This window comes from Chanos chanos, chromosome 7, assembly GCF_902362185.1.
Source record: "Chanos chanos chromosome 7, fChaCha1.1, whole genome shotgun sequence".
In the NCBI taxonomy this organism is placed as follows: Eukaryota; Metazoa; Chordata; class Actinopteri; order Gonorynchiformes; family Chanidae; genus Chanos; species Chanos chanos.
Window position 1 is genome coordinate 37,686,626 of NC_044501.1, and position 72,089 is coordinate 37,758,714.

At 37.9% G+C, this 72,089-nt stretch overlaps 4 protein-coding genes across 4 annotated transcripts in view; 3 read left to right on the forward strand and 1 right to left on the reverse strand.

The window, feature by feature from the left end:
* Positions 1-4,124: 4,124 nt before the first annotated feature.
* On the forward strand, positions 4,125-21,816 carry LOC115816328 (antigen WC1.1-like). The gene is made up of 17 exons (XM_030779284.1): positions 4,125-4,335; positions 7,261-7,572; positions 7,836-8,150; positions 8,295-8,623; positions 8,765-9,089; positions 9,526-9,828; positions 10,057-10,125; positions 10,596-10,910; positions 11,271-11,343; positions 11,575-11,690; positions 11,884-11,985; positions 12,814-12,879; positions 18,383-18,535; positions 19,811-19,870; positions 20,784-20,861; positions 21,248-21,310; positions 21,656-21,816. Exons 1-17 carry the CDS (start codon positions 4,125-4,127, stop codon positions 21,814-21,816), a joined length of 3,051 nt encoding a protein of 1,016 aa, XP_030635144.1.
* A 3,409-nt stretch (positions 21,817-25,225) lies between these two features.
* Positions 25,226-28,775, reverse strand: LOC115816329 (butyrophilin subfamily 3 member A3-like; the record flags this gene model as incomplete). The annotated part of the gene is made up of 5 exons (XM_030779285.1): positions 28,718-28,775; positions 28,159-28,509; positions 27,651-27,920; positions 27,248-27,313; positions 25,226-25,791 (listed from the first exon to the last, which is right to left on the reverse strand). Coding segments are annotated over exons 1-5 (1,311 nt in total), but the record flags the coding sequence as incomplete, so codon positions are not given.
* A 23,680-nt stretch (positions 28,776-52,455) lies between these two features.
* On the forward strand, positions 52,456-65,246 carry LOC115816330 (scavenger receptor cysteine-rich type 1 protein M130-like). Its single transcript, XM_030779286.1, has 16 exons — positions 52,456-52,530; positions 54,106-54,313; positions 58,203-58,514; positions 58,748-59,062; positions 59,209-59,532; positions 59,684-59,998; positions 60,469-60,771; positions 60,989-61,057; positions 61,401-61,715; positions 62,007-62,058; positions 62,173-62,211; positions 62,561-62,676; positions 62,878-62,976; positions 63,290-63,346; positions 63,389-63,466; positions 65,155-65,246. The coding sequence occupies exons 1-16, from the start codon at positions 52,456-52,458 to the stop codon at positions 65,244-65,246; spliced, it is 2,769 nt and encodes a 922-aa protein (XP_030635146.1).
* A 6,573-nt stretch (positions 65,247-71,819) lies between these two features.
* Positions 71,820-72,089, forward strand: part of LOC115816331 (deleted in malignant brain tumors 1 protein-like) — a 51,393-nt gene continuing 51,123 nt past the window's right edge. The window contains exon 1 of the mRNA XM_030779287.1: positions 71,820-72,030. Within this exon, the coding sequence (XP_030635147.1) occupies positions 71,820-72,030 (211 nt within the window). The remainder of the gene's footprint in view (positions 72,031-72,089) is intronic.

Below are 72,089 nucleotides of genomic sequence, written 5' to 3' on the forward strand. Positions count from 1 at the left end.
TGGCAGGACGCTAGCTGACCTTTTGCTTGTTGAGTACAATAAGACTGTGTGCTTGGTGTTTTACTCACTCACTCTCACTCATTATCTAATCCGCTTATCCTGATTAGGGTCGCGGGGGGTGCTGGAGCCTATCCCAGCGCACATAGGGCGAAAGGCGGGGAAACACCCTGGACAGGTCGCCAGTCCATCGCAGGGCTTGGTGTTTTACCTTCCTTCAAAACGTATTAGACGATCTGATGTCTTATAAATGATTTCTATGTTTGGATTTATTGTGCAGGCTGTGAGTAAGCACTCCAGGGACAGTACAGTACATTTTCTTTCAGTCACTCAGTTTGCGTATCAACTTAGTCCTCACCTGATACTGTTAGGACACTTAACCCTGATGGGACTGAGAGATAAAAACATACTCAGTGCTGATAGCCTGTCCTACCAGGATAGATGGTCTCATGAAAAACTGAAAATATTTTTTGTCAGGTAAACTGTAGTACACATGAGTTCAAATGATAATGTTATTAATCATGGTATTAATGAATGCACATTAAATTGATGACAGGTAAATCAATCTGCATGCATGGCCATGCATTACAGTTAAAGGAAACTACAGAGGAATAGAGAAACATTTAGACCAAATCAGATGAGGCAAAGTCAGCCTCATACAGGCAGGTTCACATCATTCAGAGGTAAGAAGACGGCACATATTCAAAATCACCTATCACCTATTCACATGTTGGAACTAGATTTGCACCTAGGTTTGTTTACAAAGACACTAATTCAATAGCTGTGAGAATATGACGGATAAATAATATTAAGATATCATAACCAATTAGACTACCATGCCAACCATACAACACAGATTGGGGGACCAGTTGATAACTTGTGTGGTTGGGAGTGACATTAAGGCCTGCATTAAGGTAGACGACAGCTTGACCTACTCTTGTTGAGTTCTCTCACCCAGAGTTTTGGGTGTAATTGAATTTTTTATAAGGTTTCCATCTCCAGACATGGTATGGTATTGTCTAGGTCTTCATTCTGCCAAAGTTGTGACATAGCGGTGCATCCAGTTTTAACTCTCAGGCTTACCCCTGATCAGTCAGTATGCACCCAAAGAGCTGAATAATGTTCATTATCTAGAAATATATTCAGCTATGATTAAAACACAAGGCTGAGAATAATTTTTTCAACAGAGAGAGAATCCATAGATACTATTACAGAAAGAGAGGTCAGTCCTGTCCAGACCTTTCTAGAATCTACCCTGGACAGTCTGTCACCCTCACTTCCTGGGCCTAGGTGTGTCGCCCAAAATCTATTCATGTCTGTCTCTAAAAGACATGCTGGCTTCTTTCTAGGGGCGTTTATTTCCTCTATGTAGATGCCTAACAATCATTTCAAAGCCTGGCACTAATTAGCCAGTACTAAGACATCCTGTTACTCAGTCATGCATATACAGTGACACACAATGTTTTTGGATGGTATCATTCTTTGTTGCTTTGACTCTGTGCATTCTTTCTTGTTACTGGTGTTTCTAACAGTTGATCTTGGTGCAGTAAATGCTTATTCTGTGTCACTGACAGGCTGATTCTGATTTCTTCATCTCATGTTGGCCAGCTTCACTTGCGCAGACATGTAAAATCAGTGTTATACTCCCCAAACCCAACAATTCTCTCATATGGCACATTACACATTACACCTACACTCAGGGGTCTTTGGCCCTCTTACACACATCCTGATGATAAAAATGGGGTTATTATAGATTACGGTTTCATAAATTTGTGTCTGAAACAATCCACAACACAAATTAGGGGATATACAGGTGATTATACTCCACACAAGAGGCGATGTCAATAATCACAAAAAACAGATGGACAGACAGACAGACACACACACACATACCCACTCTCTCTCTGTGTCTCTCTCTCTCTCTCTCTCTCTCTCTCTCTCTCTCTCTCTCTCTTTCTCTCTCTTTCTCTCTCTGTGTCTCTCTCTCACTCTCTCACACTCTCTTTCTCTCGCACTCTCTCTCTCTCTCTCTCTCTCTCTTTCTGTCTGTCTCTCCCTCACTCTCTAACACTCTCTTTCTCTCTCTCTCTCTCTCTCACTCTTTCTCTCTCACTCTCTGTCTCCCTCTCACTCTCTCACACTCTCTTTCTTTCTCTCTCTCTCTCTCTCTCTCTCTCTCTCTCTCTCTTTCTCTCTCTCTCTCTGTCTCACTCACTAAAACACCACTGAAAAATCAGCTCATGGACTCCTGTCTTTCCTTTGTTTTGCAATTGCTATTTCTGGCCACTGGGGGGAAACATATACAGTGAGCAAAGCTTAAACGTTGGTGACCTAACATGACCTCTGCTAGGTAGGAAATGCTTACTCCTGGGTGCCTCATTTGGCTGGGTAAAACACAAGAAAATTCACATTTTCACAACACCTACACTGATTTTTAGGGTCAATCTGAAACTGACTAAGAGAACATTTTAGGAGAAGACTGGTTCATTTATCTACTTCATTTTCTAAGTGAACTATTTGCTCACTATTTCAGTAGTTTAAGATGACCAAGGCCTCAACTGCTATTTAAACATATGAATCAAGAGTCTATATTTCTAATGAGACAGGAAGCAGACACAGTGGCAGCAGTATGATAAAAAACTAGATGTTGTCTCTATGGTTTAGTTAAAAGATTCAGTAACATGGCAGCAGCAGGGCTTCCTCAGTGTGGAGTGTGTCAAGGTTTTTGAACCTGTTCTGAGTAGTTAGACCACAGGACTTGGAAGAAAACTGAAAACAAATATAAGAATATTAGAAAATGGAAATGAATTAATCAGAAAAGACAGAGATACATGAAAAAGAGAAGGAAAGAGCAGCAGAGTTATCTATCCTCATCAGATTATTGTCTCTTAAATTGATTAAATATTCGTCGATTTATTACCATATAAAGAACTGATTATCTGCATTTTTGACCACATGTATTTACCTGCCTGTTTACGTGTATATCTGTGTGATTAGGTATGTTGATATATGAAAATGGTACAGTGAATTCCGCTTTTGTGTTCATTTCTCTTCTGTCAGCAGCACAGTGAAATCAGAGAAACCAATTTCAAGAAGGTCATAAAGCATATTTTTCAAGAGCAGATATTTAAATATATTTTTAAAAACAGAATTTACACTTTTCAAACGCTTTCATAAATTCTAAAACTGTTCAGATCCTGGTATTTTAGTCTAAAGCATTAAGAAGTGATGTTTAAAGTGTTTGAAGTTGAGAGTTTACCGGCGGCCGTCTCTTCCCTCACAGTTTGTGTCTATACAGTCGTGTATTTCCTCTCCTCACATGGACGTGTCTTCAGATCTTGAGAGGAGGAGTCCTGTTCAGCAGCACTGATCTTATAGATTTGATCAATTTGGAGAAAAACTAAACGCCTGTCTCTGATTTGTCCCTGTAGCTGTTTGATGATTTGTGGTCGTTTCTCTAATAAGGTAAGAGTGAGTGTAATTGGTGGTTGTGGTGAGGGTGCTGTCTCCAGGGGGGTTGAAAGTGCACAGATACTTCAGTCACTCTGGGAGATCAGAGGTGAAGGTTCTTCTCTGTGCTGAGCTGTTCAAACAGAGTGTTGTCTGGGGCAGAGAGAGAGAGAGATGGAGAGCTGCCTGTGGATCATTTTTCTCTTTTCCATCATTCAGGTCATCACAGCTGGTAAGTGCAGGTTCATGGTCAAAAGGTCAAGCCATCACTAAAGAAATGTGTAGGGACAAAGATAAAGAGAAGATAAAGAGTGAGTACTTAAGATGGCATAAATGATGTGATTATAAAAGAGATTGAATGCTTTCATTAGTTTCATACAGATATGTACAAATGTAGTACAATATTGAGATATTCACAGAAAATTATTTACAGATCATTGGTGAATATTCAGATGTCTAATTATTTTTTTACTTTGAAATCATCCATCAAAGTGTTTCAAGCAATTTTGCATCATAGAATAAAAGTTTCACCAGCTTTTCTCTCTCTCTCTCTCTCTCTCTCTCTCTCTCTCTCTCCAGACAGTGTGAGGCTGGTGAATGGTGGTAAGCGCTGTGCTGGGAGAGTGGAGGTTCTTCATGAGGGACAGTGGGGAACAGTGTGTGCTGATTTCTGGGATATGACTGATGCTGCAGTGGTGTGTAGAGAGCTGGACTGTGGGGAGGCTGTAGCAGTATTGCTTAATGCTCATTTTGGAGAGGGATCAGGACCAATCTGGATGGATGATGTGGAATGCAGTGGATCAGAGTCTACACTGAAGAACTGTACATCAACAGAATGGGGTAAACATAACTGTCTTCATTCTGATGATGCTGGAGTCATCTGTTCAGGTAGGCTGGTCAAAATCTTCAAAGTATAATTACATGAACATACTGAGATACTCATTCATTAGCATGTTTATTTTGTATCTTAACATCAAAGTTGTTTCTCTCGCTGTTCTGTGGCTAATAGCTTTCTAAAATCGTTGACCACTTCGCATTTTCACCAGGTGAAACCCCCCTCCCCCAAAATTCAAATCAATAATCAGATGATCAGATTAAGAAATGCTGGTAAATGCATTTGTTTAAAATCATTTAATTCAAATGTAAAAACTAAATAAAGTGAAGTAAAATAAAATAAAATAAATAAGATTGGTAATAGTGACAGAAAATATTGTATCATTAGATAAATTATGATTAAACTGAATATTTACAACTTACACATTGTTAAATCAGGGGGAAACAACCACTTAAAACAGAGAACACGGCAAAAATAGTAATTTAAAAACTTCATTATTTTTGTGCTGTTATTAGTATTTTCTGACAGTTATAGAACGGCGCTGCCGAGAGAGTGTGAGAATGGGTGCTTGATATTACAGAACAATGAAGAATAATGAGAAAATAATTAGGAAATGAGTCGATTTGTGCATCACACACGACTTGCACATGTGTCAGAATACTGATGCATTTGTAGTAAGCATGTGAGCAGAAGCCTTCGACTTGCGAATACGGCAATTATAAATTATAAAATGCTATTTTCAGGTTTTTCAGAGATCCCCACTACTACCAGCTACAGTTCACACTCTCTGCATCCCAATGCATATTTCAGCCTTAGTGTCCTATAAAGAATTCTATTTCCCAGTAACAGTTTTCCTGGGTAAATGGGAAAATGGACGACAGACTACAGTGACTTCTTGTTTTTATGAAGTGGGTAGACATGAGGATACAATAAGTGAAATCATATATACACGTATAACAGTATGGAGCTGTCCAAGTTTTATTAGCTTCATATCTCAAGATGTATTAGTTTTATTATCAGCTTTCGGCTTATTTGTGGATAGGGTTAAAGTTTACTCATTTTGTAGAGCAGATGCCTCAACACCCCATACTTTTAATAGTTATGGGGCAGGAAGCAGATACAGTGTCAGTAATGTGAAGAAGCTGGATGATGTGCCTATGTTTTAGTTAAAAGGTTCAGTGACATGGCAGCAGCATGGCTTCCTCGGTGTGAGTTGCCAGTCAAGTTTTTGCACCTGTTCTGTGGTTTAACCACAGGCATTGGAAGAAACTGAAATATACTGAAATAAGTGGTATTCATTTATTTATTTATTTGTTTTCAAGTTGAAATTTATGGTTATGCCATATAGAGTCATACAAGAGGGCTGATTTAGGGTAGAACGATCATTTCAATAATTACTATTTGTGTAGCTAATGGAGAGAGGAAAATGAATCAAGTGCTGAAGGTCAGTATCAGTTGTCTTTATGAGTACATTGATGAGGGGAGGGGGGTGATTTTGACAGCTTGGTGGAGATGTTCAATATTTAATGTTCTGAGTAGAGAAATGGAGCATGGTTTTGAACTCCTCCATTCTAACTTTTATTACATAAGGGATAAAATGTCACATTTTGGTCACATCAGACCCAATCACTCTATTCCCAGAGTAAAGTGTTTTGAAACAGTAAAGCTGAAAACGTCTCACAAAAGTTACACAGTTGTCTGAAATATTCTTACCAGTTCAAGGCAGTTTATAAACTGGTGTACTGAAGCACTTGTGTAAAATGATTCCAACATGACAAAGGCAACGTTTGAGTACATTTTTCTTTTTGCTGCGTACTTTCCTATCACCAAATTTACATTGCAATAACTTATTCGAGAGTTTGGAAGAAATTTCTTTGAATATTTTCAGAACATTTCTGTAGGCATTTCTGGACATTTGAACTATGTTTTTCAGGTAAAACCTTCTCTGGACAATACTGTAAGTTTTTTTTTTTTTTTTATTAAATCTGTAATGGTTGCAAAGCTAAATAACCCTGCACTTTCCCAACAAGGAAGGTTGCACGAGACATTTGGAGGACAGTTCTTCTTCCAGAACACGTTTAATGGGACATACTATAAACATCTAAAAAAAAACTGTAAAAAAGAAAAAACACTTCAAGCTAAAATAACATTATCACAAGTATTCCACCGTTAAATGAATACATTTTAGCAATGTAAATTGGCTTGCAGAGTTATGAGTCCATGGACTTCCTGAAGTGAATTTTAGAAGCCGTATCATCTGCATGGTGGCTGATCTTATAGTTATGTTTGGTGTTTGAACACGCTACAGTGGTTACCTGCATACCTTTTGTTTTGTTTTTACTAAAAAGTTGTTTAAATCGTTGAAGTCTGGTGGAAGAGAGAACAGTTGGAGAAGGGAAAAGAGAAAGATGAGAGAGAAAGAAGAGATGGAGAAACTGAAAGGGACTCTGCTGAGAGAAAGTAAATCGCAATGGCAAGCAGCGGTATTTGGACAAACTAAGAACGATAAATAACAGATCCATTTGACTTGACAACCCAAGACTACAAACCCCGATGCATTACCCCCACTCTAGAGATGAAACAGTATGAAAATTTAATATCACGATTATAGTGACCAAAATTATCACAGTTATCAGTATTATCATGGTATTGTTAAAACGTGCTGAAAATGTTCAGAAAATACTGATACACAAACTGAAATCATTTCACTAAGTTTTATATTGAAAACCACAAAAACATTAGCAGCACCAGGCGCTTTTTGTTTGCATAAACATTAAAATAATAAGCATATCACTGTTATTGTTGCTTAATACCCACATCAAAAGAAGGTGACAGGCACAACGCACAATAGTCTACATGGTCTTTTGTAGATGACATTACTTCTTCAGGCTACAAAATCAACATCTCTGTTAAATGCGAAAGTGATTTCTTCCAATTATGTTTGTGAAAAGAAATCATTGTGACTTTTGAATTGACAGGTCATGTGACCAGACTAGTTGATGGATTTAACTTGTGTTCTGGGAGACTAGAGCTTCTACGTGGAAACCAGTGGGGCACGGTGTGTGATGCTGCCTTTGACCAGCAGGATGCAGAGGTTGTGTGTGGAGAGCTGGGCTGTGGGGCTCCTGGAGAAATTCTGGGAGGAGCAGCTTTTGGCAGAGGGGAGGGCCATGTGCTGTCAGATGAATTTCAGTGTGGAGGAAATGAATCTGAGATTTTCCTTTGTCCAAAATCACCTTCACAAAACCAAAATTGTTCTCATGACAAAGATGTGGGACTTACATGCACCGGTAAAGTTTTTAGTTTTTGCTCACCTTTGACTAAATCATCATAAATGTCTGAGACTATAACATTTCTCTTTAGAAACTTCAGAGAACTTTCTACTGAAAACCTAGAGGAATATTTCACGCATGTATTTTATATGTATATAATAGAATGTCCAAACTTTACTGATGCATTCTCCTACATGTAAAGTAAGTTTTATACAACTGTAGGTAAGCAGAACTGTAGGTAAATGTGTCTATGAACCTAATGGATGACTTTTCATACACAGCTTACACAGAGTTCAAACTGGTTGGAGGCCCTGACTCCTGTGCTGGTCGAGTTGAGCTGCGGTACCTGAATGAGTGGGGCACAGTGTGTGATGCATCATGGGACATGAGAGCTGCCAGTGTCCTCTGTAGACAGCTGAATTGTGGGAGTGCTCTGGCCGTCGTGGGATTAGACTGGTTTGGAGAGGGGAGTGGCCACATTTGGTCTGATGTGTTTGATTGCCAGGGGAATGAGACCCACCTGTCAGAATGTGTCATCTCTTCATGGAGTCGAGCTTCATGTTCTCATGAACAGGATGTTGGAGTCATCTGTTCTGGTGAGCTTCTGTAGTTCTGAGATTGATAATCTCGTTACAACTATTTATAACACATACATGATTTATAAGCACTGATTAAAACTGAAGTATTATGACAATAAATCACTGAGTTGCTGGATGTTGAATATGAGCTCTTCCTTTTAGATTCTTCAAAGTCTGTTCAGAATGGACAGCTGCGGCTGATTGGAGAGAGAGAATGTGAGGGAGAGATTGAGGCTTATTATCGTCAGGCCTGGCGGAAAGTTCTGTTGATTTCTTTTCATTTTCCTGAAGCATCTGTGGTCTGCAGACAGTTGGGTTGTGGCTCTGTGGTAAAGTTTTGGAGTTCCCCTCCATCCAGCGTCAAAGGCGATGAAATGTGTGTGACAGATATTTCGTGCTCTGGGAGTGAAACTCATGTATATAAATGCAGAGTCATTTATGGCACAGACTGTAGTCGCAGCGAATATCCATCAGTCATCTGCTCTGGTGAGACACTCATGTGATCTAAAACAACCCTTAAATTAAGATGGCCTGTTTGAAGTCTGTCACAATATGTGTCAAATTGCAATAAGAATAACTGCAGTGTTAATTTTTTTTTTTTTTTTCAAATGTATTTATGTCTCTGTCTGTCTCTAAACTCAGGCCCCAGGTCCCTCAGGCTGGTGGGTACTGAGAGTGACTGTGCAGGGAGACTGGAGATTTTCCACAAAGACTCATGGGGAACAGTTTGTGATGATTCCTGGGATATTGAGGATGCCCAGGTTGTGTGCAGACAGCTCCAGTGTGGAGAGGCCCTGAGTGCCCCAGTTCCAGCCTGGTTTGGTCCTGGAACTGGACCCATATGGCTGGATGAGGTGGAGTGCCTGGGGAATGAGACGTCCCTGTTGAGTTGTTCTTCAAAGAGATGGGGACAACATGACTGTGGACACAATGAGGATGTGGGAGTGGTGTGTTCAGGTATTCAGTCATGAGAAGACCTTAGTAAATGTGTATTGTATGAATCATTTGTATGCAAACATAACTTTATTGCTATGATGAGACCTATGCTGTTAAAGAAGTAACTGGTGCACACCACTGATTTTATGAAAAATATTTCCCTTATAATGCTGTGTTTGTGTTTGTTTTCAAGAATGGATAGCATATCAAAAATTATACATGTTTTAAATAGTTTTAACTGATCATAGATTATATCCACAGAGTTGTTACAATTAATATACTGGATTACTGCTAGCATGGATGAAACTGAAAAATGTGCCTCAGAACCTGTGCTGATTTTCATGTTTGAGATTACTACTTCGCTGCAAAAACTTTTTCTATTTTAGAGATAAGTTTGGGACCACTGCTCTGACTAAACACTTTAAGTCAGTCTTACAGATGACGCTTTTATTCTCAGAGTTCAAAGAGATCAGACTTACTGAAGGCTGCTCAGGGAACCTGGAGGTATTTTATAATGGGACCTGGGGTAATGTCTGCATGAACCAGATGGACTCAGACACAGCCTCTTTAATCTGCCAAGAGCTGAACTGTGGAAAGAGTGGCAGTGTTGACTGGGCCAGACCAAGAGTGGCTTCTGCTCCAAACTGGCTTGATTTAATGAAATGCAGACCACATGACGTCACTCTGTGGCAGTGTCCATCTTCACCCTGGGGTCAGAATGAATGCACTGATGTGGAAGTGGCTCAAATTACCTGTTCAGGTAAGACAGCATTGTATTCTAACCTTACCTGTGGTTACATTTTGGATCATTTATTCCTGTAAAATATGTTGTATGTGGATCTCTGTTGAAAAGCAGGAGCATTTTTGAAGATATATATGAGTGAATAGAATGATTCTTTCATAAAAAAGAAAATAAATTAAAAAATGAATGTTTTTTATTACAAAACAAGCTGAAGTCGGTGTTATGTTTCTCCTATAATTTATACAGAAGAAAAAAGTTTCAACCCACGAAGTCATTTGACATGTTCAGCATCTACAGCCCAGAGGCCATGTTCAGGTGAGAGAACTTGACCTTTATTCAAGTTATATTACAGTCCCAAATGCCCTTCAGGAAAATGTTTTTATTTACATTAATTAATGAAGGAGAGGATCTTGTCCTAAGTAACTTATAATAGAAATACATAAGGTAACATTAATGTACAAAAAAAAATGAAATCACTGAAATGAAACAAGAAATTACTTCAGTGTTGTAGAGCAAAACAAAATGAATTTGCCATCAAGCAATTGATGAGTGACAGTCTCAGTTTAGCAGAGGAATTAATGACAAACTGACTATGAGAGCTCCATCTAGTGTGAATACAGCTTTAGTGCAAAATCATCATGTTTGCTCTGCAGTTCATTACTTTGTACAGTGTGAAACATGGGTATCATTTCTATGAGAGCATAATGAATGATGTCTTTGAATATCCTAATAATTTATGGGAATACTTAGCAGTTTGTGTTTTAAAATGAACATTTGTTTTGTAGACCATCTACCCCTCAGACTGATGGGAGGAGAGGACCAGTGCTCTGGGAGGCTGGAGGTTTATCATAACGGTACCTGGGGCTCAGTCTGTGATGATCTGTGGGACATGAGGGATGCTCAGGTGGTGTGCAGGCAGTTGGGCTGTGGTCAGGCACTGAGGACTGATGTGAGTGTTGTCTTTGGTTATGGAGGGGACACTGTGTGGCTGAGTAGAGTGGAGTGCAGAGGCAGTGAGTTCCAGCTGTGGGACTGCTCTCTCTCCCTGAAGAACCACACTGACTGTTCCAAAGAGAGACACGCCAAGGTCACCTGTACAGGTTTGAGAGAGGGATTCTGATCTACTTATACACAGTCAAATATATCATTTTTATTCATGTAGAGATACTACATTTATCTTTTAAACCTCAGTGCCTGTTATCAATATGCATCAATAAAGCATACATTTCGTATTAAAATTGAAGAAACTGAATTAGACTCAACACTGATGATCTACTGCAATCTTTCGCTTTTTTACAGATCAATCCTCTCCACCTCAAACCACCACAGGTGAATGTAATTGTTATGAAATGTAAATAAAAGATGAATATTGCCATCACTAAAATGGGATAGCAAAATTATTTATTGTCATTACAATTACAATAAAACTTATATGTTTTCACGTGTGTTTGTGTTTGTAGGGAAAATAATGACATCTACTGGTTCCTTACCAACATCAGGTAATGTGATCACCTGTATGTCCAGCAACATCTGGTGAACCCAAATGACTTCCTTAAACTTCCTTTAAACTTTCCTTAAAACTATGTCCATGTATCCATAGTTCTGAATATAACTATGTGAATGGTTACATTTTTTAACCCAATACCTCATTTAGCAAAGAGGTGGGGTATCATGTTAAAACGATAAATAATTCTTTAGAGTTCAGTATGCTGTGGTGTGATGTTTTTTTTAAAAAACAAATTTTCCCACTTGTGCCTCCAACAGTTGTTACCTGGCGGACCACAACCTCAAAGACTCTGTCTCCAGCTCCACGTCATTCTGTTCCCTCGGCGATATTCCTGGTTCTAGGAACACTGCTCCTACTGCTGGTGGTGCTTCTGGTTGTGATGTTTTATCAGAATAGAGCAATGAGGAGAGGTAGGAGAAACTTTGAGGTCAGATTGTTGAGATCACGTTTTCTGAGAAATAGGGGAGAGAGCAGGAGCAAAAAGCTCTCTGCTTCATCTCTGCTACTGTCTTCACATGCTGCAAATATGAAATATGATCCATTGTTTTTTGTCTGCTCTCACTCAGCCCTCTCCAAGAGGAGACACATGACTGTGTCTGAAGTGGTCTATGAGGAGATTCATGATAGATTCATCACTAAAAGAACCAGTGACACCAGTGTTCAGAGTGGTGAGTCAAACAGGATTGTGGACCCTCTGTCTTATTTTCCAAATACAAATTTAAACTACAATGCACACTGGTAAAATACAGCTTTCTTGATAACATGAACACCATTCATGAGTCACCATGCTATATCCTAACTAGGTCTTTGTATTGTCATGGATCTTCCACGCCAGGATTTTCATAGGTTACACTGATCACAACAAAATATTATCACGATATATCGTGATATTGTATATTGTGATATGCTGTGATACACAAGTTACTGTTATTTGATTTAATCTACAGTATATTCTGTAACTGGTTGGAGTAACAGAGAAGTTTTCATTGCTCAATGGTGAAACAAACCACAGTTGTAAGCAGTCATGGAGCTTTGAACAATCTCAGCAACTTGAAGTTGTAGTTGTATTTACATTCACCCTGTCATGATGCAAAATATTATTTCCATGTGTGCTTAAAAAGTCTTACAAGTGACAGTGAGAGACTCCCTGCTCAGCATGGGGCTATCGAAATGTGTAAAGCAATGCATCTAATCGTAGCTGGGCTAATGCATCCACACCCAGTGGTGCCTTGTCATTTGTGAGAGAGAATAACAGAAGGTAGTGAGTGTTTTCTCCCCACTTCAATGATTACTCTTGGGTCATTCCTTTTATTAGACTTGGACAAAAGATACAAATATGAAGGTCAGCTGTCCTCTCATACAGCAGCCGCTCAGTTAATTTCTCTGCTTTGACAGCAGAGGAGGTTTGCTTGCATATGATGATGGGAAAACTATTGATGACCTGACACATGAGTGTATATTGTGAATGAAGTGAAAATTTCTGTGTTTTGACATAGGGGGAAATGAGGATGAGGTTACACCAGAGGATTATGACGATGTCAAGTCTGTTGGAGATGTTCAGAGTGAGTACTCTATGAGCTGTCCATAAGTGTGTTCACACATATTTTTATTTTTTATTTTTACATTTCTTAAGTGTTTTTGTGGCAAATGAAATGATTTCATCATCTTGTGGGAAAGTTCCAAGCTTTCTGACTGGTTAACTGGGGCTTTTTAGTCTTTTTGCTGAATGAGGTTTTGCGACCACACTTTCATTGATCAAAGAGGAAAATGGTCACATTGGAAAAGTTCACCCTTATTAATATAGCAGCCTGTTTTATCAATTACCTCACATTTCAGTTCAGCTCTACTTTATTTGCTGTATTTGTTGAGGAAATAAACCAAAATGCAAATTTACTGAAAATTTCATGATAATATTTGCTGTTAGCAATGTACAGTCATGTCTTGGACATTTATTTCTGTTCATAGACTTGACAAGTATGACGTGGAAGAATATGGTTAACAAAGTGCTCAGAAACCAGGCCAGCATGGCATTAACTCTGAAAACGTCAGATTCTGTAAGGTTCTGTAGCAGAAACCAGAGATCTCAATTAAATCCCTGGCTAGGTGTAGGACCAGAGAACAACCATATGTCTGCTGATTTCAATATATAAACAATCCATCTATAAAACACTCATCAGCGTTAATTTAAAATCGTTCAATTTGCCGTGCAAAAACTATACAGTTTGAGTAAATCAGGAATAAACATCACTGTCAGTTATGGGTTTAGATTTAACACTCTCTCAGACTGGTTTATTAACAGGAAGTATGGGGGCTTCTAATTAAATTTTATTTTAAATTGAAACTGTGTAAGCAGAATTTTTTTTTCATGTGCAACAAATTTATGGTCCTTATCTCTCCTTACTCCACTAGAGATGGAATATGAAAATGTGGTGGAAGAAACTTTCAAAGGCGAGAGAAAACTCTCTGAAGATTACGTCAACACAACCGAAGCGACCAAATAAGAGAAAAGAAGGTTGACTGACAACAGATTCTGCATTCAAAAAAAAACAAAAACATAATTTGTAGGAAGACAAGAACTGAGCTGTGTAGGAAATATAATGTTGTACTGTTAATACACTGTAATACTGCGGTCTTTTTCTCTCTCTTCTTTTTCTTCTCAGGGAATAAACGGCTTGGTTAGAGAAAACTAAAATCATGCTCCTTTCATCTTCATTTTACTATTTTGTACTGGAATTTTCTGTAACTGACATTTATTTTAGATTTAATGTTTATTTAATTTTACTTTTTTGTAATATCAACTGCTATAGTGCCTGTCATTTTTAATTTTGCTTTGGCCTTTATGAATTTGCCACATCTTGACAGTTACATTAACTACTGTATCATTTACAAGTACTCTTATTATTTAGTTCACTTTTGTTTTTAAAATGTTCACTTAAAGATTGTGTGACTTTGCTTTACATCAAAACCTTCAGCATAAATACAACGTTTGTCACTGCATAAAATTCAATAAAGAATTTTCCTGTGGATGGCCTCATTAATCAGGTGTCTGAGTTGATGTGAAATCTAATTGCTGCTAATTATGCTTAAATGATTGCTTACTAATCTAACCATCGAATATTTAGGGTTCAGTTGTAAACACAGTAATTTTGCATGTGAAGTTAAAGAGGGTAATTTTGCGCACCCAAAACAACATACTAGGGAACATACAAGTAAGGTTTACCTGAACATTTATGTAGATAATGGAACCATAGTGTGTGACAGTTTATCCATTCATAATTTTGTTTTTTAGATTCCCCCATTTTCTCCCTCAAAATGACTGAGATTTCATAGGTTCCTCATCTTGTATTCATCTCAAACAATGTGCAAAATGAGAAATTTTATTCATTGAAATTAGCTTTCAGTGGACTGAGTGTGGACAAGATGCGAAGATTTTTTTTTTATTTAACAAATTCCATAAAATGTGTGTGTGTCTGAAACACTGCTCTTGTTTCTTTCTTTTTCTATTTTTCCTTAACATTATATATATATATATATATATATATATATGTCTTTTGTGGCTGGACACTGGCTGACCTTTTGCTTGTTGAGTACAATAGAACTGTGTGCTTGGTGTTTTACCTTCCTTCAAAACCTATTAGATGATCTGATGTCATATAAATTGTGAGGTTTTGACAGACCAAACTCAATTGCAGACCCACTGGGTAGAATTAGGTTTATCAAAAAAAAAAAATCAAGAAGCAATCTCAAAACAGTGTCCAGTCCAAAGTCTAACCCAGAAATCCAGAGAGCAAACAAATCCAAATCTTTAGGCAAAAGATTGGTCAAAAACAGGGCACAAACAAGGTCAAAGCCAGAGATCCACAGGGCAACCAAATCCAAAACATTAGGCAAAAACAGGTCCAGGTAAACATGGTCACGCTTATGAATCACAGAAGGCAAGACTCACACAGACTGGCAGAAGGAACAAAAGGTCACAATCTGACAAGGAACAGGTGCAAACACAGGACTTAAATGCACAGAACAATTAACGGCAGAGACAGACTATTGGAGGAAGCAAACCAGGTAATAATAGGGATCAGGTGGGGGGCCGGGACAGCAGTACACAGAGACAAACAGAAGCACATGGCAATACCAAAACAAACAAAAGCACAAGACATGACAATACACAGAATGGCCAGCAGGGCGGCCAAATTCCCCAATCCTGGCAGATGTACTGACATTATAAATAATTTCTATGTTTGAATTTATTGTGCAGGTTGTGAGTAAGCACTCCAGGGACGGTATGTGTCCTGCCATTTTCTTTCAGTCACTAAGTTTGAATATCAAGTCCTCACCTGATACTGTTAGGACACTTAGCCCTGATGGCACTGAGAGATAAAAACACACTCAGTGCTGATAGCCTGTCCTACCAGGATAGATCGTCTTGTGAAAAACTGAAAATAATTTCTGTCAAGTGAACTGCCGTACACATGATCCAAATGAAAATGTTATTAATCATGTTATTAATCACAAAAATGAATGTGCATTAAATTGATGACAGGTAAATCAATCTGCATACATGGCCATGCATCACAGTTAAAGAAAACTACAGAGGAATAGGCTCGCTAAGAAATAGAGAAACATTTAGACCAAATCAGATGAGGCAAAGTCAGCCTCATACAGGCAGGTTTACATCATTCAGAGGTAAGAAGGCAGCACATATTCAAAATCATCTATCACCTATTCACATATTGGAACTAGATTTGATTGGCTTTGCATCAAGCTTAATTTACAAAGATACTAATTCAATATGACAGATAAATAATATTAACATATCATAAGCAGCTAGCTTACCATGTCAACCATACAACACAGATTGGGGGACCAGTTGATAACTTGTGTGGTTGGGAGTGACATTAAGGCCTGCATTAAGGTAGACGACAGCTTGACCTACTCTTGTTGAGTTCTCCCACCCTGAGTTTTGAGTGTAATTGAACTTTTTATAAGGTTTCCATCTCCAGACAAGGTATGGTATTGTCCAGGCCTTCATTCTGCCAAAGTTGTGACGCAGCTGTGTATCCAGTTTTAACTCTCAGGCTTACCCCTGATCGGTCAGTATGCACCCAAAGAGTTGAATAATATTCATTATCTAGAAATATATTCAGCTATAATTAAAACACAAGGCTGAGAAAAAAAGAGAGAATCCATAGATACTATTTCAGAAAGACTAGAGGGGTCAGTCCTGTCCAGACCTTTCTAGAATCTTCCCTGGACAGTCTGTCACCCTCGCTTCCTGGGCCTAGGTGTGTCGCCCAAAATCTATTCATGTCTGTCTCTAAAAGACATGCTGGCTTCTTTCTACCACCTCAGCGTTAGGGGCCTTTATTTCTTCTATGTAGATGCCTAACAATAATTTCAAAGCCTGGCACTAATTAACCAGTACTAAGACATTCTGTTACTCAGTCATGCATATACAGTGACACACAATGTTTGTGGATGGTGTCACATTCTCTGTTGCTTTGACTCTATGCATTCTTTCTTGTTACTGGCGTTTCTAACAGTTGATATTGGTGCATTAAATGCTTATTCTGTGACAATGACAGGCTGATTCTGATTTCTTCATCTCATGTTGGCCAACTTCACTTGCACAGACATGTAAAATCAGTGTTATACTCCCCAAACCCAACAATTCTCTCATATGGCACATTACACATTACACCTACACTCAGGGGTCTTTGGCCCTCTTACACACATCCTGATGATAAAAATGGGGTTATTATAGATTACGGTTTCATAAATTTGTGTCTGAAAACAATCCACAACACAAATTAATGGATCTACAGGTGATTATACTCCACACAAGATGCGATTTCAACAATCACACAAAACAGACAGATGGACAGACAGACAGATAGACACACACACACACACACACACACACACACACGCTCATACTCACTCTCTCTCTCTCTCTCTCTCTCTCTCTCTCACTCTCTCTCTCTCTCTCTCTCTCTCTCTCTCTCACTAAAACACCACTGAAGATTCAGCTCATGGACGCCTGTGTTTCCTTTAATTTGCAGTTGCTGTTTCTGGCCACTGGGGAGAAACATATACGGTGAGCAAAGATTAAATGCCTGTGACCTAACATGACCTCTGCTAGATAGGAAATGCTTATTTCTGGGTGCCTCATTTGGCTGGGTAAAGCACAAGAAAATTCACATTTTCACAACACCTACACTGATTTTTAGGGTCAATCTGAAACTGACTAAGAGAACATTTTAGGAGAAGACAGGTTCATTTATCTACTTCATTTTCTAAGTGAACTATTTGCTCACTATTTCAGTAGTTTAAGATGACCAAGGCCTCAACTGCTATTTAAACATATGAATCAAGAGTCTATATCTACACTCTGCATCCCAATGCATGTTTCAGCCTTAGTCTCCTGTATCATCATTTATTCACAATCCAAGAATATTACATGTATTTGGTATTAAAGTTGAAAAAACTCATTTCAAGTGCAGCATTGATGATGCACTTTCACCTTTTACAGATCTATCTTCTCAACCTCAAACCACCACAGGTGTGTTCTACTTATTTATTTATTTATTTATTTTAAAATCATCATCATCATCATTATTATGGCATAAAAATTAAAGACAAATGTTACTATCCACAATATATGGTGGTAAAATGATCTATTCTCTTTGCTATTAAAATTATACATATGTGCACTAATGCGTGTTGTGTTTCCAGGGAAAAGAATGACATCTGCCACATCCTTAATGACATCAGGTAACATGATTACCTATTTGTTCTTCTGACTTTAATCTTGTTTTTTTTTTTGTTTGTTTTAAACAGCACCAACCAGTGACTATGAAAAGTTACCTCCTTAAACTTTATATGCTTAAAACACTGGAAATGGCCATGAGAATATTTCTATTCATACCTGAATATTTTCTATTTCTTGTTTCTTGCCCAGTGACTTACTTTAGCAACCAAAATAGTGAGATGCCCTGTTAAAATGACAGAATATGTGGTGTGGTCAGAATATGGACAGAATATTTTTTTTTCTTGTGCCACTAACAGCTGTTACCAGACGAACCACTCCATCCCAGACTCAGTCTCCAACTCCAGCTCTTTCTGTTCCCTTGGCGGAGTTCCTGGTTCTAGGAACACTCCTCCTACTGTTGCTGGTGCTTCTGGTTGTGATATTTTACCAGAACAGAGCAATGAGGAGAGGTAGGAGAAACTTTGAGCTCAGACTGTAGAGATCAAGTTTTTTTGTGAAGGGTTAATGTTCTGTTACTAAGAATAAAGCGAACAGAACATTAACAAAAAGCTCTCTTTTTCATCTCTTATACTATATACTGCTCACTATGTCTTCATTTGGTCCATAAATAAATATGAATCATTGTTTGTTGACTTCTCTTATATAGTCATCTCCAAGAGGAATAATATGACTGTGTCGGAGGTGGTCTATGAGGAGATTCATGACAGACTCATCACTTAAAGAACCAATAACACTGTTCAGTGCGGTGAGTGAAGCTGGACAAGGAATCTGTGATTTATTTTCCAAATGCGTATTTATACCATATTGCAAACTGGTAAAAAGCAGGTATAAATTCACAAGTAACCCCCCTCCCTCCTAAGTAGAGCCTCTTATTGGCAAGGACCTTATGACACACTGTTTCTTATGGGTTACATGGGTTACTATACAATAAGATATCACAATATATCATGATATAGTGTATACAGTGATATATAATGAGAAGTGATACATAAATAATTGTAATCTACTTAGAATTAATTTAACCTGTATTCTATGGCTGGGTGGAGTAACAGTGAAATGTCCATAACTCAGCTATTAAATGAAGAACAGGAGTAATTAACATGTGTACATGCCCTAGCACTTTGAAAGGTCTGAAGACCTTAAAATAGCAAGCATGTTGTACTGAGGCTATGTTCACTTGGCACCGAAGCACCGTGGACAAAGACGGTGGTACATCTTTCTGACAAATGTGAACGGCACGAAAGTAGCCACAGCCGTCTAGACAGTAGTATGAGGCTAAATTGTTGTGGCAGGCTTAACATTACCGAACAGCTGGCATTAGTGCACAATGAAGAGGTGACAAAAAATCGACACATCCTTCCCAGCATAATAGACTGTGTGAAATGTTTTGAATTGGCTTTGAGTGGCCATGATGAGAGTGAGAGCTCCGATGAGCCCCGGGATATTCCGTGGGTAGGTTTTGTTGCATCCCTTGATGGAGTGTGACCCAGGCTGACTGCAATGGCCATGCTGTCAATGTAAAAGAGACTGGTAACTGAAATGACTGATCAGAAAGTCATTGAGAAGTTTGCAGGCCAGAGGGAAAGGAGGGCAAAATTTATGTTCAAGTAAAAGCCACTGACCAGTGTTTAGGCAACATTGCAGTGTGTTGTGTGTGTGTTTTTTTGTTTTTTTTTCAGATGGTCTTTCTCTTGTTTCATGATCATCCTGTTCCTCTTTTACAGGTCATGTTTTCTCTGAAGGACAGAACTCAAGGAATGAGAAGGGGGAGGATCTTCTCTCAGGTATGAGGACCAGAGCATCTCCACTTTGTTTCTGCAACTGACTTCAAATCCTACTCAAATCTTAACTGTAATCTTGTCATCGTGTCAGTTTCAGGTTAGCCCAGTCCAACAATGCCGCAGCTACATAAACAGCTACAAAGAACTTCAAAAAGCCGCCATAAAATGACCTGTGGGAGATCAGCTCTCCTTCTCACAGCCATTAAAACCAATGCCTGGTCATAAAGTGTGTAAAGGAGTTGAAGGATACCAGCTTAAAGTGTATTTGTAAATCATTAGAGCATAACGAAGGATTGTATTTAAAAGGACCCCATCATTGCTCTAATCAAGCACGAGGTAAATAGAATAAAATATAATGTTTGATTGCTGACTTACTGCTCTAGCAAGACTAGAAAATGACACGCAAAAAACAGTATGTATTATAATGTTAACAGATTTATACTGCTGAAAAATCTCAGAGTAACATGCTAAAATGATGTATAATGTGATGAGAGATGAGGTTGGGTAGATAACTTAGTTCACATTTAAGTTTTTGGCTGCCATTAGTCATCTATGACATGACTTGAGATATGCCTTCTAATGAGTCTTTTTGACACAACACTCACACAGTGAGCTGACCATTGGACTATCACTGACTGGACATTTTGGTGGGCTGAGAACCTTTCCCAATACACCCATGACATTAAATCTTATCTCTTGTCTCTTCTCGTTGTGAACTGTGTAAGCCCAGATTCCCTGTATATGTTTTTAAATCGCAAACTCATGATGCTGTCAGAGGCCATACCCAGGTCTACCCCATAAAGCAGACATTCAATTTATTTGAAAGATGACTATGGTGATGATGTGATAAGTTACAGTGGCCTAACGCATGCGTGAGTGTTGTAAATGGGTTGGAATTTTCTGTATTTTGACATAGAGAAAACAGAGGAAGAGATTACACCAGAGGGCTATGATGATGTCGTCTCTGTTGGAAAGATTCTACAGTATGTTCAGGGTGTGTGGTCTGGATGTCCAATACTATGTTCACAAATTTTTTTGGTATTTTACATTATCGATTTTATTTTCTCTTTGAGGCTAAACCAAACTGAAGTCTCACTTGTGTTATGAATAGCTGTGAAATAGAAATGTATGTGTAATATATATGTTATGCGGACTGTTGATATAATGTGTTAACATGTTTCATAATTAGTATGTCCTGTAAAACTCCCTATAAATACCATCCGTATAAAATGCATAAAACACAGTCACATATGATGTATGTGTATGTGTGTGAGTGTGCGGGGGACACAAAACAAAATGAGTGGTGTGTGTATGTAGGTGAGGACGCCTCTGTGTGTGTGAGCCGGGTTTCTTTTTCATGTTTCTGTCGTCCTCTGACAGGTCATGTTCTCTCTGAAGGACAGAACCCAGGCTATGAGAACATGGGGGAAGATCTTCTCTCAGGTATGAAGTCCAGAGCATGTCCACTTACTTTCTGCACCCAACATCAGATCTTAAATCAGTTTCCCTAATTCTTCTTTTAATCTTAATCGGATCTAAGATCTTCATCTTTACAGCCATTAAAACTCTGTGCTTTAATGTTATAAAATTATGTCAATGATGTCATAAAGTCAGTAGTTGGCCTGTGAAAATTCCTTGTTTTGGTAATATGCAAGGCTTTGCCTGCATATATTGAAAATTTGTCTTTTTTACTACACGCGGAATCTATGTGATAATCAGCGGATCACTCCTTTTTTTTGTAATTTACTTCTGGATCATGGATGAGCATGAGGATAATTCTCAAGTCAGCTCTGGAAGACACATGCAGGATTGTATCATCTGTCAGCATCACAGCCAGGACCCACACCAGGGCACATTCAGCACCTGCATGTGCACCCTACGCTAAGATAGAGAAACAGTTAAAAACTGAGGAAGCTGAGAAGCTGGCTATGGAAAAGATGCAGAGTTAGGTTAATCAATTCTGCACAGGCAAGGAGCTGCCACTGAAACTCATGCTGAAGCACTGGAAACAGATTAGGAGAATGACTGTAGGACACCTGTTAAATAATAAAGTGATGCATCAACAGATACATTAACAAGGTGCACCCCTAACTGTTTGAAAGAGCAAATGAAACTTCGGGCTGATTGTGAAGTTTTTTTTTCTACTTTAAGAAGACCTGGAGAAAAGGCAGAAATATGAAAGGGAGCAGTCCTCTCATACAGTAGCCACTCAGTTTAATGTTTCTGCTTTCATAGATGAAAAGACAGAGCAATAAAATGATAAGAAAACTATTGGTGAGCTGAGAGATGAGTGTATGTTCTGAATGAAGTATGTATTTTAACATAGAGGGACATGAGAATGCGGTTACACCAGAGGATTATGATGATGTCATTTCTGTTGCCGACTTACTGCAAAGTGTTCAGGGTGAGTACTTTTGGATGTCTATAAATGTGTTTTTTTGTCATTAACGTTTTAAATTATATCCTGGCAAATGAGATTGTGTCATCACCTCAGGGCAGGGTCCAAGTATTTTGATGGGTGAGTGAGCACTATCATTCTTATTTAATGAAACTTTAACTGAGCTGTGATTGCCATTGTTTACATTGTTTACATTATTGCTCTGTCAGTTTGTGACTGCTTGACTTGGGGCTTATGAATTCTGTAGCTGAGTTAACATCGAGCTTGCTGATATTTGTTGATTTTTTGGTTATTTTCACCGAATAAATTTAATGTGTGGATTGTTGCTGAAAATGTTCAACACTGAGCCTGAAAAACAGGTTGGAGAGAATTTGTATAGTTGTTATGGCTGTGTCATATCATTTTAAGTAACTGATAAAATGTAAATATTGTGAGATAAATCTTAATACAATTTGACTGAAAATGTCAAGGTAATATTTTCTGAGAGCAATGCATTTGAATGTCTTACACACGTGGTCCTTTCATAGATTTGACAAGTATGATATGGAGTAATATTGTTGAGAAATTATTCAGTAAACAAACTAGCATTGAAATGACTGGGGAAGTGTTAAGGTTGGCTTAATGTTGTGCATCAGAACCTGGATGGATTCTGGATTACATTTGCATGAATTGACATTAATCCATTTATCAGACCCTTTATTCCAGAGCAACGTCCAATGCAGGCAGAACACAAACCACACGTGTTAATAACATTGTTAGAAGCAGGATTCGAACCCACACCTCCAGTGGAGACTGTGACCTGAATGCAGCACCTTAGGCTGCTCTAAAATCCTGACCATGACTTAGAATTTGGCATTGTTGGATATTGTTAGTCATGAGTTTACTGAAATGGCTGATGTATTTCCAGTTTTCAATAAGCACAGTCACAGTAAATCTGTGTTAACAGAACTGCTGTAATGTGTAAAAAATTTAAAATCTATGTTTCTCCCTGCTCCATCAGACTTGAGACATGACAGTGTTCTGGAAACGACCCCGAAAAGTGAGGGGAAACTATCTGAAATTTATGTCGATGCCACAGAAGTGAGTGATTAAAGGAAAGCAAGATGGCTGATGACAACATGCAGTATGTATGAAAACCAAAAGAAACATTGTGGGAAGGAATACAAGAAAAGTGTAAAGTGTGTAGGAAATATAATGGTGAACTGTTAATAGGCTGTAATATTGCAGCCTTCTTTTCATCTTCTCGGGGGAAAAACAGCTTGGTTAGCAAAAAAAAAATTAAATCATGTCCCTTGGTTGAGATCCATTTTGGTCATTTCTTTGCTGAAAGTTCTTATTGGTTTAGATTTGGTCTGTATGTTAATTTTACCATTTTATCATATCAGTTCATTTCGTGTGCATTCATTCCTTGTCATGCTGTATTTGTCATATCCTTACTAGGCAGGTTTCCATTAAACTGCTTAATGTGCAATTTGAATTTGTGAGCTAAAAAATGAGTGATGGAAACAAGTGAATTTCGAATAAATCTCTCATGTATTGCTACAAAGTTTATATGCTCGCACGAGGTGGTTTTTTCCACACGATTCGACAAAGCAATATTTCGCAAAATTGAAATGGAGACACATTTTTCACATTTAAGTCACATGACGTGACAAGAAAAGCCAATTACCGTGCCAAAATTGATAAGATCTTGCAGATCAGTCGGCACGTTTAATTGGAATGATTATCGAGAGAGGAGAAAACCCGGCTTTAACTTCACTCATTGGAAACACAGACCATTCACAATCGTGTTTTGTCAACATTTAAAAAAAAAAAAAAGATCACTTCTATTCTGCGCAAAACTGCAATGTAAACCTGCCTACGGTTACCTTAATTCAGAGGCGTCCAAATCCTGTCTTGGAGGGGCCAAAGTCCCGCTGCTTTTCCTTGCAACCAATGACACATGGTCTGTGATTGGCTTAAGAGCACAGTCTGCTGTTTTTCAGCTAAAAATCAGCCTCTAATTAAGAGGTGAGATCGAAAAGCAGCAGGCTTTTGGCCCTCCAGAGCTAGATTTGGGCACCTCTGCCTTAATTACTACACGATTCACAAGTATTTGCAAATGAAGCTCGATTTGGTGAAAAAAAAATGACTCGTGCCTTTACTTTACATACATGCATAAGTACATACATTGCTTGTCAGTGCATATAATTCAATAAAGAATTTTCATGTGGACGTCTCTGTTATTCAAGCCTATATAGCCTATATATGAGAGTCATGTTTCCTGAGAAATTTCCCGCTAACAAAGCTAAAGTAATTGGTTGTTTATAAATAACATTGCATATTTAGGGGTGAAACATAAACAAAGTTATTGTACGCAGTTTCAATAGCCTCTTGGAATTCATTTCAGATGGAGTGTGCGCAGAAATCAAAGTATGTGTCATGAATACAGATACTTTGAGAAGAATACCTGACAGTAATTAGGCCTCTTGCTCTGGGATCAAGTAAAACAGAATAAAACCAGATGAAGTCTGCATTGGTTTTATATTCTCTTTGGTGAAAGTGGCCATCCTAATCAAAGCCTTCACCAACACATTCCTTACTGTGTTTTAAAATGCTTCACATGAAGTGTGTTCAAGCAGATGAGATCCATTTCATTGTTAGAAAGTCCAGTTAAATACTGAACTGATAAGATGGACAAGAATGTGCCAGAGGAAGACACAGGCTGGTTCTCTGTCAACCTCAGCTGGACACCGAGTGTGGTGCAGCTGTACAACTGGACCACTGCTTCACTTAAGGCTGAAGGTGAGACCAGCTGCTGATGTGGCTCTTAAGGGAAGCAGATCTCTCACTCTTTTGCCTCCTGTGTCCTCTTGTCAAACATGGTTTAAATCATTCTGCAATCTACTCTTTTTTTCTGACACAGACCAGTGTTTTAGATTAAAGAGAAAAATTGTAAATTCCATTCATTCATTCCATTCAGTGTGACTGACAGGAGTGATGATCAGTGGAGCATAATTTTCACCTCTACGATTGAAATAGGGATTGAAGTATGGATAGATTTTCTCACCAAACAACTGACCCATGAAAGAGTAGATATGAGAGTTGGCTTCCACATCATAAAAAGAGACCACAGCCTCTTCATAGTCCACAAACACCCCCACCTTCTGAGGCGTCTGTTTCAGAGAGAGGAGGACAGGGACACCATCCATAGCCTCATACTTATTCCCATTCCTCAGCCTCACAGTCCAAATTCCATGTTTAGGATTCTGTTCAGTTTCCCCCTTCCTGCTTCTGGACTCTCTGATGACTCCTAATGTCCAATCAGTTTTCCCAGTGACTTCCACCTCATAGTAAAATCTCCCTGTGGTGAATCCCTTCTTTCCCAGGACACTGAACCAATAGTTAAATCTCTCTGGGTTGTCAGGGAGATCCAGTCGTTTGACTCCATGTGCCACTTCTTTTCCATCATCAGACAGGTCGAGTTCAGGGTGAGCTGTATCAGGATCCAGAGTCACATCAACTGTGGAAAATGTGGAGAATACTGCTTTAAGTGTGTGTGTGTGTGTGTGTGTAGACTTGTGATGTAAACTGAGACAGAAGTACTCACTGGAAGAAACACAGACTTACCCTTATGTATTCTTCTCCTGGAAAATTCTGGAAAGAGATGAACATTTGCAGTATAAATGACATTTTACAACTCTGTTCAACTTTTGTTTTTCTTTTGTAATAAAAAAACTTGAACGTTGCTGTGATGGTGTATCACAAGTCTTGGTAAGATTATCAAAATGGACAGTGATTTATCAAAATGTTTTAAATTCAAATGAGTGATTCAGCAGTGATGTGTTAAAAAAAAAAAAAAGAAAAAAAAAGAAAAAAGAAAACCATTCACTATATGGTTTTCTCACCTTGTGCTTTGATGACATGCCTCTACAGTTTGTTCAACTGGTAATGTTTGTAATCTGGACAGGTGACAACCAGTGATCAGTTGATCTAGCATGTGTCTTGTCATTGTCCGCATGGAAAGATGTAAAAAATTGCACTACAGTATAGAGAGACGGCAATTCAAAACTGAATATAACAGATACAGGGGTTGGACAAAATAATGGAAACACATGTTATTTAAAGACCTATAAAACTGCTGACGTTCAGACATTAATACTACTCCCAGTGATATGTAAATCTTATGTATATACACTGCAGACATCCTGTGCTTTATGTATTACCCAAGATTTTTTCTTTTTGTAGATGTCTGTGTTTAAGTCCAAATGTGTGACCTTTCAGACTTCCAAAGAGGGCAAAGAGAGTGAAGAGTTGAAGAGTGAATGGCTGGTGCTTCAGTAACAAAAACTGCTGAGCTGTTTAACATGTCAAGAGGAACTGTTTGTCATGATGGCATATGAAAAACTGGGGAAAACTAGTTGCGGGAAGCGTAACTCTGAACAGAAGCCAAAATTCTGTGGACGTGACTGTAGAGCACTAAAATGCATTGTGTCAAAAAATCACAAAACCACGGCTACTAAAGTGACTAAGTAATAGGAGTTAATTTACTGAGACTCATGTTTCTCTCAACTTTCATGGTATTGCTTTAAAGTGAACATTAAAATGATTGTGCACAAAAGTTACTGAGCCTGGGCATCATAAACATTATAAATTACTGATTTAAATATGTTGATTTAACTGATTTAAATATATTAAATAACTCAATTGTCCGTTTGTGCATCACTATACATCCCTTTTATCCTTGAGGTATACCAGACAAATGTTTCCTCATCTCACAAATCTGCTTCCCGTAGATTCTAGTTCAGTAAGAATCAGAGCTGTGTTTGGGTTTTGGAATAAGTCAAGAAATCAGAGCAGTACTTGGTTGATTACCCTCTGCAAAAATCTTTTCGATAGAAACACGTAAAAAAACAAAACTATAACGTAAAGACTATAACAACTGAAAAAGAAAAAAATGCTTTTCATCATAAGAGAAAAAATCCTTCAAATCAAAAGCTCACCTGTATGTAGTCGTCTCCTCTCAATCTCTGAAAGAACAGAATGTAAAATATTTGGATTAATAAAGCCTAAAAAACAAAAAAAAAACAAACACAAAACAAACAAACAATACTAATACTAATGCAGCCTTCAATCCATCAGTTAAACTAGTAAAATGAGTATTAAAAAACATGCAAGATCTGAATTACCTTTCTCTCTGAGAATATACCCAATCATTAATGTTAATATCACACCAATAACTGAGGATAAAACTGCGAACCAGATGACATGAACCTTCCAGGTTTGAAAAATATTGCCTGAAATAGAAAAGATAAATAAATGTACATGACACTAAAAATGAATCGCTTCAGTAAAATTACATTACACTAAGACTAGCTAATTAATTCAAAATGTTGTCTGACGTACTTGAGATGACAATCTCTGTCTCCTTCATGTGGTTGCCCAGTATGACTCTGCAGTAGTAGGTGTTACTGTCTTGTACTGTGATACGATGTCTAACAGAGAAACTTTCTGTGTCTCTGAGTGTCTCTGTATCTTCAGCAGGTAGTCTGGTTCCCTCACCGTCCAGCCACACAACTTCAGGTTCAGGCCTCCAGCCTTTAGTTTCACACAGTAGACTGAGTCCCCCACCTTTACTGTAGCCCTCCAATGAGATCACTGGGTGGGTTCCCACAACTACAAAAATGAAAACAAGCACGGGCATAATTACAGAAGAGAAGAAGATGACGGGAGATAATAGCTGTGACCTAAAAATGGTGTTATTTTATTTTTTAAGGTGTCATTCTGTCTTGAACACATAATAAATGATCAAATTATAATATTTAAGTGTTTTTTTTCTTTTTTTGCTTTTAAAAAGGTTCATATAAAGTTGTCTCAGCTACACTTTGTTTACTGTTCAATAAACCATTCTCACCTTCAACATTGACTTGAAAGGTGATATCATCATATGAGCTTTCAGACCGAACAAAACATTTATACTCCCCCTCATCAGAAACTTTCACTCTGAAGAGTTTTAATGAAGTGTTGCCTTTCTGCAATTCATCTTTAAACAGTGATGTCCTCCCTCTGTAAGACTGAATCTGATTTTCGTTATTGTCAACACCATCTTTGTATAAATGCACCAGTGAGTCTGATGTATGGAGTCTAAACCACTCCACTGTCATGTCCACAGCACTGATGTTGGGTTTGAGAGAACAGGGCAGAATCACATCTTCACCAGCTTCAACAAGAAGAGGACCATCTGGACCAACAACCTGAAACTGATCTGGAATCAGACATACACTGTTGAAATAAAAACAGTCCTCATGCAAAGTGATGAGCTACTGAGATAGCATAACTTGTACAAAACACATCCACTCTTTGGCAGTAATGTCAACCCAACATACACAGTCTTGTTAGATACACACGTACACACACACTCACACACACACAAAACATCACACACAGATGTAAAAATTAAATTACTGGTTTACCTGATTTGGACACAGGAATGCAGTGAAGGAAGAGAAAGATTGCAAGAGGTGAATTCATTCCTGAAAGAAACGGTTCTATAAAATGCAACTGAACGTACGGGTTGCCAAACTAAAACCCTTTTTACTGCCTCCAAGTAATGCAATTATCTTGTAATGACGGACTATATTCCCAACTGGAAGCACATATTCTTAAGGACATTTACAGCGATTAACCTCACAACGCAAACTTAACAATTCAGAGCTTCGCAATGCGTTAAAAGAAGTCTCAAATGCACTTTCTGTTTCATACATAGCTAATGGTGATCACTTTGCTGCTCCTCTCCCGTAAACAGTATATTATTAACTTTACTTTGATCCTCTGTCTCCGCCTCTTAATGACGTCAGTGTCTAAAGAAGAGGTTATTTGATAGGTAACCCGTGGGCCACATGAGTCCTGAGGAGCATTTTCATTTTCCCCAGTTTAGATGTTTCATACATTAATGCAGAACCTGCCGTTTATAAAAGAGTGTCTGACATTTGAACCACATTTCACATTTCTCTCCCACTTTTCTAACTGACTTCAGAATCATCAGATGTTCTGTAGGCACGACCCATCTCACATCTGTTAGCGAAACCAAAGTTAATTACAGTTAAGGTACAAAATTAAGGTGCACTTGACATTCTTGTTCAGTTATATGACTATCTCTCATATGTAAAATTATACGAGCAATTACATATCACGTTAGTGTGATCTTAATTTTAATTTTCAGATTAAATTTCATACTAGATTGATATTTTAGTTTATTTTCACCCTTTCATGATGTTTTTTTAGCCTGTAGAACCTGTTAGTAAACAGATTCAGTCACACACAGAAACACACAGACACCTTTGGACTGCCACACACACCTAAACGTATTATAAAACTCAATCAATCAACTCTGCAACAACAGGAAGTACTTCAGATTCTTTTTTTTTTTCAAACACTGAATCAATGCCCTTAATCTTTGTTTATAACTCTATAAAAGACTGTGCTAAGGAGTATTTACGACTTGATAGCACACAGACAGAGTGACCTGCAAAAACACACAAACACCTAAACACTGACACACATTCAACAGTTCTGTGATAGGGGCATATTTCGTCTGCTCATTAACTTTGTTCACTATTCTCACACTGAGAGAAAACTAGAGGAGAGTGTTGGTCTACATCTCCTACAGACAGATATGATATGTTGTGGATTATATATAGTACATTGAACAGTTATGTATCATATATATGTATTATGGACTGAATGTAATGAAACACTGTGTGATACTTGGGGATTTAACTCACTCTACTGCAGGTGGTGAAGATGGTCACAGAGGCTTTATGATATAAGTCTGAATGGTATCCTATGTACATCTGAGATTGGAGTGTTTCTACAGATGGATATTATTCTTACTTTGAAATTATGCACGGTTCAGCCAATTTTCCTTCTAGGGATGGGCAGACAAAGCCTTGTGAAGCTTTTGAGGCTTCTTCCTGATTGTGCCAAAAAAAGAAGCAGCTTCAGCCAGCACAGTGACATCTGGTGGTTTGCAGAAATTATAGCAGCTATGAACTCGATGCTGCAGACAAAGAATGCATAGGTGAGTCTTCAACTATGGTAATTTTTGTGTCCCTGGAAGACATAAGTAAAAGAAACAAACAAGCAAAAACACTTCTGCATTTTTATTGTTGTCCCGCTTACTTCACGCAAAGAAAAAAAATAGCTCAGTCATTAATTTTACTATATAATAAGAGGCCTTTTATATGTGGTTTTTACTACGTTGCCTTTGTCCCTAAGCCAGACTTTGGACCTTCAACCCTGCTTTGTTTTGAACTAAATATTGAAATAATGTTGAATTCAAATTAGACATTAATGTCTGTTTTAATGAAATATATTATTTATTGTATATTTCTTCACATTTTCTTGTGTTTTTATAAAAAGAAACCCGGTTCCTTTGGGTTCATGGTCATTTCCACCGTTCTGTACAAAATAGAATTCTGGGATCATGTTTTGGGGTTTGAACATTTTGTCACCATACGATACTTTTGCCCTCTGCACGATGTACAAGCAATAATGCCAAAAGTCCCATAATGTACGATAATCTGATCATTTTGTGACTCTTAGTATTAGTAGCCTAGCTGTAATCAGTCTAGCCTATCTCATTTTAATTTACTTCCCGACACGATTGGGATAGTAAGATATGGATCCCTAGGTCTGTGTTTAAGCATCTCTTCTGATGTCTTTCCAGCCAATTATGCTTGTTGTGATGATGAACGTGTGATCACAATTCACATTCATGATCATGCTTTCATTAACATAACACATCGGAAATCAGAAACTTTACAAATCAAAAATTTTAGGTATTTTGTATTGAAAGTAGTAACTCACGGGCCAGTACTATATTTACCCAGTGCAATGCAGTTATCGTTATAATATTACAAGGAGAAAAGAGAGAACTCCATAGGGGGTAATAAAAAAAGGAAAAATCAAGTTAAATGTGAATTTAATTGAGAGTATGTTCACTGGGTGTCATTCCAAACAGCTCATGTTTCCTATGAATGTAAAACAGCTGGACCAGTTCATTTAATATTGTGTATTTTGTGTATAATTAATGGTACCTCTAAAACTGACATTAGCAGGCTAATGTATCATGAGATTTTAAAAGAAATATGACAAAATGTCATTTCCAAATCAGGAAATGATGATTTTCTCTGCTAAGATTTTCCTGACCAAAATGGACTGTAGTTGAAGAATTACCTGCATATAACACCTCATTGATTTCAGTTTCGATACGATATGTACACTAAAAGCCCAAGAGTGCTATGCGTGTTCATTTTGATCCTCTAGAGACCACTGGTCACTCAGTAAAGTGCTGCAAGAAATGTACATGTTGCTATCTGTCTCAATTTAGTACAATGAAATAATCTTTAAATATGTTGCCCTTAAGTTGTAATCAGCTACCATGGAAGCAAATAGTATGAAGGCAGTCTAAGCTATAATCGATACTTGTGATGACACTTGTGATATCATCACCGTGTATAATTACACTTACACTTGCGACTACTCCTGTGACTGGTACATGACATTGAGTCATTCTATAAATCTGGGTGCATTCTATGTTCATTGATGATAATTATATTAAATCTTATCTTTTTAAAAAAATATCATATTTTACCTATTAATGGAAAGCATGTTATAATATCACACAAACATTATGTGCATCCTCTGCTTCATTTAGCTTGAAATTTGTTATGATGTTCCTAAACTGACAGTTTCTGCTATGCCCATTGTTCAATTGAGAGTGTCTTGGTTTCAAAATAATGAGCAAAAACCAATAAAGACTATTTTAACTTATTTCAAAAGTCCCAATACTAAATACTATTTTTACTTATTTCAAAAGTCCCAATACTAAAGAAAAATAATATTTATAGGAGGCGTAAAGGTCAAAATGTTCTTGCACTTGCGGTCGCCTCTTTCTACTTGTAATCTCCATTTCTTATATCTCAGTATGTCACGGCTCACTACGAAATACATGACTGGTCCTTTCACGTCCCCTTATAGGTTATGGGGTAGGAATCGGTCAAATTCTTTCTGGTGTTTCAGTGACGTACAAAGCGTCGGAAGTCATTAGTCACACGGAAATGGCAATTTCAACACACTGTTTCGAACAGGTATGCTCTCTAAAAGTGAAACGAGCTTCCCATTACTAGAATCTCCTCTCACTTGCCTGATTATTTCGCCAAATTTCATGATCATTGTGTTTGCTTTGTGTTTTTGAAACCTCTGCCTGGATCTGATGCCAGTGTATAGTGTACAGTGTGCAGTGTATAGTGTATAGTGAATAGTGTATAGTGTATAGTGAATAGAGAACAGTGTATAGTGTACAGTGTACAGTGTATAGTGTATAGTGTATAGTGTATAGTGAACAGTGTATAGTGTACAGTGTATAGTGTACTGTGTACAGTGTATAGTGTATAGTGTATAGTGAACAGTGTATAGTGAACAGTGTATAGTGTACAGTGTGTAGTGTACAGTGTATAGCGTATAGTGTGCAGTGTACAGTGTATAGTGTATAGTGTATAGTGTATAGCGTATAGCGTATAGTGTATAGTGTATAGTGTACAGTGTACAGTGTATAGTGTATAGCGTATAGCATATAGTGTGTAGTGTATAGTGTATAGCGTATAGCGTATAGTGTATAGTGTATAGTGTATAGTGTACAGTGTATAGTGTACAGTGTACAGTGTATAGTGTATAGTGAACAGTGTATAGTGTATAGTGTATAGTGAACAGTGTATAGTGTACAGTGTACAGTGTATAGTGTATAGTGTCTTATTGTAGCCCCTGACCCTTTCTTCACTCTTTTTTTCCAGTTGTTTTTGTGTGGATAATGTGTCCATTTTGTGCAAAACATATCCATACTGACAGCACCGCAAGACCTCTACTGAGTTAAGCAGAAATCACATTTCCACAGTTTCTAATTACTTAATTACTTTACATGATAAATTTAAAACTAAATTAAAAAAATGACAAAAAAAAAAAAAAACCAGAAGACTAGTTAATGATGAGCCATTTATTATTATTAATATTATTATTATTATTATTATCATAGTGGGCAGCCACAGTCTCGTGTGGGCAGCTGTGGTCTAGAGGTTAGAGAGCTGGGCTTGTGACCGAAGGGTTGCCAGTTTGATTCCTAGGGCCGGCAGCCATGGCTGTGTACCCTTGGGCAAGGCACTTTAGCCCCAATGCCCCCTGGGCACAAGGAATGCTGCCCACTGCTCCTGTATCTGGTGTGTGTGTTCACTACCAGTGTGTTGGATGGGTTAAATGCAAAGGACAAATTTGCTGTTCATAGTGTGTGTGTGCAATCACAGAGATTTACATTATTGCTATTATTGGTCAGTGATCCTTCCCGAGGTGAAAATTCAGTTCAGTTCAGTTTTATGTGTGCGCATCCTTGTTTAAAAAGGACATTGTCAGAAAAATTGCTTTACCTGATACCACACTAAAGACTTTCAGTGAACAAGCATAAGGCATTAATGATGATGATAAACGTAATTTATTCACTAAGGAAATATTAAGAGAACCAGTCATAATCTGATATGTCAGGAAAAGGACAGTTACATGTTCAACTCAAATTGCCATAGTTCAGGATCAGATCTAACTTCTGATTACACCCAAACAAACACTTTGAATATTCTAATAGTTGTCTTTGGAATCAGTGATCTTATAATAAGTAACCTAAACATAACACTTTATCATCAGCACTACTTTTATCTGTAGATTTTTTTTTAGTTTTGTTTTTTTTTTTTTTTAGTTTTGAGAACAGGTGCTTCCAATCCTGGTTGTCTAATATCTCTGGGACAGGAAACAGACACAGTGTGAATAGTGTGTGGAAAAAACTAGATGATGTCTCTGTGGATTAGATAAAATGTTAACGAACATGTCAGCAGCAGGGCTCCCTCAGTGTAGAATGTCAGACAGGGTTTTGCACCTGCTCTGTGGTTAGACTACCAGCCCTGGAAGAAAAGTGGGGTCTCTCTCTCTCTCTCTCTCTCTCTCTCTCTCTCTCCCTCTCTGTCTCTCTCGCTCACTCGCTTTGTGAGTGTGTGTGTGTGTGTGGGGGGGCGTGTGTGTGTGCATGAGAAAGAGAGAGAGAGAGAGAGAGAGAGAGAGAAAGAGAGAGAGTTACAAAACTTGTCTGCTGTCAGTAAGACAATAAGAGACATAGAGCAATATTTCTTTGTTTCTTTTCAGAGAGATTTAGTGGGGTTTATTTTAACAAGATGAAATAAAATGATTTTCAAATAAAAAAAGGAAAAAAACAAAATTAAAAGGAGAAAACTAAAGTAATTTTTTTTCTGTATCTGCTGTTTCTGGTGCACAGGATGAAGGAGTAGGGTACCACACCATGTGATCATCACAACTCCCCTTCTCTCTCTCTCTCTCTCTCTCCCCGTTTTTCTGATATCAAGAACGAAAAAGACACATAAGGGTTTCAGACATCTGATTAATATGTACTGCATTATCATTCATTCATTCATTCATTCATTCATTCATTCATTCATTCAGTCATTCATTCATTCATTTTCTAAGCTGCTTATCCTAATTAGAGTCACAGGGGGTGCTGGAGCCTATCCCAGCGCTCATTCAGCAAAAGGCTGTGAAACACCCTGGAAAGGTCGCCAGCCAATCACAGGTATTGAATTATGAATGATTACATGTGCATTGATTCATGTCATGAACCGTTTGTGTGAATAGTTACATGTGATCTATGCATGTATGTACGTATGTATGTACATATCTGTTTATCCTTTCTGTTCATATCTCTTGTGTTGGTAACACCAGACAAATAAAATTTTAAACAGTTTGCATAACTTTTTTTTTTTAAGCAACTCATATACAGTATTACCTAAAAATAATTATAATAGAATAATAGATAATTATATAGAACATATATGTCTTATTAAACCATATGACAGATCTGTGTAGATTTAGCAGAGACGTCGAATGTCTTTGAAGTTGAGAGTTTACCGGATGTGTCTTCAGATCTTGAGAGGAGGAGTCCTGTTCAGCAGCACTGATCTTATAGATTTGATCAATTTGGAGAAAAACTAAACGCCTGTCTCTGATTTGTCCCTTTAGCTGTTTGATGATTTGTGGTCGTTTCTCTAATAAGGTAAGAGTGAGTGTAATTGGTGGTTGTGGTGAGGGTGCTGTCTCTAGGGGGGTTGAAAGTGCACAGATACTTCAGTCACTCTGGGAGATCAGAGGTGAAGGTTCTTCTCTGTGCTGAGCTGTTCAAACAGAGTGTTGTCTGGGGCAGAGAGAGAGAGAGATGGAGAACTGCCTGTGGATCATTTTTCTCTTCTCCATCATTCAGGTCATCACAGCTGGTAAGTGCAGGTTCATGGTCAAAAGGTCAAGTGATCATTATAAAGGAGTGAAGTGTAGTGTAGAGAGAATTAAAGAAAATATGTTTAAGATGTAATAAATGATTAGGAGAGAGACTGAATCCTTTCATTGTAATTGTAATGATTCTTATAGAAATATTTACAGATGTAGCACAGTATTGAGACATTCAAAGCAGTAAAATGAAAGATTGTTGCTTGATCTTTAGATGTGAAGTATTTATCTAGTTGGAAAATGATCCACGGCTGGAAATCACTTGAATATTACACTGAGACAATTCCTTGCATACAAGTTACATACTGTTAAATGCACTTAATTCAGTTTGAAACAGAATCTGTAAAAATCAATACAAAAGATGTTAAAAAATTCTACAAAGAAGTTTCTCTCTCGCTCTCTTTCTCTCTCTCTCTCTCTTTCTCTCTCTCTCTCTCTCTTTCTCTCTCTCTCTCTCTCTCTCTCTCTCAGCTCCAGACAGTGTGAGGCTGGTGAATGGTGGTAAGCGCTGTGCTGGGAGAGTGGAGGTTCTTCATGAGGGACAGTGGGGCACGGTTTGTTCTTTTTCCTGGGATATGACTGATGCTGCAGTGGTGTGTAGAGAGCTGGACTGTGGGGAGGCTGTAGCGGCATTGCATAGTGCTCATTTTGGAGAGGGATCAGGACCAATCTGGATGGAGAATGTGGCCTGCAGTGGGTCAGAGTCTACACTGAAGAACTGTACATCAGCAGGATGGGGCAAACATAACTGTCTTCATTCTGAAGATGCTGGAGTCATCTGCTCAGGTAGACTGGACAAAACTTTACTGTATAATTACATGGATACACTGACATGCCAACTCATTAGACAAGCACATTTATTTTGTATCTTAATTTTAACTCTGTTGCTCACGCTGTCGGTCTGTAGCTAACAGTTTTCTAAAATCGCTGAGCACTCAGCATTTTCACCAGGTGAAACACTGACCCCTGCAAAACAAACACAAAAGTAAAAAAACTTAAAGCGATGATAGGAAGCATAAGTAAAAGCATGCATTTTTTTTTAAAAAAAAAAAAATGTTTTTAATTCAAAAGTAAAAACAAAACAATAAAAGAAAACAAAATGAAATAAAAATAATTCGATTACTAATAGTGACAGAACATATTGCATCATTAGATAAATGAGGATTAAATTGAGTATTTACAACTTACCCCTTGTTGAAGCAGAGAAAACAAGCAGTTTAGACAGAGAATCAGTCATTGAAAAATGTCATTATTTTGTGCTGTTATTATAATTTTCTGAAGGCTGAAGAACAGCACTGCTGAGAGAGCGTGAGAATGGATGCTTGATGTTACAGAGTAATGAGGAGTAATGATAAAATAATTAGGAAATGTGTCCATTCGTGTATCACACACCACTTGCAGACGTGTCGAAATACTCATGCATTTGTTGTTGGCGTGAGAGCAGAAGCAGTCCACTTGCAAAGACGCCAATTCTAAATTATCAGTTGATGCTAATTTCAAGTTTTGGAGAGGCTCCCGCCACTGCCTACTACAGTTCACACTCTCCACACCTCAGTGTATGTTTCAGCCTTAGTCTCCCGTTGGGAATTTTATTTCCCAGTATCAGAGGACGTCACTCCGTTTTCCCGGGGAAATGGGAAAATGGAGGACAGACAGCAGTGACTTCTTGTTTTTATGAAGTGGATAGTCCATGAGTATACAATAAGTGAAATTATATATACACGTGTAACAGTATGGAGTTGTTCAAGCTTCATTAGTTTCATGTCTGAAGATTTATTTGTTTTTTAGCTAAAGATTTGTTACTCTCGTTATCAGCTCTAGGCTTAATTGCGGAAAGGGTTAAAGTTTATTCAGTTTGCAGAGCAGATGTGTCAGGGTCTCATACTTTTAATATTCATGGGACAGGAAGCAGACACAGTGTCAGTAATATGATAAAAGCTAGATGATGGCCCTATAGTTTAGTTAAAAGGTTCAGTAACATGTTAGCAGCAGAGCTGCCTCAGTGTGGAGTGTCAGTCAGGTTTGTGGACCTGTTCTGTGGTTAAACCACAGGCATTGGAAGAAGCTGGTTTCTGTCTCTCTCTCTCTCTCTCTCTCTCTCTCTCTCTCTCTCTCTCTCCCTCTCTCTCTCTCTCTCTCATTTATGGGTTTCAACTTATAGTGATATATACTGAAATATGTGGTATGTTTTTTTTTCCAAGTTCCAAGTTGAAATTGAGAGCTGTGTCATATAGAGTCATACAAGGTTGTTGATTTTTGGCAAAGCGAGCGTAATTACCATACATGACACTAATGGGGAGAGGAAAATGAATCCAGTACTTAAAGTTGGTACCAGTTGTTTTTATAAATAGACTGATCACTGTAAACTTAATTTAAGAAAAAAAAAAAAAAAGCAGAATCATTACCTTGAATTCATCATAAAATCAATCTTGTTTTAAGTTTGAGTGACTTGATATTTTTCAATAACCTGCACTTTAAGAGTGAATAATACATACTTGACACGGAAATTCATTTTCAACGTGTTTTAGCCAACTTAGCAATACTCATTATTTATTAGTTTACAAAGCTTACACAGCAAGTATTCTTAACACCATGGATGTAGTGACTAGTTTCAGATGAACTGACAGTACTTAATGCTCTGCAGTAGAACATACTGTAACAGAAGTCAGGACCGCAGGTTAAGCAATAATCCATTTGAACAAATTCAGTTTATTGCAAGTTTCTCAAACACCACTGTCTTAGTCACACATTGATACGTCAGATTTAACTTAAAATAACCGCACCACTGCTAGATAGCCATGTGCACGAGTCAGCAAATGGTGACACATGTTTAAGTCACTGCCTGAGTAGATAAACTGCAGATAGCAAGCACACACACATACCACGTCACAGAACAATCATTTTTTAAGCAAGAAAAACTCATTACCAACACAACTGCTCAACAGAATTCCACTCCCCGCATGCCCTGTACAAGCTAGGAAAGAAACAGCAACAGAACTCTGTTACAGTACTGTCAAATATGTTAAAGAAACTTAAATGACATAGTCAGTCTAGACTGAGCTGTAATTCATTTAAAGCTAATCTGTTTCATATGCCTTCTACTTTTGTGTGCAGTTTGAATTTCTGAACACGTGAAGGGATGATCCATTGTGTGCATGTCAAAACAGCAATAGCTCACTGACCACCAATATTTCAAGTAATGCAAACTTGAAAAAATGAAGTGAGTCAGTATTCTTACCCCAAAAATAAATAAAAACTTCATGTAAATTAGTAAAATGAATGACTGGTGAAAAAAATGAGCAAGGTTTGCTTGTTTCTTTCAGCAAGGACATTTTTTTAGCTTTTGCAGTGATGGGGGTAGAATAACTGTGATGGCTTAGTAGAGATGTTTAATATGTCAAGTTCTCAGTAGTGAAATGGAGCATGGTTTTTGAACTCCACCATCCTAATCTCATCACATAAATTTTTACACGTGTGGATAAAGTAAAAGTAGAACTGCTCTTGCTAAAATAAAAAAAAAACTCTAAGTGCAGTTAAAGTATCCCCCCCCCCCCCACCGGGGAATGGTAAGTTAGGGGGAAATAGTCACTCATTCACAATTTACGAAATCGATTATCAGTTTAACTTAGAGTAGTTTTTTTTTTTCTTTTTATCAAGAGTACGTGTGCTTTCAACCCTGACCTGTTATATTTAGTTTGATTTACCAAATGGTTACATCAGACCCTATCACTCTATTCCCAGAGGAAAATATTTTAAAACAGCACAGCTTAAAACATCTCACAAAAGCTAGACAGTTGTCTTAAATATTCTCACTAGTTCAAGGCGGTTTATAAACTGGTGTACTGAAGCACTTGTGAAGTAAAATGATTCCAACATGACAAAGGCAATACATTTGTCTTTTTGCTGCGTACTTTCCTACCAGTAAATTTATACTGCAACACCCTATTTGAGAGTTTGGAAAAAATGTCCTTAAAATATTTCCAAAACATTACTGCAGGTAGAGATTTCTGGACATTGAAACTATAGTTTTTGACTTTTTTTTGGGGCGGGGGGGGGGGGGGGGGGGGGGGTAATCTGTAATGGTTGAAAAGCAAAATGCACTTTCCCAACAACAAAGGTTGCAAAAGATATTTGCTGGACAGTTCTTCATGGAGTTGCTTAAATGTTTTACATGTATTTTCTGGAGATGCAAGACAGACAGCACTGGGCAAACTGACGGTTTACAGTATATGTTCCAGTTTTTGTCAAATGGTTGCACTAAGTGACACTATATAGTCAGAGAAAACCATAGAAAAACATTTCAAAACTCTTCCAGAACAGGTTTAATGGGACATGCAATGAACATCTAAAAAAATAACTACATTAAAAAACACTTCAAGCTAACATAACATTGTCACAAGTGTTCCACCATTAAGTCAAAACATTTTAGCAATGTAAAATGGCACATTGAGTTATGAGTCTGTGGATTTCCTGTCACCAGTCAAATGAGTTTTGCGGCTGTGTCCTCTGCATGGCGGCTGATTTTCTAGTTGTGTTTGACCTTTGAATTCTCATGATTTTAATTCCTATAATCCTGTGAGTTTTTGATGCTCAAGTTTAGATGACTGTATTTGGGTTATAATAAGGCATATGTCAGTCTCTAGCTTCCAAAAATGATCAAATCCTATGTTTTTATTCTTTCTTTCTTTTTTTCCTTTTGCCTGTGTATTACTGCCACTGAAGAGAATGTGAGGAATCCAGATCGCCACAAGATACTGTCCTATGAGGCGATCTGGTAATTTACTTGTAATTTAAACCTATCAGACTATGGCCAAATGGTGCAGATGGTGCTATGAACGCCATGCATGTAGCATGGCCTTTGTGGTGCGTAAGGATCCGTTATTTTCAGTTTTGTCTTTAAAGAGAGGGGAGAAGGCAGATATGAGGATAATATATGAGCTTTCCACCTCAGAATTAGTGAAACATTTAATAACCCGCGTATTGCAAAATATGAAGTCTCACCTCCAGTTCCTGCCCAGCAACGCGAAAATTTTTAAGACCCACTTTACAATAGCAGTTTTCATGTCATTTTAACAAACTGTATTTAAGTATTTAGACTAAAGTACTACAATTATCTCCATTAAATGTGAAAGCAATTTCTTCTAATTACATTTGTAAGATGAAGTCATTGTGTCTTTTGAAATGACAGGTCATGTGACCAGACTAGTTGATGGATTTAACTTGTGTTCTGGGAGACTAGAGCTTCTACGTGGAAACAAATGGGGCACGGTGTGTGATGCTGCCTTTGACCAGCAGGATGCAGAGGTTGTGTGTCGAGAGCTGGGCTGTGGGGCTCCTGGAGAAATTCTGGGAGGAGCAGCTTTTGGCAGAGGGGAGGGCCATGTGTTGTCAGATGAGTTTCAGTGTGGAGGAAATGAATCAGAGATATTCCTTTGTCCAAAATCACCTTCACAAAAACAAAATTGCTCTCACGATAATGATGTGGGACTTACATGCACTGGTAAAGTTTTTTTTTTTTTTCTCTCACCTTTAAGTAAATCATCATAAATGTTTGAAAATGTAACATTTTACTGTAGAAACTTTAGAAAACGTTACATTTTAAATGTGCAAGAATATGACTATGACCCTAATGGATGACTTTTCATGCACAGCTTACACAGAGTTCAAACTGGTTGGAGGCCCTGACTCCTGTGCTGGTCGAGTTGAGCTGCGGTACCTGGATGAGTGGGGCACAGCGTGTGATACATCATGGGACATGAGAGCTGCCAGTGTCCTCTGTAGACAGCTGAATTGTGGGAGTGCTCTGGGGGTCGTGGGGTTGGACCGTTTTGGAGAGGGGAGTGGCCAAATTTGGTCTGATGTGTTTGATTGCCAGGGGAATGAGACCCACCTGTCAGAATGTGTCATCTCTTCATGGAGTCGAGCTTCATGTACTCATGAACAGGATGTTGGAGTCATCTGCACTGGTGAGCTTACATAGTTTTTAGAGTTGTGATGTGTTTACTACTATGTCTGATAGATAACTGATTTTTAAACACTGATTAAAATTAAAGTATTATGACAATAAATCACTGAATTGGTGGAAATTTTTGATAGATGTAAGTTCTTCTCTTTAGATTCCTCAAAGTCTCTTCAGGATGGCATGCTGCGGACCATTGGAGAGAGAGAATGTGAGGGAGAAGTTGAGGTTTATTACCGTAAGGCCTGGAGGAGAGTTCTGTTGAACTCTTTTGGTTTCCCTGAAGCCTCTGTGGACTGCAGACAGTTGGGTTGTGGCTCTGCTGTAAAATTCTGGACCTCCTCTCCATCCAGCATCAAAGGCACTGAACTGTGTCTGACAGATGTATCATGTTCTGGGAATGAAGCTTATGTATTTCAATGCAGACACAATCCTGGTGCAGACTGTAGTCACAGTGAATATGTGTCAGTCATCTGCTCTGGTGAGACACTCATGTAATCTAAAATGATAGATCTAATGTAGCCTGTTTGAAGTCTGTCATAATATGCATCAAAATGCTATAAAATAATTACGGTGTTGAAGTCCTTTGTTTTTTAATGTATGTCTCTGCCTGTTTGTAGACTCAGGTCCCAGGTCCCTCAGGCTGGTGGGTTCTGGGAGTGACTGTGCAGGGAGACTGGAGATTTTCCACAAAGACTCATGGGGAACAGTGTGTGATGATTCCTGGGATATTGAGGATGCCCAGGTCGTGTGCAGACAGCTCCAGTGTGGAGAGGCCCTGAGTCCCCCAGTTCCAGCCTGGTTTGGTCCTGGAACTGGACCCATATGGCTGGATGAGGTGGAGTGCCTGGGGAATGAGACGTCCCTGTTGAGTTGTTCTTCAAAGAGATGGGGACAACATGACTGTGGACACAATGAGGATGTGGGAGTGGTGTGTTCAGGTATTCAATCATGGAAAGACCTATGTATTAATTATTTGTATGCAACCATAACTTTATTACTCTGAAGATAAATGTTCTGGTAAAGACTTATTTGGTGCACACCACTTCTTTAGTGAAAAAATATTTTACTTATAATGATGTGTTTCTTTTTGTTTTCAAGGATGCATAAACAAACATTATACATATTTCAAAGATGAATGTACTCTTTTGTTCACATGGTGATAGTTTCAGCTGATCATAGATTAGATCCAAAGAATTGTTACTATTCATGTAGTGGATTATTGATAGCATGGACGAAACTGAAAAACATGCCTCAGAACCTGTTTTGATTTTCATGTTTGGGATTACCACTCCACTGCAAAAGTTACAGCTTTTTGTATTTAAGGGATAATTTTCAGATCACTGCTTGGACACAACACTGTAAGTCAATCTTAAAAATGACACTTTTATTCTCAGAGTTCAAAGAGGTCAGACTTACTGAAGGCTGCTCAGGGAACCTGGAGGTATTTTATAATGGGACCTGGGGTAATGTCTGCATGAACCAGATGGACTCAGACACAGCCTCTTTAATCTGCCAAGAGCTGAACTGTGGAAAGAGTGGCAGTGTTGACTGGACCATACCAAGAGTGGCTTCTGCTCCAAACTGGCTTGATTCAATGAAATGCAGACCACATGACGTCACTCTGTGGCAATGTCCCTCTTCACCCTGGGGTCAGAATGAATGCACTGATGTTGAAGTGGCTCAAATTACCTGTGCAGGTAAGACAGCATTATGTTGTAATCTTATCTATGGTTACATTTTGTATTTTTTTTCCTGAAATATATGCTGTTTGTACATCTATGATGAATATCGGGAGCATTTTACAACATGTGGACAAACGGATAGAATGACTCTTTCATTAAAAAAATAATACATTACAAAGTGAAGTTGGTGTTACTTTTTTTCTGTTATTTATACAGAAGAAAAAAGTTCCAACCCACGAAGTCATTTGACATGTTCAGCATCTACAGCCCAGAGGCCATGTTCAGGTGAGACAACTTGAAAATTATTCAAATTATATTTCTGCCCTTTTTCATGAAAATGATTTTATTGACATTACTTAATAAAGGAGATAATCTTGTCCTAACTAATTTTAAATAGAAATGGATAGGGGAACTCGAGTGTAGGTTTAAAAAATGAAATCACTGAAATGAAGAGATTACTTCAGTGTTGTAGAACAAAATGAAATGAATTTGCCATCAAACAGCTGATGAGTGACAGTCTCAGTTTAGCAGAGGGATTTATGACCAACTAAATGTGAGAGATCCAGCCAGTTAAAGTACAAGCGAAAAATCGTCATGTTTGTTCTGCAGTTTCATGCTTCGTTCAGTGTAAAACATGGGTATAATTTCTATGAGAGCATAATGAGCAATGGCTTTGAATATTCTAATAATTTATGGGAATACTTAGCAGTTTGTGTTTTGAACATTTGTTTTGTAGACCGTCTACCCCTCAGACTGATGGGAGGAGAGGGCCAGTGTTCTGGGAAGCTGGAGGTTTATCATAACGGTACCTGGGGCTCAGTCTGTGATGATCTGTGGGACATGAGGGATGCTCAGGTGGTGTGCAGGCAGCTGGGCTGTGGTCAGGCACTGAGGGCTGATGGGAGTGTTGTCTTTGGTTATGGAGAGGACACTGTGTGGCTGAGTAGAGTGGAGTGCAGAGGCAGTGAGTTCCAGCTGTGGGACTGCTCTCTCTCCCTGAAGAACCACACTGACTGTTCCAAAGAGAGACACGCCCAGGTCACCTGTACAGGTATGAGAGAGGGATTCTGATCTACTTATACACAGTCAAATATATTATGTTTATTCATGTAGAAATACTACTTACTACTATTATACTATCTTTTAAACCTTTGTGCCTGTGCCTGTGCCAGTTGTTTTCAAACTGATTAATTCATATTTGGTTATTATGGATAATGTCATTCATTTCAACTATAACCACATTAAACCATGCATCACCAAAGCATACATTTCGTATTAAAAATTCAAGAAACTGAATTAAATTCAACACTGATGATCTACTGCAATCTTTCACTTTTTACAGATCGATCCTCTGAACCTCCAACTACCACAGGTGAATGTCATTGTTATGAGCTGTAAATTTAAGATGAATATTGCCATCATTAAAATGTGATAGCAAAGTGATCCAGTGTCATTACAATTACAATAAATTTTTTCCACAAGCTTTTCATGTGTGTTTGTGTTTCTAGGGAAAATAATGACATCTACCAGTTCCTTACCAACATCAGGTAATGTGATCACCTCTGTGTTCTCCTGTCTCCACTCTTGTTTTCTTAAAAAGCAACATCTGGTGAACCCAAAAAACTTCCTTAAACTTTGTTTGCTTAAAACTATCTCCTTTCATCCATAGTACAAAATATAACTATGTGAGTGATTACATTTTCTAACCCAACAGCTTGTTTAGCCAGGTTTTGGGGTATCACGTTAAAATGATAGATAAATTTTTAGGTTCAGTATATTTTGTGGTGTGATCTTTTTTTTAATTGTTTTTTCTCATGTCTCTAACAGTTCAGTGATGAATAAATCTTCAAAATGCTGTGGTATGATATTTTTCTATATTTTTTTCTCGTGTCTCCAATAGTTGTTACCAGATGGACCACAACCTCAAAGACTCAATCTCCAGTTCCACGTCATTCTGTTCCTTTGGCAGTTTTCTTGGTTCTAGGAACACTGCTCCTACTGCTGGTGATGCTTGTGGTTGTGATGTTTTATCAGAATAGAGCAATGAGGAGAGGTAGGAGAAACTTTGAGGTCTGGAGACATCGAGTTTTTGCAAAATGTCTTTTAAAGAGGACAGAGAGCAGGAGCAAAAAGCTCTCAGCTTCATCTCTGCTGCTGCCTTCACATGCTGCAAATATGAAATACGATCCATTGTTTTTTATTTTCTCTCACAGCCCTTTCCAAGAGGAAACACATGACTATGTCTGAAGTGGTCTATGAGGAGATTAATGACAGATTCATCACTAAAAGAACCAGTAACACTGTTCAGAGGGGTGAGTGAAACATCTCTGGGGAACCTCTGTTTTAAATTTCCAAACATAAGATGTCTGAAGATGTCTTACAGGAGACAGTCAGAGACTGTCTGATCAGCATGGGGCTATTGGAATGTGTAAATCAATGCATCCGGCCACAGCTGGGCTAATGCATACATATCCAGTGGTGCCTTGCTATTTGTGAGACGGAATAACAGAGTAATAATTTCTCCTAGATCATTGCTTTCATTAGACTTGGAGAAAAGACACAAATATGAAGGTTGGCTGTCCTCGCATACAGTAACCACTCAGTTAAATTTCTCTGTTTTTCACAGATAAAAAAGTTGAGTGTTATGATGATGAGAAAACTATTGGTGACCTGACACATGAGTGTATGTTCTGAATGGAGTGAAAATTTCTGTGTTTTCACATAGGGGGAAATGAGGAGGAGGTTACACCAGAGGACTATGATGATGTCAGGTCTGTTGGAGATGTTCAGCAAAATGTTCAGAGTAAGTACTCTATGAGTAGTCCTTAAGTGTGTTCACACATATGTTTGTCTTTTACATTGCTGAGTGTTTTTGTAGCAAATGATATGTTATCATCATCTTGGGGGAAAGTTCAAAGTTATCTGACTGGTTAACGGGGACTTTTATATTTAGTCCTTTTGCTGAATGAGGTTTTGTGACCACACTTTCATTGGTCAAAGAGTTAAATGGTCTCATTGGAAAAGTTCACCGTTGTTAATGTAGCAGCCTATTTGATCAATTACCTCACATTTCAGTTCAGCTCTACTTTATTTGCTGTATTTGTTGTTTACATTTTGAAATCCACTGAGTAAATTAAATGAGTGGATTGTGTGTGTGAAAATATTCAACATTGAGCCCATAGAAAAGACCAGAGAGAATTTGTATTTTAGGCAGGTTAGAGTTTTGCCAAATAATTTGAAGTAACTGACAACTTCTCATCAAATTTTAAAGTAAAAGTGAGGGTATAAACCAGAATCCAAATTTACTGAAACTCTGAAATTAAGGTATTAATTCTGAATTGAGATTCTGTACCAGAAACCAGAGATCTTGATTAAATCCATGGCAAGGCCTCGGATAAAAACTACGTCACTGATGATTTCAATAAATAATCCATCTATAAAAACTATCCAGCATTAACATATTATCATGGACTGTTATTTATTTATTTATTTATTTATTTTGCACTACAGAGGACTTGTGAAAAGGTCTGTCTGTGAAAGGGCCAAGTGTTTTTTAGCGGTCAAAAATAAACAGCATAAATGAGATGCTTACTGACTTGCAATACAGGAGAAACAAATATGTGAAGTAAAAATGGTACTTTTTTAGTTAATTTATGATTCGCTGTCTGCTGAAGAAGAAGCAAAGAAATAAAATCAAACTCTCTGTACCATGCTGAGCATCACATTCTTTTGCATCGCATCATGTGGCGTTGAATCACAGTGTGCTGAATCAAATCATGTCAAATTGCACTGCATCGCAATGGGGGTGAACCATATCGCCATATCGTATCATGTTAGTAGTTGCTTCATATGTATCTTTAATGTATCAGATTGTTGGAAATTCATCGAGATGTGTATCGCATCGGCCTCAGTAAGGGGGATGCACATCCCCACTACAGATACAAATGACAAAAAAGCATCATGATCAGTTTTGGATTTGTTATAATGGCTGATGTATTTTCCAAAAAACAAAATACCACATTATAGTGCCATATTATACTCTCTGAGACTGATTAACAGGGAGGATCAGGGTCCCTGATAAAATTCTGTTTATAGTCAAACTGAGTAAGCAGCATTATTTTCATAAACAACAAATTTCAAATGTTGTCTCTCCCTACTCCAATAGAGATGGAATATGAAAATGTGGTGGAAGAAACTCTCAAAGGAGAGAGAAAACTCTCTGAAGATTACGTCAACACCACCGAAGCGACCAAATAAGAGAAAAGAAGGCTCACTGACAACAGAATCTGCATAAAAAAACATAATTTGCGGGAAGACAAGAACTGAGCTGTGTAGGAACTATAAAGTTGTACTGTTAATACACTGTAATACTGCAGTCTTTTTCTCTCTCTTCTTTTTCTTCTCAGGGAATAAACAGCTTGGTTATATAAAAAATAAAATCATGCTCCTTTCATCTTCATTTTAATATTTTTTCTGTACTTGCTTATGGCATTTATTGTAGATTTAATGTTCATTTTAATTTGACAATTGCTGTAGTGCCTATTCAGTCATTAATTTTGCTCTGGTCATTATGAATTTGCTACATCTTGACAATTACATTACTTTCTATATCATTTACAAATACTCTTATTATTTAGTTCATGCTTTTAAAATGATCACTTAAGGACTGTGTAACTTTGCATTACATCGTAACCTTCAGCATAAATACCTGGTTTGTCGGTGCATAACATTCAATAAAGAGTTTTCATGTGGATGCCCTTATGAATCAGGTGTTTGAGTTGATGTGAAATCTATATCTCCCTAGAAAATTGCTAATATATGCTTAACTGATTGCTTGCTAATCTAAACATTGAATATTTAGGGTTCAAATATAAACACAGTCATTTTACATGTGATGGATTTTTGAAAAGAAGTTAAAGAGGGTAATTTTGCTCACCCAAAACAACATGTTAGGGAACATATAAGCAAGGTGTACCAGAACTTTTGTATAGCTTGTAATGGAACCACAGTGGAGAGTGTGAAAGTTTATTTGTGCATTACTGTGTTTTTCTTTTTCTTTCTTTCTTTTTTTTAGATCCTGTCATTTCCTACTCAAAAAGTATATCATAGGATGATATTTCATAGATTCCCCACCTTCTATTCATCTCAGTCAAGGTGCAATGTCTGATCAATTTTATTCATTGAAATTAGTTTTCAGTGAACTGAGTGTGGACAAGATGAGACAACTATCCTGAAGAATTAATTTTTTGATTTAAATAATTAAATAAAATGTGTGTGTAACTGTGTGTGAGAGACTGAAACACTGCTCTTCTCTCAAAGCCCCCACATTGAACCATAAACTTCTTAATGTTTTATTTATTTTCTTTTTTTTATTTTCTTAATGAAATATAAGCACATTTGTCTTGTATGGCCGAATGGATTACTGATTGATTGATTGATTGATTGATTGATTGATTGATTGATTAATTGATCGATCGATCGATCATTCAGTCAGTCAGTCTGTATATAAACTCACCTGCACATATTTTTCTCCTCTTCATTGCTGAAAAAACAAAATTATGAATATTCCACATTATTGAAACCCTAAATCTCCTGACAAATTTACACCGGTTCAGTGGTAAATTAATGTGATATAGTAAATGCATGTGACTGATGATTTTTGTCTGATAAAACTGCACATTGTGTGAATTCTTATATTAGGAGTGCATTGGTACAGTCAAAGTCATAAATCCATGAATTATGGTACCTTGCCTTTCAAGAATACAGCAAAGCATTAATCCAAAACCAGTAAATAAGGCAAAAACTGGAATCAAGAACGGCACAAATCTCCTTCATATGGTTTGCCAAGTATTACTCTACTGTAGTATGTGTTACTTTCTTGTACTGTGATATGATGTCTAGAAGAGAAACTGCCCAGTCATCCAGTCACACAACTTCAGGTTCAGGCCTCCAGCCTTTTAGTGTCACACAGTAGACTGAGTCCCCCACCTTTACTGTGGATCTTCACCAGCTCCAACAACAAGAGGACCATCTGGACCAACAACATGAATCAGCTCTGGAATCATAGGCAGAGTGTTCATAAATACATCTGTCATATAAAATCATAAGTCAGGGAAACAGTTTTCCTCAACACTACTGACCTTTATAAAGAACAGTATGACATATTAACACTCAAATATATACTCTCTCTCTCTCTCTCTCATGCACACCCACACCCACAAACACACACACACAGAGGCTTAAAAAGGGAGCTTATACCTGTTATACACATTATTGCACAGTGAAAAAACAGGGGAGGATCCGATAAACAGGCTTCATCTCCCATAGATACGAGTCCACATGATATCACCTCTACGTTACTGAACAAAACCCCTTTCCAGCCATGTCAAATAAAGCACGTTTCTTAACTGTGGCATGAAACTAGTAGAACATGCTTGTCTATAAAACCAACCTCATGAGCAGGGCAGTGCTGATAACCTGTCCTACCAGGATAGATGTTCTCCTGAAAAACTGAAAATAATTTCTGTCAAGTAAACTGTAGCACACATGAGTACAAATGATAATGTTATTAATCACAGAAACTAACACACATTAAATTGATGACAGGTAAATGAATCTACATGCACGTCTGTGTCTCAAATAAAGAAAACTAGAGAGGGAAAAATCTGGAAAAACTTAGATCCAATCAGATGAAGCAAAGTCAGCCTCACACTAGCAGGTTCACACCCTAAAGAGGCAAAAAGACATAACATATTCAAAACCATCAACTATTTTTCATATATTTGATCTAGAATTGATTTTGGCTTTGCATTTAGATTAGTTTACAAGCACATTAATTCAATGGATGTGAGAGGATGACAAATACATAATATTGACATATCATAACCGGCTAGCCTACCATGCAAACCATACAACACAGAGTGGGGGACCAGTTGATAACTTGGGAGTGACATTAAGGCCTGCATTAAGGTAGATTACAGCTTGACCTACTCTTGTTGAGTTCTCTCACCCAGAGTTTTGATTAGCGAGAGTAGAGTGTAATTGAACTTCTTGTGAGGTTTTGGTATTGTTTTGGGTATTGTCCAGACCTTCATTCTGCCAAAGCTGTGACACAGCAGTGTACCCAGTTCTAACTCCAAGACTCACCACTGATCAGTCAAGATGCACCCAAAGAATTGAATAATGTTCATTATCTAGAAATATATTCAGCTATAGTTAAAACATAAGGTTAAGAATCATTTGTTCTGCGGAGAGAGAATGATAAATACGGGGTTATTACAGTGGCTCCTTTTTACCCACTTAGCATTAAGGATCATTATAACCCTACAATGATCTTTTCAAAGCCTGGAATGTATAAGCTGGTAGTAAGACATTCTGTTACTGCATATACAGCGAAAACAGTTCTTTTGGACGGCATCACATTTTTTGTTGCATTTTTTTCTTGTCACTGATGAATCAAACGGTTGATTTCGGTGTAGTAGGCGTTCTTTCATGTCACCGATTGGTTTATTCCAATTTCCACATCTCATGTCGGCCAGTTTCACTCACACTGACATGTGAAATCAATCCTTTTATTGCCCAAAACCACCAGTAGCCTCCCATTGCAAACACATGAGGCCTACACTCTGGAGTCTTTGGCCCTCATACATACACCCTAATGATAAATATGGGGTTATTGCAGGGGTGGTTTCCTAAATTTATGTCTGAACACATTCCACAACACAGATTAGAGGATATAAAAATTTGTGATTATACAACATACCAACACACACAACTGTGGGGCCTTCTGACTTCTGTCTGTAGAGTAACACTGCACAGCCAGTCTGTATTCACTCTCTCACCCTGCTTCATGTTACACTGCAGTGAAATGTTTTGCAATTTTAGCTTCCGCTGGTGGATAAACAAATATGCAGTATATGTATGTAGCTGCAGATGCCAACGAATAAGCATTAAGAAATTTTTGAACTACCAAATTAATCACTCACTCACTCACTCACTCACTATCTAAGCCGCTTATCCTGATTAGGGTCGTGGGGGGTGCTGGAGCCTATCCCAGTGGTCATAGGGCGAAAGGCAGGGAAACACCCTGGACAGGTCGCCAGTCCATCGCAGGGCCAAATTAATCACGTGAATTTAGTTGTTAAAAAAGCAGGAGAGTTTAGTAGTTTAGTAGTTTTTGTATAACAATTTCAACGATCACTCAAAACAAACAAACACACAGAATCTTTTCTCTCTCTCTCTCTCTCTCTCTCTCTCTCTCTCTCTCTCTCTCTCTCTCTTAATAAAACTCCACTTAAAAATCGGCTCATGGACGCCTGTCTGCTTTTCCTTTATTTTGCAGTTGCTGTTTCTGGCCACTGGGGGGAAACATACACGGTGAGCAAAGCTTAAACGTCTGTGACCTAACATGACCTCTACAAGGCCAGAAATGATCACTCCTCAGAAACTCATTTGACTCAACTAAATACAACAAAATTCACATTTTAACACCTTCAGTTATTTGTATGATCTGATCAATTTAAAATTCTGCTAAGTTAATATTTTAGGAGAAGACTGGTTGATTTATTGACTTAAGGCTGGTTGATTTATGGACTTCTTACATTTTTTGAATTAGTGATCATAGTGAACTATTTGCTGAAAAAATGTGTTTTAGTAATTCAAGATGACCAAGGACTCAATTGCTGTTTGAGCAAATGTATCAGTAGATCTATTTTTCTAATATTTATGAGAGAGGAAGCAGACACAGTATCAGTAATGTGTAAAAAACTAGATGGTGTCATTATGGTTTGGTTAAAAGGTTCAGTAACATGGCAGCAGCAAGACATCCTCAGCATGGAGTGTCTGCACCTGTTCTGAGTAGTCAGACCACAGGCCTTGGGAGAAAACTGAACACGAGGGGCTGTGTGTATGTTTGTGTGTGTGTGTGTGTGTGTGGTGTGTGCGTGTGTGTGTGTGTGTGTGTGAGTGAGAGAGAGAGAGAGAGAGAGAGAGAGAGAGAGTATTTTGAGTGCTAACATGCCAAACTGTTCTTTATTAAGGTCAGTAGTGTTGAGGACAACTTTATCATTGACTTAAGGTGAGTGTGATGGTCAGATATTATTGTATCTATGACCAACTGAAAAAAACCCAACACAGAATAAAACCTCTGTATCTCCTGCACCTGGTATGAGACTGCAGTATGAAGGAGGAGACCTCCAGACCATCTGTACCCTACAGCTCTCCTAACCTTCATCTGCTCTTCACAGCTGAGACTGTCTCTCTTTCTCTCTCTCTCTCTTTCTCTCTCCCCCCCACTCCCCCCCTTCTATATCTCTGCCAGTCTTTCTCTTAGACTCTATACCATTTTTCATATCACAAGAAAAATAAGTAGAATATTGGAAAATGTCAATGAATTAATCAGTCTGTGTGTTTATATATGTTGTTATATGAAAATGATCAGGGAAATCGATGTCATACATGTTACAAAACATGTTTTCAGAGGTGGCAAAAGTAAAAGTAGAAGTACTCTTGCTAAAAAAAAAAGTACTCTAAGTGAAGTTAAACTGGCAATTATTTTTGTAAATTGTAAATGAGTGAGTATTGTACAGTATTGTATAATATGATTCAATATTTTTCAGGAGGGAAATTTTAACTCAGGGTAATTTTTTTAGTACTTCTACTTTTACTTTTCCCATCTCTGCATGTTTTAAAAAACAAATTACTAAATAGATTATTAAAAATATAATTTACACTTTATTAATGCTTTTATAAGTTCTAAAACTGGTCAGATCATGGTATTTTAGTCTGAAGAATTAGGAAGTGATGTTAAACTCTCTGACGTTGAGGGTTTATCGGCGGCCGTCTCTTCCCTCACAGTTTGCGTCTATACAGTCGTGTATTTCCTCTCCTCACATGGACGTGTCTTCAGATCTTGAGAGGAGGAGTCCTGTTCAGCAGCACTGATCTTAAAGATTTGCTCAATTTGGAGAAAAACTAAACGCCGTCCTCTGATTTGTCCCTGTAGCTGTTTGATGATTTGTGGTCGTTTCTCTAATAAGGTAAGAGTGAGTGTAATTGGTGGTTGTGGTGAGGGTGCTGTCTCTAGGGGGGCTGAAAGTGCACAGATACTTCAGTCACTCTGGGAGATCAGAGGTGAAGGTTCTTCTCTGTGCTGAGCTGTTCAAACAGAGTGTTGTCTGGGGCAGAGAGAGAGAGAGATGGAGAGCTGCCTGTGGATCATTTTTCTCTTTTCCATCATTCAGGTCATCACAGCTGGTAAGTGCAGGTTCATGGTCAAAAGGTCAAGTGATCATTATAAAGGAGTCTGTGTAGTGTAGAGACAGAATTAAAGAAAATATGTTTAAGATGTAATAAATGAATAAGAGAGAAACTAAATCCTTTCATTGTAATTGTAATGAGTATTATAGAAATATTTACAGATGTAGCACAGTATTGAGACATTCACAGCAGTAAAATTAAAGATTGCTGCTTGATATTTAGATGTGAAGTATTTATCTAGTCTGAAAATGATCCACGGCTGGAAATCACTTAAACGTTGCACTCAGACAATTCCTTGAATACAAGTTACATACTGTTTAAATGCACTTAATTCAGTTTGAAACAGAATCTAAAATATATGCAAAAGATTTAAAAAATTCTACAAAGAGAAGTTTCTGTCTCTCACTCTCTCTCTCTCTCTCTCTCTCTCTCTCTCTCTCTCTCTCTCTCTCTCTCTCTGCCAGCTCCAGACAGTGTGAGGCTGGTGAATGGTGGTAAGCGCTGTGCTGGGAGAGTGGAGGTTCTTCATGAGGGACAGTGGGGCACGGTTTGTTCTTTTTTCTGGGATAAGACTGATGCTGCAGTGGTCTGTAGAGAGTTGGACTGTGGGGAGGCTGTAGAGGCATTGCATAATGCTCATTTTGGAGAGGGATCAGGACCAATCTGGATGGAGAATGTGGCCTGCAGTGGGTCAGAGTCTACACTGAAGAACTGTACATCAGCAGGATGGGGCAAACATAACTGTCTTCATTCTGAAGATGCTGGAGTCATCTGCTCAGGTAGACTGGACAAAACTTTACTATATAATTATATGGAAATACTGACATGCCAACTCAGTAGACAAGCACATTTATTTTGTATCTTAATCTTAACTCTGTTACTCACACTGTCGGTCTGTAGCTAATTGTTTTCTAAAATCGCTGAGCACTCAGCATTTTCACCAGGTGAAACACTAACCTTGGCAAAACACACACAAAAGGAAAAAAATTAAATCTAGGATAGGAAGCATAAGTAAATACATGCATTTAAAAAAAAAAATGTCTTTAAGACAAAACTAAAAATAAAACAATAAAATAAAACAAAACAAAATAAAAATAAAGATAATTCGATTAGTAATAGTGACAGAACATATTGCATCATCAGATAAATGAGGATTAAATTGAATATTTATAATTTACCCCTTGTTAAAGCAGAGAAACAATCAGTTAAAACAGAGAACACGGCACAATCAGTCATTCAGAAATGTCATTATTTTTGTGCTGGTATTATTATAATTTTCTGATGGCTGAAGAATGGCACTGCTGAGAGAGCGTGACAATGGGTGCTTGATATTACAGAACAATGTAATTATTTTTGTGCTGTTATTATAATTTTCTGATGGCTGAAGAACGGCACTGCTGAGAGAGCGTGAGAATGGGTGCTTGATATTACAGAGTAATCAAGAGTAATGATAAAATAATTAGGAAATGGGTCCATTCGTGTATCACACACAACTTGTAGTCGTGTCAAAACACTGATGCGTTTGTTGTTGGCGTGAGAGCAGAAGCAGTCCAATTGCAAAGACACCAATTTTAAATTATAAATTGACGCTAATTTCAAATTTTTCGGAGAGGCTCCCACCACCGCCTACTACAGTTCACACCTCAGTGTATGTTTCAGCCTTAGTCTCCCGTTGGGAATTTTATTTCCCAGTATCAGAGGACGTCACTCCGTTTTCCCGGGGAAATGGGAAAATGGAGGACAGACTGCAGTGACTTCTTGTTTTTATGAAGTGGATAGTTCATGAGTGAACAATAAGTGAAATTATATATACACATGTAACAGTATGGAGTCGTTCACGTTTTGTTAGCTTCATATCTCAAGATTTATTGTTTTTTTTTAACCAAAGATTTATTAGTTTTTTTATCAGCTCTAGGCTTAATTGCAGAAAGGGTTAAAGTTTATTCAGTTTGCAGAGCAGATGTGTCAGGGTCTCATACTTTTAATATTCATGGGACAGGAAGCAGACATAGTGTCAGTAATATGATAAAAACTAGATGATGTCCCTATAGTTTAGTTAAAAGGTTCAGTAACATGTTAGCAGCAGAGCTGCCTCAGTGTGGAGTGTCAGTCAGGTTTGTGCACCTGTTCTGTGGTTAAACCACAGGCATTGGAAGAAACTGCTTTCTGTCTGTCTCTCTATTGCTCTCTCTCTCTCTCTCTCTCTCTCTCTCTCTCTCTCTCTCTGTCTCTCTCTCTCTCTCTCTCTCTCTCTTGCTCCCTCTCTCTCTCATTTATGGGTTTCAACTTATACTGATATATACTGAAATTAGTGGTATGTTTTTTTTTCAACTTTCAAGTTGAAATTGAGGGCTGTGTCATATAGAGTCATACAAGGGGGTTGATTGTGGTAAAGCGAGCATAATACATGCCGCTAATGGGGAGAGGAAAATGAATCCAGTGCTTAAGGTCGGTACCAGTTGTTTTTATAAATAGACTGATCACTGTAAATTTCAATAAGTTAGCTTAATTTAAGAAAAAAAAATACAACCTCATTACCTTGAATTAATCGTGAAATCAGTCTTGTTTTAAGTTTGGGTGACTTGATATTTTTCAGTAACCGACACTTTCACAGTGAACAATACCTACTTAACATGGAAAATCATTTTCATTTTTGAACTTCTGAACACGTGAAGGGATGATCCATTGTGTGCATGTCAAAACAGCAATAGCTTCCTGACCACCAATATTTCAAGTAATACAAACTTGAAAAAATGAAGTGAGTCAGTATTCTTACCCCAAAAATAAATAAAAACTTCATGTAAATTAGTAAAATGAATGACTGGTGAAAAAAATGAGTAAGGTTTGCTTGTTTCTTTCAGCAAGGACATTTTTTATCTTTTGCAGTCATGGGGGTAGAATAACTCTGACGGCTTAGTAGAGATGTTTAATATTTTAATTTCTCAGTAGTGAAATGGAAAATGGTTTTTGAACTCCACCATCCTAACTCTCATCACGAAAATTTTACACATGTGGGTACTCTTGCTAAAAAAAAAAAATCACAATTCACAAAATCGGTTATCAGTTTAACTCTACTTAGAGAATTTTTTTTTTTTTTTTTTTTTTTTTTTTTTAGCAAGAGTGCGTCTGCTTTTTCCCTGAGATGTTATATTTAGTTTGATTTACCAAATGGTTACATCAGACCCTATCACTCTATTCCCAGAGGAAAATATTTTAAAACAGCACAGCTCAAAATGACTCTGAAAAGTTATACAATTGTCTTAAATATTCTCACAAGTTCAAGGTGGTTTATAAACTGATATACTGAATCGCTTGTGAAGTAAAATGATTCCAACATGACAAAGTCAATACATTTGTCTTTTTGCTGCGTACTTTCCTACCAGTAGATTTATACTGCAACACCCTATTTTAGAGTTTAGAAAAGAAATGTCCTTGAAATATTTCCAAAACATTTCTGTAGGTAGGGATTTCTGGACATTGAAACTATAGTTTTTTTTTTTTTTTCAATTTTTTTATTTATTTATTTATTTATTTATTTATTTATTTATTTATTTTATTTATTTTTTTTTTTTTTGTGGATCTATAATGATTGAAAAGCAAAATGCACTTTCCCAACAGGAAAGGTTCCAAAAAACATTTGGAGGACAGTTCTTCATAGAGTTGCTTAAATGTTTTACATGTGTTTTCTGGAGATGCAAGGCAGACAGCACTGGGCAAACTGACGGTTCACAGTATATGTTCCAGTTTTTGTCAAATGGTTGCGCTAAGTGACACTATATAGTCAGAGAAAACCATAGAAAAACATTTCAAAACTCTTCCAGAACAGGTTTAATGGGACATGCAATAAACATCTAAAAAAATAACTACATAAAAAAACACTTCATGCTAACATAACATAGTCACAAGTGTTTCACCATCAAGTCAATACATTTTAGCAATGTAAAATGGCACATTGAGTTCTGAGTCTGTGGACTTCCTGTCACCAGTCAGATAAGTTTTGGGGCTGTGTCATCTGCATGGCAGCTGATATTCTAGTTGTGTGTGACCTTTGAATTTTTATGATTTTGATGCCTATCATCCTGTGAGTTCTTGATGCTGAAGTTTAGCTGACTGTATTTGGGTTATAATAAGGCATATGTCAGTCTCTAGCTTCCAAAAATGATCAAAAATCCTATGTTTTTATTCTTTCTTTCTTTTTTTTTCCTTTGCCTGTGTATTACTGCCACTGAAGAGAATGTCAGGAAACATAGGATAGTATCTTGTGGCGATCTGGCCTTACTTGTAATTTAATCCTATCAGACTATGGCCAAATGGTGCAGATGGTGCTTTGATCCCCATGAATGTAGCATGGCCTTTGTTGTTCATAAGGATCCAGGATTTTCAATTTTGTCTGTAGAGAGAGGGGAGAAGGCAGATATGCGGATATTGTGTGAGCTGTTTTTTTTTGCAACCTCAGAATTAGTGAAACATTTAATAACCCGTGTATTGCAAAATATGAAGTCTCACCTCCAGTTGCTGCCCAGCAACACAAAGATTTTTAAGACCCACTTTAACAAACTGTATTTAAGTATTTAGACTAAAATACTACAATTATCTCCATTAAATGTGAAAGCAATTTCTTCTAATTACATTTGTAAGATGAAGTCATTGTGTCTTTTGAATTGGCAGGTCTTGTGACCAGACTAGTTGATGGATTTAACTTGTGTTCTGGGAGACTAGAGCTTCTACGTGGAAACAAATGGGGCACGGTGTGTGATGCTGCCTTTGACCAGCAGGATGCAGAGGTTGTGTGTGGAGAGCTGGGCTGTGGGGCTCCTGGAGAAATTCTGGGGGGAGCAGCTTTTGGCAGAGGGGAGGGCCATGTGTTGTCAGATGAGTTTCAGTGTGGAGGAAATGAATCTGAGATATTCCTTTGTCCAAAATCACCTTCACAGAAACAAAACTGTTCTCACAATAATGATGTGGGACTTACATGCACAGGTAAAGTTTCTGTTTTTTCCCTCACCTTTAAGTAAATCATTACAAATATTTGGAAGTGTAATGTCCCACTGTAGAAACTTTGGAAAACGTTATACTTTAAACCTGCAAGAATATTTGCCATGTCTACTGTATATGTATTTACTAGAAAAGAACTGTGCAACCTGTACTGCTACATTCTCCTACATGTAGAGTACATATGACTATGACCCTAATGGATGACTTTTCATACACAGCTTACACAGAGTTCAAACTGGTTGGAGGCCTTGACTCCTGTGCTGGTCGAGTTGAGCTGCGGTACCTGGATGAGTGGGGCACAGTGTGTGATGCATCATGGGACATGAGAGCTGCCAGTGTCCTCTGTAGACAGCTGAATTGTGGGAGTGTTCTGGCCCTCGTGGGGTTGGATCGTTTTGGAGAGGGGAGTGGTCAAATTTGGTCTGATGTGTTTGATTGCCAGGGGAATGAGACACACCTGTCAGAATGTGTCATCTCTTCATGGAGTCGAGCTTCATGTTCTCATGAACAGGATGTTGGAGTCGTCTGCTCTGGTGAGCTTACATAGTTGAATGGTGATATCTTTACTACCATCTTTAATAGATACATGATTTATAAACACTGATCAAAATGAATGTATTATGATAATAAATCACTGAATTGGTGGAAGTTTTTGATAAATGCACACTCTTCTATTTAGATTCCTCAAAATCTGTTCAGGATGGAATGGTGCGGACCATTGGAGAGAGAGAATGTGAGGGAGAGGTTGAGGTTTATTCCCGTAAGGCCTGGAGGCGACATCTGTTGAACTCTTTTGGTTTCCCTGAAGCCTCTGTGTTCTGCAGACAGTTGGGTTGTGGCTCTGCTTTAAAGTTCTGGAACTCCCATCCGTCCAGCATCAAAGGCACTGAAGTGTGTCTGACAGATGTATCGTGCTCTGGGAATGAGGCTCATGGATATCAATGCAGATACAATCCTGGTGCAGACTGTGCTCATTACCAATATCCATCAGTCATCTGCTCTGGTGAGACACTCTGGTGATCTAAAATGACCTTTAAATTGATATGGCCTCTTTGAAGTCTGTGATAATATGCGTCAAAATGTTATAAAATAATTACAGTGTTGAAGTCTTTTTTTTTTTTTTAATGTATGTCTCTGCCTGTTTGTAGACTCAGGTCCCAGGTCCCTCAGGCTGGTGGGTTCTGGGAGTGACTGTGCAGGGAGACTGGAGATTTTCCACAAAGACTCATGGGGAACAGTGTGTGATGATTCCTGGGATATTGAGGATGCCCAGGTCGTGTGCAGACAGCTCCAGTGTGGAGAGGCCCTGAGTGCCCCAGTTCCAGCCTGGTTTGGTCCTGGAACTGGACCCATATGGCTGGATGAGGTGGAGTGCCTGGGGAATGAGACGTCCCTGTTGAGTTGTTCTTCAAAGAGATGGGGACAACATGACTGTGGACACAGTGAGGATGTGGGAGTGGTGTGTTCAGGTATTCAGTCATGGAAAGACCTTAGTAAACAAATCTATTAATCGTTATAACTTCATTACTCTGAAGATAAATGTGCTGGTAAAGAGTTATCTAGTGCACACCACTTAATTTGTCAGAAAATATTTCACTCATAATCACATGTTTATTTTTGTTTTCAAGCATGCATATCCTATCAAAAATTATACATATTTTAAAAATGTATGAGCTCTTTTCTCCACATGGTGATATTTTGAGCTGATCATAGATTCGATCCAAAGAACTATTATGATTAATATACTGGATTACTAGTCATGGAAAGTGGCGTGGACAAGAACTGAAAAATGTGCCTCAGAACCTGTGATGATTTTCATGCCTGGGATTACTATTTTGCTGCAAATACTCTAACATTTTCTGTTTCAGAGATAAGTTTTACATCGCTGCAAAGACAAAACAGTGAAAGTCAATCTTCAAATGTCACTTTGTTTTCTCAGAGTTCAAAGAGGTCAGACTTACTGAAGGCTGCTCAGGGAACCTGGAGGTATTTTATAATGGGACCTGGGGTAATGTCTGCATGAACCAGATGGACTCAGACACAGCCTCTTTAATCTGCCAAGAGCTGAACTGTGGAAAGAGTGGCAGTGTTGACTGGGCCAGACCAAGAGTGGCTTCAGCTCCAAACTGGCTTGATTTAATGAAATGCAGACCACATGACGTCACTCTGTGGCAGTGTCCATCTTCACCTTGGGGTCAGAATGAATGCACTGATGTTGAAGTGGCTCAAATTACCTGTTCAGGTAAATAAACATTATGTTGTAATCTTATCTATGGTTACATTCTGTATTTTTTTCCTGTAAAATATGCTGTTTTTGTACCTCTAGTGAAGATCAGTAGTATTTTAGAACATGTAGATGAGTGGATCAAATTATTTTTTCATTTTAAAGAAGAAGTATGAATGTTTCTATTACTTAGCCAACTGAAGTTGGTGTCATGTTTCTTCTGTTATTTATACAGAAGAAAAAAGTTTGAACCCACGAAGTCATTTGACATGTTCAGCATCTACAGCCCAGAGGCCATGTTCGGGTGAGACAACTTAAATTTCTGTCCTAGATCTCTCTCATGAAAATATTTTATTGACATTAATTAATGAAGGAGATAACATGATTGTAGGTTTAAAAAAAAATGAAATCACTGAAATGAAGCAAGAGATTACTTCAGTGTTGTAGAACAAAATAAAATGAATTTGCCATCAAACAGCTGATGAGTGACAGTCTCAGTTTAACAGAGGGATTTATGACAAACTAATTGTGAGAGATCCAGCCAGTTGGAGTACAAGTGCAAAATGGTCATGTTTGTTCTGTTTTTGAATATTCTAATAACTTATGGGAATACTTAGCAGTTTGTGTTTTGAACATTTGTTTTGTAGACCGTCTACCCCTCAGACTGATGGGAGGAGAGGGCCAGTGTTCTGGGAGGCTGGAGGTTTATCATAACGGTACCTGGGGCTCAGTCTGTGATGATCTGTGGGACATGAGGGATGCTCAGGTGGTGTGCAGGCAGCTGGGCTGTGGTCAGGCACTGAGGGCTGATGGGAGTGTTGTCTCTGGTCATGGAGAGGACACTGTGTGGCTGAGTAGAGTGGAGTGCAGAGGCAGTGAGTTCCAGCTGTGGGACTGCTCTCTCTCCCTGAAGAACCACACTGACTGTTCCAAAGAGAGACACGCCAAGGTCACCTGTACAGGTTTGAGAGAGGGATTCTGATCTACTTATACACAGTCAAATATATTATGTTTATTCATGTAGAGATACTACTTACTACTATTATACTATCTTTTAAACCTTTGTGCCTGTGCCTGTGCCAGTTGTTTTCAAACTGATTAATTCATACTTGGTTATTATGGATAATGCCATTCATTTCAACTATAACCACATTAAACCATGCATCACTAAAACATACATTTAGTATTAAAAATTGAAGTAACTGAATTAAATTCAAAACTGATGATCTACTGCAATCTTTCACTTTTTACAGATCGATCCTCTGAACCTCCAACTACCACAGGTGAATGTCATCGTTATGAGCTGTAAATTTAAGATGAATATTGTCATCATTAAAATGTGATAGCAAAGTGATCCAGTGTCATTACAGTTACAATAAAATTTATACACAAGCTTTTCATGTTTTTTTGTGTTTCTAGGGAAAGTAATGACATCTACCAGTTCCTTACCAACATCAGGTAATGTGATCACTTCTGTGTTCTCCTGTCTCCACTCTTGTTTTCTTAAAAAGCAACATCTGGTGAACCCAAAAAACTTCCTTAAACTTTGTGTACTTAAAACTATCTCCTTGCATTCATAGTACAAAATATAACTATGTGAATGATTACATTTTCTAACCCAGTAGCTTTTTTAGCCAGGTGTTGGGGTATCATGTTAAAATGATAGATATATGATTAGGTTCAGTATATTGTGGTGTGATTTTTTTTAATTGTTTTTTCTCATGTCTCTAACAGTTTAGTGATGAATAAATCTTCAAAATGCTGTGGTATGATATTTTTCTGTATTTTTTTCTTGTGCCTCCAACAGTTGTTACCAGATGGACCACAACCTCAAAGACTCAATCTCCAGTTCCACGTCATTCTGCTCCCTTGGCGGTTTTCCTGGTTTTAGGAACACTGCTCCTACTGCTGGTGGTGCTTCTGGTTGTGATGTTTTATCAGAATAGAGCAATGAGGAGAGGTAGGAGAAACTTTGAGGTCTGGAGACATGGAGTTTTTGCAAAATTTGCATTTAATGTGGACAGAGAGCAGGAGTAAAAAGCTCTCTGCTTCATCTCTGCTACTGTCTTCACATGCTGCAAATATGAAATATGATCCATTGTTTTATTGTCTTCTCTCACTCAGCCCTTTCCAAGAGGAAACACATGACTATGTCTGAAGTGGTCTATGAGGAGATTAATGACAGATTCATGACTAAAAGAACCAATAACACTGTTCAGAGGGGTGAGTGAAATGTCTCTGGGGATCCTCTGTTTTATTTTCCAAACATAAGATGTCTGACGATGTCTTACAGGAGACAGTCAGAGACTGTCTGATCAGCATGGGGCTATTGGAATGTGTAAATCAATGCATCCGGCCACAGCTGGGCTAATGCATACACATCCAGTGGTGCCTTGTTATTTGTGAGATAGAGTAGCAGAGTAATAATTTCTCCTAGATCATTGCTTTCATTAGACTTGGAGATAAGACACAAATATGAAGGTTGGCTGTCCTCGCGTTCAGTAGCCACTCAATTAAATTTCTCTGTTTTTTGCAGACGAAAAAGTTGAGTGTTATGATGATGAGAAAACTATTGGTGACCAGACACATGAGTGTATGTTCTGAATGGAGTGAAAATGTCTGTGTTTTCATATAGGGGAAAATGAGGATGAGGTTACACCAGAGTATTATGATGATGTTGAGTCTGTTGGAGATGTTCAGCAATATGTTCAGAGTGAGTACTCTATGATCAGTTTATGAGTGTGTTCACTCATATGTTTGTCTTTTACATTTCTGAAGGGAAAACTATTGGTGATCTGACACATGAGTGTGTATTGTGAATGCAGTGAAAATTTCTGTATTTTCACATATGGGGAAATGAGGTTGAGGTTACACCGGAAGATTATAACAATGTCAAGTCTGTTGGAGATGTTCAGAGTGGGTACTCCATAAGTGTGTCCATATGAGTTGTCCATAAGTGTGTTCACACATTTTTTTTTTTTTTTACATTTTTTAAGTGTTTCAGTGGCAAATTAGATGATTTCATCATCTTGGGGGGAAATTCCAAGTTTTTGTATTTAGTCTTTTTGTTGAATGAGGTTTTGCGGCCACACTTTCATTGATCAAAGAGGAAAATGGTCACATTGGAAAAGTTCACCCTTGTTAATGTGGCGCCCTATTTTATCAGTTACCTCACATTTCAGTTCAGCTCAACTTTATTTGCTGTATTTGTTGATTAATTTTGAAATCCACCAAGTAAATTAAATGAGTGAACTGTATGTCTGAAAATGTTCAATGCTGAGCCCATAGAAAAGACCAGAGATTTGTATTTTAGGCAGGTTATAGTTTTGCCAAATAATTTCAAGTAGCTGACAACTTCTCATGAAATTTTTAAGTAAAAGTGAAGAAATAAACCAAAATGCAAATTTGCTGAAAATTTCATCATAATATTTGCTGTTAGCTATGTACAGTAATGTCTGGGACATCTTGAAAACTGTGATGTGGAACACTATGGTTAGCAGACTACTCAAAAACCAGGCCAGCATGGCATCAGCTCTGAAATTAAGGCATTAACTCTGAATTAAGATTCTGTACCAGAAACCAGAGATCTTGATTAAATCCCTGGCAAGGCCTCGGATAAAAACTACGTCACTGATGATTTCAATATTTCAATAAATAATCCGTCTATAAAAACTATCCAGCATTAGCATATTATCATGGACTGTTATTTATGTATTTATTTGCACTACAGAGGACTTGTGAAAAGGTCTGTTTGTGAAAGGGCCAAGTGTTTTTTAGTAGTCAAAAAGAAACAGCATAAATGAGATTCTTACTGATTTGCAGTGCAAGAGAAACAAATATGTGAAATAAAAATGGCACTTTTTTGAGTTCATTTATGATTTGCTGTCTGCTTAAGAAGAACCAAAGAAATAAAATCAAACTATCTGTACCATCACATTCCTTTGCATCTCATCATATGGGGTTGAATCACAGTGTGCTGAATCAAATAATGTCAAATCACACTGCATCTCAATAGGGGTCAACCATATCGTCGTATCGTATCGCAATAGGGGTCAACCATATCATCGTATCGCGTTGCTTCATATGTATCTTTAATGTATCAGATTGTTGGAAATTCATCGAGATGTGTATCGCATCGGCCTCGGTAATGGGGATGCACACCCCCACTACAGATACAAATGACAAAAAAGCATCATGATCAGTTTTGGATTTGTTATAATGGCTGATGTATTTTCCTAAAAACAATACCACATTATAGTACCATATTATACTCTCTCAGACTGATTTATTAACAGGGAGGATCAGGGCCCCTGATAAAATTCTGTTTATAGACAAACTGAGTAAGCAGCATTATTTTCATAAACAACAAATTTCAAATGTTGTCTCTCCCTACTCCACTAGGGATGGAATATGAAAATGTGGTGGAAGAAACTCTCAAAGGCCAGAGAAAACTCTCTGAAGATTACGTCAACACAACCGAAACAACCAAATAAGAGAAAGGAAGTTGACTGACAACAGAATCTGCATAAAAAAATCATAATTTGTAGGAAGACAAGAACTGAGCTGTGTAGGAATATAATGTTGTACTGTTAATACACTGTAATACTGCAGTCTTTTTCGCTCTCTTCTTTTTCTTCTCAGGGAATAAACAGCCTGGTTAGAGAAAAATAAAATCATGCTCCTTTCATCTTCATTTTACAATTTTTTTCTGGATTTTATTATGGCATTTATTGTAGATTTAATGTTCATTTTAATTCAATTTCTGTAATATCAATTGCTGTAGTGCCTATTCAGTCATTAATTTTGCTCTGGTCATTATGAATTTGCTACATCTTGACAATTACATTACTTACTATATCATTTACAAATAGTCTTATTATTTAGTTCATGCTTTTAAAATGATCACTTAAGGACTGAATTTTATGCACTGACAAACAGGTATTTATGCTGTAAACTTCAGCATAAATACCTGTTTGTCAGTGCATAAAATTCAATAAACAGTTTTCATGTGGATGCCCTTATGAATCAGGTGTTTGAGTTGATGTGAAATCTATATCCCCCTAGAAAATTGCTAATATATGCTTAACTTACTGCTTGCTAATCTAAACATTGAATATTTAGGGTTCAAATATAAACACAGTCATTTTACATGTGATGGATTTTTGAAAAGACGTTAAAGAGGGTAATTTTGCTCACCCAAAACAACATGTTAGGGAACATATAAGCAAGGTGTACCAGAACTTTTGTATAGCTTGTAATGGAACCACAGTGGAGAGTGTGAAAGTTTATTTGTGCATTACTGTGTTTTCTTTTTCTTTCTTTCTTTTTTTTAGATCCCGTCATTCCCTCCTCAAAAAGTATATCATAGGATGACATTTCATAGATTCCCCACCTTCTATTCATCTCAGTCAAGGTGCAATGTCTGATCAATTTTATTCATTGAAATTAGTTTTCAGTGAACTGAGTGTGGACAAGATGAGACAACTATCCTGAAGAATTTATTTTTTGATTTAAATAATTAAATAAAATGTGTGTGTAACTGCGTGTGAGAGACTGAAACACTGCTCTTCTCTCAAAGCCCACACACTGAACCATAAACTTCTCAATGTTTTATTTATTTTCTTTTTTTCATCTTCTTAATGAAATATAAGCACATTTGTCTTGTATGGCCGACTGAATGAATCATTCAGTCAGTCAGTCTGTATATAAACTCACCTGCACATATTTTTCTCCTCTTCATTGCTGGAAAAACAAAATTATGAATATTCTACATTATTGAAACCCTAAATCTCCTGACAAATTTACAGCAGTTCAGTGGTAAATTAATGTGATATAGTAAGTGCATGGGACCGATGATTTTTTCTAATAAAACTGCACATTGTGTGAATTCTTAAATTAGGAGTGCATTGGTACAGTCAAAGTCATAAATTCATGAATTATGGTACCTTGCCTTTCAAGAATACAGCAAAGCATTAATCCAAAACCAGTAAATAAACCAAAAACTGGAATCAAGAACGGCGCAAATCTCCCTCATATGGTTTGCCAAGTATTACTCTACCGTAGTATGTGTTACTGTCTTGTACTGTGATATGATGTCTACAAAGAGAAACTGTCCAGTCATCCAGTCACACAACTTCAGGTTCAGGCCTCCAGCCTTTTAGTGTCACACAGTAGACTGAGTCCCCCACCTTTACTGTGGATCTTCACCAGCTCCAACAACAAGAGGACCATCTGGACCAACAACATGAATCAGCTCTGGAATCATAGGCAGAGTGTTCATAAATACATCTGTCATATAAAATCATAAGTCAGGGAAACAGTTTTCCTCAACACTACTGACCTTAATAAAGAACAGTATGACATATTAACACTCAAATATATGCTCTCTCTCTCTCTCTCTCTCTCTCTCTCTCTCTCTCTCTCTCATGCACACCCACAAACACACTCACACAAAGGCTTAAAAAGGGAGCTTATACCTGTTATACACATTATTGCACAGTGAAAAAACAGGAGGATCCGATAAACAGGCTTCATCTCCCATAGATACGAGTCCACATGATATCACCTCTACGTTACTGAACAAAACCCCTTTCCAGCCATGTCAAATAAAGCACGTTTCTTGACTGTGGCATGAAACTAGTAGAACATGCTTGTCTATAAAACCAACCTCATGAGCAGGCCAGTGCTGATAACCTGTCCTACCAGGATAGATGGTCTCCTGAAAAACTGAAAATAATTTCTGTCAAGTAAACTGTAGCACACATGAGTACAAATGATAATGTTATTAATCACAGAAACTAACACACATTAAATTGATGACAGGTAAATGAATCTACATGCACGACTGTGTCTCAAATAAAGAAAACTAGAGAGGGAAAAATCTGGAAAAACTTAGATCCAATCAGATGAAGCAAAGTCAGCCTCACACTAGCAGGTTCACACCCTAAAGAGGCAAAAAGACATAACATATTCAAAACCATCAACTATTTTTCATATATTTGATCTAGAATTGATTTTGGCTTTGCATTTAGATTAGTTTACAAACACATTAATTCAATGGATGTGAGAGGATGACAAATACATAATATTGACATATCATAACCGGCTAGCCTACCATGCAAACCATACAACACAGAGTGGGGGACCAGTTGATAACTTGGGAGTGACATTAAGGCCTGCATTAAGGTAGATTACAGCTTGACCTACTCTTGTTGAGTTCTCTCACCCAGAGTTTTGAGTAGCGAGAGTAGAGTGTAATTGAACTTCTTGTGAGGTTTTGGTATTGTTTTGGGTATTGTCCTGACCTTCATTCTGCCAAAGCTGTGACACAGCAGTGTACCCAGTTCTAACTCCAAGGCTCACCACTGATCAGTCAAGATGCACGCAAAGAATTGAATAATGTTCATTATCCAGAAATATATTCAGCTATAGTTAAAACATAAGGTTAAGAATCATTTGTTCTGCGGAGAGAGAATGATAAATACGGGGTTATTACAGTAGCTCCTTTTTACCCACTTAGCATTAAGGATCATTATAACCCTACAATGATCTTTTCAAAGCCTGGAATGTATAAGCTGGTAGTAAGACATTCTGTTACTGCATATACAGCGAAAACACAGTTCTTTTGGACGGCATCACATTTTTTGTTGCATTTTTTTCTTGTCACTGATGAATCAAACGGTTGATTTCGGTGTAGTAGGCGTTCTTTCATGTCACAGATTGGTTTATTCCAATTTCCACATCTCATGTCGGCCAGTTTCACTCACACTGACATGTGAAATCAATCCTTTTATTGCCCAAAACCACCAGTAGCCTCCCATTGCAAACACATGAGGCCTACACTCTGGAGTCTTTGGCCCTCATACATACACCCTAATGATAAATATGGGGTTATTGCAGGGGTGGTTTCCTAAATTTATGTCTGAACACATTCCACAACACAGATTAGAGGATATAAAAATTTGTGATTATACAACATACCAACACACACAACTGTGGGGCCTTCTGACTTCTGTCTGTAGAGTAACACTGCACAGCCAGTCTGTATTCACTCTCTCACCCTGCTTCATGTTACACTGCAGTGAAATGTTTTGCAATTTTAGCTTCCGCTGGTGGATAAACAAATATGCAGTATATGTATGTAGCTGCAGATGCCAACGAATAAACATTACGAAATTTTTGAACTACTAAATTAATCACTCACTCACTCACTCACTATCTAAGCGGCTTATCCTGATTAGGGTCGTGGGGGGTGCTGGAGCCTCCCAGTGGTCATAGGGCGAAAGGCAGGGAAACAGCCTGGACAGGTCGCCAGTCCATCGCGGGGCCAAATTAATCACATGAATTTAATTGTTAAAAAAGCAGGAGAGTTTAGTAGTTTAGTAGTTTTTGTATAACAATTTCAACGATCACTCAAAACAAACAAACACACAGACACTTTTTCTCTCTCTCTCTCTCTCTCTCTCTCTCTCTCTCTCTCTCTCTCTCTTAATAAAACTCCACACTCTTAATAAAAAATCGGCTCATGGATGCTTGTCTGCCTTTCCTTTATTTTGCAGTTGCAGTTTCTGGCCACTGGGGGGAAACATATACGGTGAGCAAAGCTTAAACATCTGTGACCTAACATGACCTCTACAAGGCCAGAAATGATCGCTCCTCAGAGACTCATTTGGCTCAAGAAAATACAACAAAATTCACATTTTAACACCTTCAATTATTTGTAGGATCTGATCAATTTAAAATTCTGCTAAGATAATATTTTAGGAGAGTACTGGTTGATTTATTGACTTAAGGCTGGTTGATTTATGGACTTCTTACATTTTTTGAATTAGTGATCATAGTGAACTATTTGCTGAATAAATGTGTTTTAGTATTTCAAGATGGCCAAGGACTCAATTGCTGTTTGAGCAAATGTATCAGTAGTCTATTTTTCTAATATTTATGAGAGAGGAAGCAGACATAGTGTCAGTAATGTGTAAAAAACTAGATGGTGTCACTATGGTTTGGTTAAAAGGTTCAGTAACATGGCAGCAGCAGGGCATCCTCAGCTTGGAGTGTCTGCACCTGTTCTGAGTAGTTAGACCACAGGCCTTGGGAGAAAACTGAACACGAGGGGCTGTGTGTCTGTGTGAGTGTGTGTGTGTGTGTGTGTGTGTGAGAGAGAGAGAGAGAGAGAGAGAGAGAGTATTTTGAGTGCTAACATGCCAAACTGTTATTTATTAAGGTCAGTAGTGTTGAGGACAACTTTATCACTGACTTAATGTGAGTGTGATGGTCAGATATTATTGTATCTATGACCAATTGAAAAAAACAACACAGAATAAAACCTCTGTATCTCCTGCACCTGGTATGAGACTGCAGTATGAAGGAAGAGACCTCCAGACCATCTGTACCCTACTGCTCTCCTTACCTTCATCTGCTCTTCACAGCTGAGACTGTCTCTCTTTCTGTCTCTCTCTCCCCCCCCCCCCCCCCCCCCCCCCACTCCCCCCTTCTCTATCTCTGCCAGTCTTTCTCTTAGACTCTATACCATTTGTCATATCACAAGAAAAATAAGTAGAATATTGGAAAATGTCAATGAATTAATCAGTCTGTGTGTTTATATATGTTGTTATATGAAAATGAACTGTGAATTCCTCTTTTCTGTTCACTTCTCTTCTTTTGGCAACACATTGATATCAGGGAAATCGATGTCATACATGTCACAAAACATATTTTCAGAGGTGGCAAAAGTAAAAGTAGAAGTACTCTTGCTAAAAAAAAAAGTACTCTAAGCGGAGTTAAACTGACAACCATTTTTGTAAATTGTAAATGAGTGAGTATTGTACAGAATTGTATAGTATGATTCAGTAATTTCAGGAGGGAAATTTTAACTCGGTAATTTTTTTGGTACTTCTACTTTTACTTTTCCCATCTCTGCATGTTTTAAAAAACAAATTACTTAATAGATTATTAAAAATATAATTTACACTTTATTAATGCTTTTATAATTTCTAAAACTGGTCAGATCCTGGTATTTTAGTCTAACGCATTAGGAAGTGATATTAAACTCTCTGACGTTGAGAGTTTATCGGTGGCCGTCTCTTCCCTCACAGTTTGCGTCTATACAGTCGTGTATTTCCTCTCCTCACATGGACGTGTCTTCAGATCTTGAGAGGAGGAGTCCTGTTCAGCAGCACTGATCTTAGAGATTTGATCAATTTGGAGAAAAACTAAACGCCATCCTCTGATTTGTCCCTGTAGCTGTTTGATGATTTGTGGTCGTTTCTCTAATAAGGTAAGAGTGAGTGTAATTGGTGGTTGTGGTGAGGGTGCTGTCTCTAGGGGGGTTGAAAGTGCACAGATACTTCAGTCACTCTGGGAGATCAGAGGTGAAGGTTCTTCTCTGTGCTGAGCTGTTCAAACAGAGTGTTGTCTGGGGCAGAGAGAGAGAGAGATGGAGAGCTGCCTGTGGATCATTTTTCTCTTTTCCATCATTCAGGTCATCACAGCTGGTAAGTGCAGGTTCATGGTCAAAAGGTCAAGTGATCATTATAAAGGAGTCTGTGTAGTGTAGAGACAGAATTAAAAAAATATATATATATGTCTAAGAAGTAATAAATGATTGAGACACCGAATCTTGTCATTGTAATCATAATGATTCTTAGAAATATTTACAGATGTAGCACAGTATTGAGACATTCACTGAAGTAAAATGAAAGATTGTTACTTGATATTTAGATGTGAAGTATTTGTCTAGTCTGAAAATGATCCACAGCTGGAAATCACTTGAATGTTACACTGAGACAATTCCTTGCACACAAATTACATATTCTTTAAATGCACTTAATTCAGTTTGAAACAGAATCTGTTAAAATATATGCCAAAGATTTTAAAAAAGAATTCTACAGAGGGAAGAAGTTTCTGTCTCTTTGCTCTCTCTCTGTCTCTCTCTCTCTCTCTCTCTCTCTCTCTCTCTGTCAGCTCCAGACAGTGTGAGGCTGGTGAATGGTGGTAAGCGCTGTGCTGGGAGAGTGGAGGTTCTTCATGAGGGACAGTGGGGCACGGTTTGTTCTTTTTACTGGGATATGACTGATGCTGCAGTGGTGTGTAGAGAGCTGGACTGTGGGGAGGCTGTAGCAGTATTGCATAATGCCCATTTTGGAGAGGGATCAGGACCAATCTGGATGGATAATGTGGCCTGCAGTGGGTCAGAGTCTACACTGAAGAACTGTACATCAGCAGGATGGGGCAAACATAACTGTCTTCATTCTGAAGATGCTGGAGTCATCTGCTCAGGTAGACTGGACAAAACTTTACTATATAATTACATGGATATACTGACATGCCAACTCAGT

Excerpts from the sequence above, each read along its gene's own strand:
- LOC115816328 (XM_030779284.1), top strand. The coding sequence starts at position 4,125 with ATGACTGATGCTGCAGTGGTGTGTAGAGAGCTGGACTGTGGGGAGGCT. Across the intron at positions 9,829-10,056 it reads GGCTCAAATTACCTGTTCAG|AAGAAAAAAGTTTCAACCCA; the intron begins GTAAGACAGCAT and ends TAATTTATACAG. Across the intron at positions 20,862-21,247 it reads GATTCTACAGTATGTTCAGG|GTCATGTTCTCTCTGAAGGA; the intron begins GTGTGTGGTCTG and ends GTCCTCTGACAG.
- LOC115816330 (XM_030779286.1), top strand. The coding sequence starts at position 52,456 with ATGAAGGAGGAGACCTCCAGACCATCTGTACCCTACAGCTCTCCTAAC. Across the intron at positions 61,716-62,006 it reads CGCCAAGGTCACCTGTACAG|ATCGATCCTCTGAACCTCCA; the intron begins GTTTGAGAGAGG and ends CACTTTTTACAG. Across the intron at positions 62,677-62,877 it reads TACTGCTGGTGGTGCTTCTG|CCCTTTCCAAGAGGAAACAC; the intron begins GTTGTGATGTTT and ends TCTCTCACTCAG.